This window comes from Haemaphysalis longicornis, unplaced genomic scaffold (assembly GCF_048455015.1).
Source record: "Haemaphysalis longicornis isolate Haplotype H1 unplaced genomic scaffold, Haemaphysalis longicornis Haplotype H1 scaffold_10, whole genome shotgun sequence".
Lineage (NCBI taxonomy): Eukaryota > Metazoa > Arthropoda > Arachnida > Ixodida > Ixodidae > Haemaphysalis > Haemaphysalis longicornis.
Genome location: NW_027526204.1, coordinates 124526960 through 124598524, shown reverse-complemented (window position 1 = coordinate 124598524; position 71565 = coordinate 124526960). Strand labels below are relative to the sequence as shown.

At 46.7% G+C, this 71565-nt stretch overlaps 2 protein-coding genes across 3 annotated transcripts; both read right to left on the bottom strand.

Moving 5' to 3' along the window:
* Positions 1 to 23544: 23544 nt before the first annotated feature.
* On the bottom strand, positions 23545 to 46214 carry LOC144159253 (copine-8-like). 2 transcript variants are annotated; one of them, XM_077690629.1, is made up of 14 exons: positions 45961 to 46214; positions 43831 to 43918; positions 43586 to 43689; positions 43365 to 43404; positions 40355 to 40431; positions 38352 to 38383; positions 38257 to 38285; positions 37320 to 37570; positions 37132 to 37219; positions 35630 to 35683; positions 35504 to 35565; positions 32956 to 33312; positions 31358 to 31518; positions 23545 to 29796 (listed from the first exon to the last, which is right to left on the bottom strand). In XM_077690629.1, exons 1-14 carry the CDS (start codon positions 46038 to 46040, stop codon positions 29570 to 29572), a joined length of 1650 nt encoding a protein of 549 aa, XP_077546755.1. In that variant the 5' UTR covers positions 46041 to 46214; the 3' UTR covers positions 23545 to 29569. The 2 variants fall into 2 exon arrangements, with proteins under 2 accessions (XP_077546755.1, XP_077546756.1); XM_077690630.1 differs by having other exon boundaries at positions 37132 to 37207.
* Positions 46215 to 47702: 1488 nt separating this feature from the next.
* On the bottom strand, positions 47703 to 55044 carry Gp93 (heat shock protein 90 Gp93). Its single transcript, XM_077690623.1, has 7 exons — positions 54877 to 55044; positions 54508 to 54610; positions 54268 to 54409; positions 54081 to 54197; positions 49130 to 50968; positions 48937 to 49029; positions 47703 to 47950 (listed from the first exon to the last, which is right to left on the bottom strand). Exons 1-7 carry the CDS (start codon positions 54920 to 54922, stop codon positions 47927 to 47929), a joined length of 2364 nt encoding a protein of 787 aa, XP_077546749.1. The 5' UTR covers positions 54923 to 55044; the 3' UTR covers positions 47703 to 47926.
* Positions 55045 to 71565: the final 16521 nt, after the last annotated feature.

Here is a 71565-nt window from a genome sequence, read left to right as displayed (position 1 = left end):
CCTATGCGTCGCATCTACAAAGGGGTTCCCGCGAGGGGAGATGGGAGATTTTTCCCTTAGGAGGCGTCTTTGACCTTGAGTGGCATGTGCGCGGCTGCGTCGCGTTCTTAACTTTTTGTTTTTATTGCGTTAGCGGTGGATAGGGCACATTGGCAAAAGTTTTCGCCGTTGGTCCGCGGTCATAGCGCGTCAGAAGGACGTAGAACAAAATACCTCGTGTTGACAGGGGTGACGTTGGTGAGCTTCGCTGCGGCGTCGCTGCGTGCGGGTCTTTAGCGGCTCGGCCGATGTGGCAAGGTCGAGGTTGCGGTAACTCGAGCCCGGTTCGCGCTTCTCAACTTGTTTGACACAGCTAGCGGATTCTTCTTGCAAGCGGGGTGCGACAAACACCCCGTTGCGGGCTTCTGAATCGAGAACAGTCCTTGCGGAAAATCGACTCGAAAAACAAAGAAAGGCATGTATAACGCAAAAAAAGGCATTTTTAGGCTCTAAAAATCCCATATAGTCAAAATAGGCACTTATAGACACAATAAACTATTGCCTAAAATACTCCCCTTTCCTTAGTTCATGCTTATATGTAATAGGCTTGATATGAACTCGAGAAGAAAATAGGCAATTTGCGTAAAGTTCCGGTCTCTAATCATCACTAATTCACCTTAATCGATATGTTGTTAGGCCATCGGAGTCAATGAAAACTTTTATGACAGGTTTGGCAACTTTTGTTGACAGGTACTGGTTACGGGAATCTGGGGACGCCGCTTTTATCACCAAATGAGCCAAGTAATGATTGAGTAATGGCAATGCATTGAAAACAAGCATGCCAAATTTAACGCAAACTTTAGACATTAAAATCACGTAGTATGGAAAATATCTAATACCGCTCTCAAACGTGCCTATTTAAATGCACTTCAATGGAATAAATGACATGCGGGAGAAGCTAAACGGCAAACGCGAATGACACCTCCCACAGATTGCACTTCAAGCTAAGTGTGTTCCCGAAACACACTTCACGCTAGCTACCCACGCTGAGTGTGTCTCGTCAGTGGGGGTCTGGAAATCGGGAGAAAATAACATAAAACGACGAGAGGTTAGATTAATATAAGTTATGTTAAAAGGTACTACGAATATATTGTTGACTAGCGGTAGTACCCGGCGGCGCCCGGGTGGGCCATTATATTAAGGACAGCAATTGGTATTTGTTAGTCGCCATATTAGGCAACTTCATTGGGAAGTGGTACACACTCGGGAGCACCTGCCTACTGTCAGTACATAGGCTCCTACTGCAGGCGCGTCGTGGTAATTTGAAACGACTGGTACTCGTGTTTTACTCCAACTCTCGCTAAACAAATTGCGCCAAGATGGCGCGTTTGAGCGAATGAGTCAGTGAGTTCAAAAGGTTTTATTGAGCCGGCGAAGTGGGAATGGTTCCCAATTTCAGAAAGCGATGTGATGAGTGGGCAGCCTTCGCTCTGGAGAAAGTATTGTCTAGACATTTAGATTGCTGTTAGTCACCAGGTTCTCCCGCAGCTCAAGGTTTGGAAAAGTGGATGGGAGAAGGAGGAGCTTGGTTTGCTTGCACACTTAATATGATATGAGGAAGAGTGCCATGTTGCAACCACAACTTGAATTCGGCAGGAGATTGGGCTGGGAACACATGATGGAGGCCGGCTGGGTGAGGGGTATTCTTCCTCGTAGGAAGTGCTATCTCAGAAGATATGAACGATGCTCATCGCTACAGTTTTATCATAAGTAGCATTGGCTCCCTACGGGAGGCGCGAGGTTGCAGGAAGTCCCAGCAGATGCCGGAAGATGTCCCAGCAGGGCTAACCTTTGCGCTTTTTACTGGTACATCTTCTCTTTACATTTATGATATATGACACCTGCTCCGACGGGAGACGCGTAGTTGCCGAAGGTGTCAACAGATGGCGACCGCTAAGCGAACGCGGGAAAACTCAACTGAATTTTACGTCCAGAAGGATGCAGATTTATTTTACAAAAACAGAAGCAGCGACGGAAAACTGCAAAATAATATCTCGATGATGATGATGGTAACGATTATGACTGCGGCCAGGAACGTTTTGTAACGGGTGGATACCCACTTGTATGGCCCGAGTAGAGAAAACTGGAGGCTGAATGCCTAAAGTCACTGCACCACCACCACCCACGAAAAGACTGAAGGTAACATAACAACCCGTGGATACGAGCTAGTTGCTATTCCGTGATAAGACTCTCAAGGACCAAAATATTTAGACGAAGGGCGTAAAGAGCAGAGACATGCGCTACTTCCGACTGAAATTTTATTTTCAAAATGACACATATATAAACAACAGCACTAACAAAAACCTGGCCATCTCCACTAGCGTAAAACCTTGGGAGAGGTGAAGCATGCTGTGTATAACGTGTATGATGCGGTTTCGATGATGCGGTTTCGATGTATGATCGGTTTCGAAGTTATAATGAAGTGTATAATGCGGTTTTGAGGCTGAGTACTCGGCGTCTTAGGCCTTGGCGTTTTCGCCCACGGACATGAAAATGTTGGGAGGTAGAAGTATACAGCTTTGCTGTAGCAGTCTCGTGTCGTTGAAGCACGAAGCGTTCTAGAGCGAGATGTTGGGAAACGTGTCCCGGTGTGTTCTCTTAGTACGCGTTACGTTCTAGTGTTGGAAAACGAATGTCCCTGTGTTTTAGTAACGTGACTACACGAGACACCAAAATCCCGAGCCCTAAATTAACGTGCTTCGCTGAGGCTTGTCTAGGGCAAGCGAGTGCACGGCTCCGGAGCGTGCTGGCGGCATCTGCTGGTGGCTGCTGGGTTGGAGATAGCTTGCCATTGCGCGTGCGCAGATTACGGACAGGGTCGGCCCGGCCATCGTTTCACATGTGCCATTCTCATTTGCAGCCGCCACCACCCACGAGAGGCGCTTGTCTTTCACTGTGCCAGCCGTGGGCGTTGACAAGTCCTGCGACGAGACGCGTCCTTCGACGAGATCCAAAAGCACTGCACAAGGTTACCGGTTACGTAATCACACAAAACGACCCGCGCTAATCTTCTGAATCTCAGGTGTAGCAAACAAAAGCACGCTACAAGAATGCACTTCAGCGCTTTCGGTCGAACCTCTTGTGCGATTACGTAGCTGCTGCGTTGATAATGCATCGCGCCGAACGACACGCTTATCTCCCGTGTCGCCGCTTACGGCTGGCACTGAAAAACAGAAGCGCCCCTTGCTGGTGGTGGCGTGTACAAGTAGAGGGGCAAATGCTAAACGACGACCGGCCCGAGCCTGTCCGAGATCTGCGCACGAAAATGCAAGCTAACTCCAACCCAGCGTTGTGAATAGGGCAATTTATCTCGAAGCGAATTGCAATCAAGCATTTTCAGATATAGTAGCATCGAAATTCGAGCTTTGAGTTGTATCTCGAACAGCAAAATTTTTATTCGAAGAAATTTCCAAGAGAGATTGCAAAATAAAAAAATGTAGTCTGTATATTTGCGCTTTTCATCCAGGAGCTACCAAAAGGTAGGCGCTTTAGTCCATTTAAAACCTTACAATTCATATACTTCTGTAAAAGCACACTGCTGTTATTTTTTTTCTTTTTGTCATTTCAACGGGTTCAGATGGGTTACGGCATCATAGATGGAGGAGCGGTATGTGGCCGTGAAATTTCCGAATTCCTACGCGTATGAAAAAAAAAAAAAAAAACGTTTGTTTTTCGCTGCTGTGCCCTGGCCCCCTCGGCCACTGGCAAATCTGCTAAGTGATGCAATACACATGCGTGCTAAGTCCACTGGCGTGCGACGGTCGAGGCTGTAAAAACTACTTTTTCGCATTGCTAACATAATTTTATTGCTTTTTTTAAGTGCGAATGCACTTCTTAAGCGAGCCTGAAGCGTCCGCCGCCGTCCGCATTCCGCCGCCGTCCGCATAGCAACAGCTGCGGGTGCGCGCGCTCCTCGTCTTCCTTGGCAACGGGGGGAGATGGGCGCGCGCTGCCTAGCCGCTGACATGGCACATACCCACGTGGGGGATTGGCCAGGAATCTCCTCGTCTTCCTTGGCAACGGGGGGAGATGGGCGCGCGCTGCCTGGCCGCTGACATGGCACATACCCACGGGGGGGATTGGCCAGGAATCGGGCGTGAGAAGGGCTAATGCACCCGCTTAAAGGAGTACTGACACGAAATTTCAAAGCTGAGATACGCTCTAGCAATCAAGTACAACGACAACACAAATAGGTGTCTGTGAATAAATGCATCTTTCTTTCTTTGTAGTTGTGTGTGTGTGTGTGATCTCTCTTTCGCGAACATTACCGAACCGCGCAAATTCAACTCCTGCATTCGCACTTTCACATTCTTCCCCTCGGGTAAATGCGGGGAATTTTTTTTCTATGAAAAGTTGAGGTTTTCTTTATATATTTATTTATTTATTTGCTTGCTTGCTTGTTTGTTTGTTTGTTTGTTTGTTTGTTTGTTTGTTTGTTTGTTTGTTTGCTTGTTTGTTTGAATAAGTAAATAAATATTTTTTATGAATAATATTGTCAATAAAAACATTGTTTGTAAATATAAATAAACAGATGTTTTATTCTGAGGCTATTCTAGTTCCCGTGAATTGATCCTTGGAATGGTATTGAAGTGGGTGATTTTCCACTAAAACCGTTCGACGAGAATGCTGGTTTGTCATTTTCTTATCGTGTCTCAGAAATTGCAGCTATCTTACGAATGCGGTTAACGCAAGTAGGTTGGACTTAGATCAGCAAAACTCAATGTAGCGAGCCTGTGGAAAGGGTTGAAAAAATTTCTTACGATATACAAAACATACTTCCAATATTCGAAGTTTAGAATTGCTTGTGAATTTGAACATTAGGAATTCGAAAATTATTCTTCGCGTAGTCCCTATTTCATTCAAAATTCGAATATTTGCAAATCGCCAATCGTTTTATTTTATTGCTATGCCCACATCAAGTCCTTTGAAAATTAAAAGAATATGCTAAAAAGACGACAATAAATAAAAATGTGAGAAGCAGCAACAATTGAAATAAAGTAACGTCAGCTAATCTGCCACTGTAAAGGCTTTTAGACATATATGGCAAGTTGGCGCCCACACTCTTTTTCAGCCCTTGCCCAAGACGTCAACTTCGAGGGGAGCGTTATTCATACTTTTTATGAGAGGTACCGAGCACTGAACGAAGAACTAAATATTGGTTATTTCAAAAGTGACCCAGGTGCTGTGTGACCTCACAGCATGTGAGTGTACCAGTCCACTTCTAAAGCTTTTACTAACAGTGTCTTCTAACACAATGCAGCCATTTAGTGGGAATAAAATTGGCCGCGTATCTTCTCCTTTCGTTGCAAATGTCGACAAAAGACGATAGTCTTTGCCGACATTTGCCAAGTAAATGCCTCCCTTCGTTTTCACGCTCACCTCTCATGCTGTTTCTCTTCCGTCGCGCTCCTCTCAAGGTAAACTGGCTAAAGTTTTGCTCAAGTCGATTTAAATTTACCGCGTTCCACTCCTCCAGGCCGGGTGCCTCGATGCCAGCGCTGCCGTACGGCGGAGACGCGCGTGAATTGAGGCGCCCTACGTGCGTTCCAAGCAGAACGTAGAGCCTATTTAGTGGAACATTTCGTAACTGTTGCCGCTTGATTTCTTGAAATGCCGCCAGAAGCTATAGTTGCGCGGGCGGCATCGGGTGACGGCGGAGTGATTTTTAAATGCAGAGCATTTCTTTAACTCACGATGTTATGCGTCCGTAAGTCGGTGTCCGCAGCCAGCCAGCACGTGCTCCCCTGTCCCGCTCCTCCTCGCTCTCAACAACAGGTGCGGGCGCGCATGCGCGTGCTCCGGCGCTGAAAAAGGCGTTGCAGCAGCAGGTGCTACCTCCTCTCCCTCTACTGCTCTATGAGCTCAGTGAAGATGAACGATGTGATGAGAGTATACAGGGAAGAAGCTCTTGCCAACACAGATGTAAGTGAAGGGTTGGTGAGCAAAGTCCCGCAGCAGCAATGTCTGCAAAGCGACGATGAACCGGTGAGGGCTTGGAACCACGTCGGACCACAAGGCTGGGGGCACGTCATCGTCGTCTCGTCACATGTCGTCGGGTCTTGGCGGGTCTGGGTCGGCTCGTCACGGGCTGGGGACACGGGGCGGGGGGATGTCGTCGAGTGCTTCTAGCGGCGGGGCTGGGGCTGCCCGACGCGGTTCACACACCCTCGATGATTCCGCCGATGCTGATGAGGTGCGAAGCTGGGGCCAGGACGGGGATGACGAACCCGCACTTTCCACCAAATGTAATATGGCAGCAGAGCAAATGACTCGAACTATGGTTGAAGATGAAGCGGTGTATTAAACGGTAGAAGGATCTATGTACAGTATATACATGGCGGCCATTAAAGAGCCAACGCAGGGTCCACCAGCACTTTCTTCGTCGTCGTCTTCACGGGCGATGTGGGGTATTGTCCACGTACATGTCCCGTGACAATATACTCGTTGCCCAAGCGAAGGATCCGCGGCCCGACGTTGACGTTTGGCCACGGCTTCTCGTGCACGAAGTTTGGCGTCGGCAGCGCGCTTCAGACGCTTGCGTTCGGCGTCGGCAGCGCGCCGTCTCGCCGCCTTGTCTTCTGCCGCCGTCGATGAAGAGGATGGCACGGTGTCTTGAACTGGTACTGCAACGCTGACGTTGGCTCGCGTCGCGGTACTGGTTGAAGGTGTTGCTTCCATCGCTTATGAACTTCGACGATGGCGCACTGCCCTCCCGAGAGGGATAATAAGAAAGAAAAGAAATGAAAGAAAAGAATAATAATAAAGATCCAACCGATTGCCCCGCAGAGAGGGTGGGGTGCAAACGATGGCAATAAATAACACGTTACGTACTTACGTCTCTCGTCTCTCTCTCTCTCTCTGTCGTCTCGCAACCCAACTACCCAACCCCTACGACAACAACAACTACAACTACCACCGCCAACTACCACAACCTACGCCACGTGACCACCCCCAATGCTCTGCATTTACTCGTGTCCCTCGCGCGGGGGCATGCGACGGAGGTTTTTTTTTTTTCTGCAGTGGATGTAGTATTTCATTTCGCAAAAAATCAAGTATCTATGATTTTTTATAAAAGAACACTGCAAATATCCCTTGTGTATTAATTTGTTGTCTTATATTTGCGTAATGTCTTGTTCTTGTTCAACAATGTTGACAAGTATGAACATTACACCGTACTTAGACGGGCAGGTTTAGCTGTGACTTTATAAGACTATTGCGCAGGCCTTGTTTTTCTTTGGCCGGGTGGCTGACTCGGGTCACAGACAGACAGACAGACAGACAGACAGACAGACAGACAGACAAACCAAAGACAGACAGACAGACAAACCAAAATTTCTGGGTTTAAGTAGCCCAAGAAAGACTATCGTCTTTAAAACAAACATGTACAAAAACTCCTGCCACATAAAGGCCTAAAAGAAATCTGCAGCGCCTCGCTAATTCATTTTGTTGAGCCAGCAACTTTTCCGGGGCACTGTTATACCCCTGTCACACGGCAGAACAATGACATTTAGAGGAAATGCCATTGTCAATAATTCGGCGCTATACGAGAATACCGAATAACATTTGAGGCGAATGACATTTATCGGCTAACTGACGTTCGGGAGCTCATTCAGCTGCCGAATGAGTAGCCTCGACAGCAGTGGCGCGTCACTTTCAGTTCAGTAATAAACCAAAAAATACTGTTTCTAAAAACTGTTAGGAAACTTATATTTTACCCTTCATGCTGTTTTTTCAAATAAATCAATACAAACAAGTACTAACAAAGAAGAAAATCTCGTCCCCAATGCGCGCGCTACCTATATTTCTCGCGGACTTGTCTCGGCTTGTGATGTCTTCCGATGTCACCATAATCGGTGATTGTCTTATGTTTATTTTTAAGAAATAATCCTTTGTTATATATCAAAAAGATATTATATATGAAAACATTGTAGACGCACTTGAAACAATTTCACGGTTTTGTGAGCTCGCTAATCGTCACCGCTATCACTCTCAAACGACATTTGTATCGCGGTGTAGACCCGCACGGCCAAAGCGAATGTCATTAACAGCTAATGTCATTCAATTTAATGACATTAGATTTGCCGTGTGACCTGGCTATTACAAGTACTCATGCTATTTAAAGGGGTCCTGAAATACCTTCCGCCGATGCATGGATGTACATGCACCCAAATAAAGCAATGTATTTGCAATCTCCTCCCGCAAGAATTTTGTTAAAGCGATGAGTATTAGCTGAGAAATCGTAAATCAAAAACCGCGCATTATCGTCGCTCCGAGTTTCCTCCTCCTTTCGACTTACTCTCCGCTGTTGACGGCGCGAGAGCGTTGCCTCCCATGATGCTGCGCTCCGCAGCGGTGACGTACTTCCGCTATCGTCTGCTACGGGCAAGCTTTGTTGACACCATGAATCCCGCACACACTCCGCTCAAGGCTGGAAAAGCGAACGAAAAATCTGGCCGCATGTATGCGGCGGCCTGGCCTTGCCCTTTCGCGGTGTACGTTGCTGGCGGCACATGACTTTTTATCGGCGGCGAACTCGCAGCCGCACGGGGAGGGTCGTGCGCTCGTTCCCTTGATGCACCGCGCACTGTTTATCCAAAAAGCGCCGTATCAGATGTGGCCCCGTTGGTGCCGGGTCTTATTTTGCGGCGGTGGTAATTCCTGCCGGCGGCATGTGAAAAAGAAATATTAAACCGATACAGAACCCGTACACAAAACGCTTCAATCATGTGACCAGTTCAGCTTGGGGCGACGCGTGGTGGAGAGCGGCAACGTTGGCAAAACATTCTCCGCCGTGGCTCTGAGCTTTCTAGCGCTGGAGCGAGCGCCATTTCTTTGACAATCTCAAACATCGGTTGTCTTGGCAACAAGGCACAAACCGCTCCAGAAGTCAGTTACGGTTCCGTGATCCCGGTTCAGCTTGGGGCCCCACCTCGCGACATGTGGGCACTGCAGGCGTACCACCCACTCCTATTGGGAAGTGCGAGATGCGTTTGGCATTACAGGAGGCGATGGTGTGTGTGTTGTGGACGCCTTTGTTTCGCGATGAAATGCGACGTTGTGCTTCTGCGGGTGGATAGTTCTTCCCATGGTCTGGATAACCTTTCTCGAGCGACGTATGACTCAACCTCGCATGGCGTATGTGCAGTGTGCGTGGCTAAAAGCCATCGGCTTGTGCGCCAGAGTTAAGTGACTTGCTGTTCGTCCCCGCAAACCGCGCGCGAGGTGAGTACCGAATTTACGACGGGCAGGAGGCAACCCATCCTCTGTCAATCGTGGTTCAGACTTTCAACGCATGTTGTGACGTTGTATTCGTTAGAAACGCATCTCTGGATTGTTTTGAAGCTGAATAAAATGTATGCGTCGAACCCGGGCATTCGGCTCAGGGCGTTCTCTGCGATTGCACGAAAGATATGCCACGGGGCTTGAACGCTTTCTTTATGGAACGTACTCAGGTAAGAGAATATCCATGTCGTGTTATGGCCGTGTTGCATTCAATACAAACAGTTAAGCGTTTGTTTTACACTTGTTTCGGTTGTCGTAAAATGCCCAAGCACTCCGGCACTCCGCTGGCAGATCAGCCGGCGAGCCGACGCTGAGCAGACGACTCATCTCTTTGCCGGAAGTGCGTGAAAAAGCCGCCCAATAGCAGGATGTCTAGCTCATGACGAACATCTGGGAATCGATGATGTAGACATGTGAAGATGGCGGCGTCCAAAAACACGAAGGAAAGGGTGAGAAAAAAACGACAAACTTTGCAACAAAAGTGTGAGCTTTCCGCTGCGCGTAAAAGAGTAATACTTGGCACAGAGGACGTTGACGACCCAATATAACGGTTGCGCTAGTTCATTTAGTGTGCTCAAAATGCCTTTCAGGGCCCCTTTAATTGTTCAGGAAATAAGTCGTATAATTTGTTCAGCATGTCGCTTTCTAAATCATCAAAGTTGTTTTGACTTGCAACTGAGTGACTTCTGTTTTTCTTGTTTGTTTCAACCTGGTCAGGTGCGTGAGAATGAACATAAACTTTGAAGAAAGTAGCAAATTTACTTTTTATTCATTAATTAATAGTGCAGGCTTATTGGAGGGACGGAGGAGGTGGTGCATCCGGAGCGCAATTTTGCATACTCAATGAAAGCATGAAAAATGACCGAAGTAGTGAATATGCATACAAAAATGTAAGAAAGTTGCATTCGAAGCACATTTTGAACATCTGGAATGAATTGTAGTTACAATCCATTTAGTTAGTTCGTTCCAGTCTGTAAATGTTCGCGGAAAGAAAGCATATTTAAAATCTTAGTACGAGCACTATAAGCGGTTAGAAATTCAAGGTATCTATGCCGCGTGGCTTGGACAGGTTGTGTTGCGGTTGCCAAAGGTATTAATCAGGCTGCAGTGCAAGTTCGTTATTTTTTGAGCGGAAAAAGAAACTGTAACCTTCGGACAGCGCTCTTAAAGTTCCTGATTGCCATGCTCTTTCATAACTTTCTACCGTGAGTCAGTGGAACGATACCTAGACCAAAAATAAATTTTGTATCTAGAGCAATGCAGACGTATTCTAGACTTGGTTTTATAATAGAGAGCAGCTTATGCCGAAGAAAACGAAGTTTCCGAAAAAAAAACCTGCACGTGTGTTGGATACGGGTTTGTGCCAACTCAGGTTATTTTTTAGGGTGACAACGAAGTATTTATATTCTGAAAACTCAACTAAAGTTGTGAGAGAAGGGTTTATGGAAAGACCAGTTTTAGGGGCGAAGCCCATTGGGGGCGCGTATTTCCAAACGCTTCGCTACGCTATGGGCTGGGGCTGTTGGCGTCTCCTGTCTTCGTCGTAATCTTCGTCTCACTAAAACGCCGGGAAACTCGTTTACGCCTCGCGCTAGAACGTAACGCGTACTAAAAAAATGGCCGCATATCTGCTCCTTTCGTTGCAAATGTCGTCAAAAGACGATAGTCTTTGTAGGCATTCGCCAAGGAAATGCCCCCCTTTGCTTTCCCGCTCACCGTTCATGCTGTTCTTGTACCGTCGCGCTCATCCCAAGGTAAACACACTAAAGGTTTGCGCAAGGCGATTTGAATTTACCTCGTTCCACTGCTACAGGCCGGGTTCCTCGATGCCAGCGCCGCAGTACGGCGGAGACGCGCGTCAATGGAGGCGGCCGCCTACAAGGTTTATAGAGCCGCGTGGCCGTGATCCACGTCCGTTACAAACAGAAAGTGGAACCTAGCTAGTGGAATCTTTCGTTGCTATTGCAGCGTGATTTTTCATATGCCACCAGGGGGCGGCGGTTTTCTGCCGTAGGTGTAGAATGTCATTTGCTATCGAAAAACCAAGCATCCATGAATTTTTTAATAAAGGAAGAACACTGTAAATATCCCTTGTGTACTAATTTCATGTCTTATATTTGCGTAATGTCTTGTTCTTGTTCAACAAAGTTGACAAGTATGAACATTTAAACCGGGCTTAGACGTTTACATTTGGCTGTGAGTATATAAGACTATTGCGCAATATCAATTTTACTTTGGCCGGATGGCTGAATCGAGTCACAGACAGACAGACAGGCAGACAGACCAAAATTTCTGGGTTTAAGTAGCCCAAGAAAGACTATCGTTTTTAAAAACCCCGCGACACTCGTTTACGCCTTGCACTGGAGCACTTTGTAACACGTACTAAAAAAACACCGGGACACTCGTTTACGCCTCGTGCTTGAGAGCTTCGCGCTTCAAAGACGAGATACTTTTACAGCAAAGCTGTATACCTGTACCCCCCGCCCCAATGGTTTCATCTCCGTTGGCAAAAACGCCAAGGCGCCAAGAATACACTTATACACTGCATGCTTCGCTCTTACCCATGTTTCACTTTAGTGGAGATGGCCCGGGATTTTTTTTCTTCTTATTAGTTATTTTTTTAAACAGATTTCTCTGCATTTAGCTTCATTCCCTATTCCTCACACGACACCTGAACATAATAAAGGTTATTATTTAGTAGCGGTTGTCTTCAGGCCATGTTCTTTGATTGAATAAGATACAGCCATCAGCCATCGATCTACTTTTCATGTGATCACTAAAGATGTTAGATCATTTATACAAATTAAAAATAATAAAGGGCCTTGTAAGCTGCCTTGAGGAACACGGGTCTGAAAGAATTGGAAACGGGCTAGAGAAATCTTCAGTGCCACAAACATAAAGCTTTTTTATTAAATACAAGTAGATCCTATTACACTTAAAAATGAAGGTAGGCTCATCAATTTTAACTTCCGTATTAAATAAACATGACAAACCAAGTAAAGAAACCTGCCTTGTCAAGAAAGGTAGCAGATTCATAAACAACAAAAGTAAGTTGCATGAGCGTGGGAAAACGTTTCCTAAAGACCTGTTAATAATTAGATCTGTTATTGTTATTTAAAAAGATTGTAATTTATTAACACAATCATTATAATCGCTCATTACAGTTCTTGAAATTTTAAGCGAAGATGCTTAGGCGGAATGTTCATTTTTTCTTGTTTCAATGGTTAGGCGGTCTATCCACAAAAATGCAGCACAGGCAAGGAGACCGGCTAAAATCACGTAACAGTATTTATTACGATGCGGTAAGTAGCAACGATGAAGAACACAGAGGCTGCATCTTGCACACGACGCCACCATAGACCTCCTGGTGAACCATTCCCAGATTTCTCAGCACACCCCAAAATGTTTCGTCTGAAGACGAAAGTTTGAAATACAATTTCAAAGTACTGCATGAAATTTTTTCTTGTCGCGCATCCCAGAGGACGCAAGAAACAACAGAACAATTCGTATTGTGTCATAACGCCAGAGGTCAGAAGACACGTTTGACAAATGTCAGTGGCCTCATCACTAACAAGTGAATCCAAGGCAAATACTCACCGCGATGGCTTAGAATGTGTACGAACGTCCAGAATGCCCAGAACAACGTCTTTACGCCCCGCAAGAGTTCGTACGAGCGGTGATGATGTCTAGTTTGTTTCCCATTTGTGTCCAGCAGGTGTCCGAACTGTTCGGTTTTTTTTTGTTGTTGTTGTTGTTGTTGTTGTTGTTGTTATTTTCGCCCTACTCTTTCGTCTAGACTTCGCCTTTCTTCTCGCGCTCTTCCCGGGTTTCAGCACCATGTGGAAGAACGTTCAGGGAGGTAAGGGAGGAGGCCATCGTCTAGGAAAAGCAGAAATATTTACAATATGGACAGAACTGTACTCTAAACAGCCCTCTTGAAGCTTCGCCCAGTCGTCTCTTCCTCCTCGCCTATGCGTCTGCTGAGCTCGGCGCAGCTTCATTTTCGTCTTCATCGAAAGTTTCAACATAGTGGCTATGACGTTGTGCTGCGGAGCCCAATAACGTGGGTTCGATCGCGGCCGCGGTGGTTGCTTTTCTGAGGAAGGCGAAAAACGAAAACGCCCGCGGTTAGAGATTTCGGCGCATGTTAGAGATTCACAGGTAATCAACATTATTCCGGAGCCCTCCACTACGGCGCGCCTCATAGCCCACTGTATCTTGGCAGATATGTTCTTCAAAGTGGCTCACTCTTATTGGAAGATTACCTTTCATTTCTTTCTGTAATTTTGATTGTTCATAGGCCCTTAATTTCGTTGTAGAAGCAGTTTGTGCGTTTTTGCATGAATGCATGCATAGCAACTCTGCTTTTAAAGGAAAAATGGCGTTTCAATTTGAATAGCGTTTCGACAAACTAATGCAATGTGTCTTTATTTCAGTGCTAAAAAGTCTCGGAAAATGTGTTAGCAAATAAGGTGGTGAATTGTGAATTTTTCATTTCAATATCAGTTTCCATGATTTTCAGATATTCGGTAATATCCTATCTCTCCTCTGAAAGTTTTGCAAATTACAAACTGCTAAGTGTTGTGAAAGAATGCCAGTAGAAAGTGTAGCGGAACATTATGTTTTTAATAAATGCCCTCTAGCGTTACTCAGTAGTACCACTCAGACTGAGGGCCATATGCTATTATCTCGAGAGAGAGACAACTTTATTACGCAATAATGCGAGAGTGGTTCCTCAGTCCAGGAGCCCATGTGCTGTCCAGGCTGCCGTAGCCCTGGTCACAAGCAGTAGCTGGTCCTCAGGTCGACAGCTGGACAGCAGTATCTCCCACTGCTCAGGGGAAGGGGACGGGTTCAGAGGCGGAAGGTCCGAGTTTTTTGTGCAGTCGAATAATATGTGTGCCAGAGTTCCTGGTTCGTGGCAGAATTTACACTTATCAGAGTACTGTGTAGGGAAGAGTAAATGCATACGGATAGGGTGGGGAAAAGTACCTCCTTGAATTTGTCTGAGTGTGGTTTCTTGGCTTTTGGTCAAAGATGTGTGAGGACTAGGGAAGGTCTGTCGATGTACCGTTCCTCAGCTTGTGTTTATTGCGTTTCTGCAGCCCCGGTGTCGGGTTCTACCAAGACAGTACTGTCGGTGAAATCAGCGCGTCCTGCGAGGCGACATCAGTTGTGGCGCTTGACCAATGGTACCATAACGCCCAGAAGAATAATTCGCTGCAAGTTCAACTGACTCGCGTCACACAGCGGGCGACCATAATTTCTAACCAGGTCCTCTGGGGTATCCGGATGACCGGCCGACTGGATGTGTCAGTGTCGCTACCAAAGCTGGGTGACTCTGGTCCCGGCGTCGCCTTGAAGGCAGCCATGGGGGCTAGCTATATATACAGTATACACCAACGAGCGAATGACCGAAACAATTTGAGAAGCAGCGAAGTTCCATATGGACCATATTGTCATCGTCTCACAACATACGTCCAAACACGTCACCTATAGGTGACTGCCGAAGAAACAATGGTAGGGATTGTTGAAATGGTTTGCTTTTTCGTAGGCCATGCATGTTTGCAGCTTCTGCTCTATAGTCTCGGGTTGATGCGTTTATGACGCATTCATTCACATGCAGCAAGCAGATGAACGTTACATTGGATCATGCCCCAGTGCACATGAGTACATGCATGTCCAACGCTTAGAATACCCTGTAACCACAGAGGGTGGTTGGCAAAGACCACAAAGACTTTCTGAAAGAGCTAGTCAAGTGAATTAAATCTCAGCCCCTTTGTTAGAAGAAAGATCGTTAAAACACGAAGCTTTCCCCTATGCAAAGTGAGTAAAAGTCAAAAATCCAAACTTCCTCGACCGTGTCGGAATCATCGCAATCGGATAGACGTCGGCTTCATAACGCCAGGAGCCCAGATTCGATTATTACCACTGGAACGTTTTCTTTCTTTTGAGACGCTTCATGTTCCTTCGCTTATCATCATCATCGTTTTGCAAAACCCATTCTCTAAGCCGGCTTTTCTGCAGTGAGTTTTGACGCGAAATTGAACGCCATCAGTGAGGCATTGAAAGCTTCGCTTTAATGATTACATTCTATTGCGACCAACTAATTTCAATCAGCCAACAGTTTCCATAAATAATTTAACTTGATGCTGAAATTCCAAACACACCCGTGTGATCACACTCACCACCAGATTTTTTTACAGTGTTTCTCTTATGTCCTGCTGGGCAATTAAGACAAACATTAAATGTATTCTGATTTTCTAGGTTTATATAAGAATGAGGTAGTTGCAGCAGCTCCGTAGGATTAGTTAGTCAAAATATTTGCAGTTTGCTTTCGGTCAATAGGCTGCTACAGTAATATCATATCAATGAAAGAAATTGCAATGCTTCTCTGAGCCACAATAACTTTTAATAAATGTGACTACTTGTCATGTACAAATCAGTACAAATGCAAGAACACGGAAAGTTGACTCTACTGCAATTGTGCAAAATTTTGGACACAAGCCAAAAAACAGCTATTCCTTTATAAGTGCAAGTGCGCAAATGTTTCTTTTAAATCTGTCTTACGGCCAATGTTTACCGAAAAATGTTAAAATTAATAATACTTTTAAATTTTATCCTTCTGCTCGTATTACTCCTTCCAATTTTTATTATTTTCATGCATTTTTAAATAATGGCCTACAACATTACAAATTATCTCATGTGATAACAGCTTAGATCTGGAGCTAAACCAAGGTGTTATAAATTCACTGGTAAGTTAAATGTCCAGAAAAGAACTATGCTGCAGTTCCTGTAAAAGTTGCTCGACTGTTCTTCCCTGTACTGTGTTAACTCACATTAGAGGGCATTATGTGCTAGCGAAACTTGATGACGTAAAGATGGAACATGAGACCACTCCAGACTTAGACTTAATTTTATTACATTGTACACGCAACCACTGACACCCGAAGCACGTACGCATGCTTGCGCATTATAAACGCATTATCATTGGGCACAGCAACTAAACACACTGTTCCAGCCTTGTCCTTGCCTAGTCATGCTAGCGATCTTATGCTTCATGCCACTTTCTCTTAAGTATTCATCCAACGTTCTATGTCATGTTATGGTCTAGTTAATGCCAGCTCGAGTTAGAAGACATTTGCTCTAGTTCCTATGCTAACAAGATTCTTCACACTGAGAGAAATGGGGCCCAATCAACCTACCTACAGGGCGCCAGGAAGGTGCGACTGCAAAATAAATGCTCACTACAATGACCCTTTGAAACACAACATCAATCAAAAAGAGGTCAGCTGAAATTTTCATTCCGAATTATTCAATTCACTTTTTCTCTTTTCAAAACAAGTGAATTAAGAGACACGGGGCAGAAAGTTACCTTAACGAATGAGAAAATTGTACCGACATGTAACTGAAAGTTTAATAAAATTTAAAAAAAATGTATGCAGGCCGAGGTGCAAATATCAGCATTAGCCACACAGAGAAAGCCTTGTAACGATATTTTCTTTTTCAACGCGAATGCATTCGTTGACTCTGCAAACGGAAAATGCAGCGTGATCAAGAAACGGCAGACAACATGGATGATCATGCGAAGAAACAAAAGAAAACAACTGAGTTGAAAAAAATGGGTAAATTTGGGCTGGATGGGAATTCATCCCAGGGCCTCGAAATACAACACGAGCACGCAGTCCCTACATCACAAAACTCGATGACCCTGGCTGAGAGAGAGAGAAACAACTTTATTTAACCGATTTTACGACGTCTTCTCCCGGCGTCGTCGATGGGAGTGGTTCCCTATTCTTGAGACCCATATGCCTCTCTGGCCTCTTGTCCCCTGGCAACCAGCTTGATTTGGTCTTCCAGAGAGGGGCTGATCAGCCAGGTCTCCCATCGCTCGGTGAGGGAGGGGGTAGTGGGGGAATGGTTGAGGGGTGGAGGGGTGTTTTTGGTGAAATCACATTCTCCGATTACGTGGCGGATCGTGCCGAGTTCTTTTTTACAAAAGGGGCAATTTCGGGTGTAGCGTTCAGGAAACATCTTATTTTGAAGGAGAGGGTGTGGAAAGGACCTAGCCTGTATCTGTCTGTATATTGATTGTTGGTCTCGGTTCAGTGACTTGTGTGGGTCAGGGAACCGCTTTCTTTGTTCTTTATAGTAGTGCGTTATGTCGCTATAGCTGGTGATGGCGCGTGGCTCTGACTCCTCTGTCCGGTATTCCATTTCTCGGGCGAGTTGGTGGGCTAGTTCATTGCCCTCCAACCCGGAGTGTGCCGGCGTCCATATAAGCTCCACCTTTGCATTGGTGGGAGTGCGGCATTTCTTCAGTACCTTAAGTGCTTCGAGAGACACCCAACCTGCTCTGTAGCTGGCGTATGCCTTTTGGGAATCCGTGATTATTTTCTTTACTTGTGGTTGCGTTAGTGCAAGCGCAATTGCGGTTTCTTCGGCCACTTCTGGATGGGACGTCTTGATGGAGGCGCAGGTGACGAGTTCACTCCGTGTTGTTATCGCCAGGGTGGCCCTTGTGGTGCCCTTAGGTATTGTTGCGTCGGTGTATAGGGTTCTGTAATCTTCTTCTCGGTCTATTTCCTTTACGATGGTCTTTGTACGCGCTGCTCGGCGGCCATCATTGCGTCCTGGTTTCATATTCCGGGGTAAAGGTTTACTCTCTATTTTGTTGGCCCATTCTTCGGGTAGGCGGTCTTTCTCTTTACTCTCTGCTTCTTGCCATCCTACCTTGGCGAGGACTCGTCGACCTGTCGTTGTCTGACTGAGTCGGACTCTTTGGTTTGATAAGTGAGCTTCGATTATTTCTTCTACCGTGTTGTGTTTTGACATGCCAAGGAGTCTTTCCGTTGATGAGTGCATTGGTATTCCCAGCGCCGTTTTGGTGGCTCTTCGTATGATTGCGCTGAGCTGATCCTTGTCTTTCTTGTGACGTGATGAACGCTTGTACCAGTGTTAAGGCATCTTCCTCTTTGAAGCTTCTTCTTTTGTTGGCTACCCGCTTGATCATATTGATTATTTGATCTGTGGATTGTTTGAGCTTATACAACGATGCCTCTGACTTTCCGTTGTTTTGAAAGATGACTCCCAGGATGCGGGCTTGGTTGGTTGGGTCTATGTTGGCGCCGTCTAGGGTGAGACGTATGCTGTCTTTTTCGCCTTTCTTGCGTCTTGGTTTGATGATCAGAAGTTCTGATTTCTGCGGTGAGCAACTGAGGCCGCACGTTTTTGCGTATTCGTGCACGGTCTCTGCCGCCCTCTGTAGGGTTTCCTCAATCCACCCCTCCGATCCTGCTTGTGACGTCCAGATTGTGATGTCGTCTGCATAGAGGGCGTGGTCTATTCCCTCTATTTTTTGGAGCAGGCTCGGAAGTGGGAGAAGTGCCAGGTTAAAGAGGAGCGGCGAGAGTACCGACCCTTGTGGTGTTCCTCTGTCTCCCAGGGCTATGGGTGATGACTTTTCTTCGTCGCCTATCTTGATTGTTGCGGTGCGATTGCTCAGAAAGTCTTGTATGTATCCGACCAATTGGTCGATCAATTGACCGACCCATTGGAACGCCAATAGGTCGGCCAACGGTTTTTTTCGGCTGGGTTGGAACTTTGTCTCCGTCAAAGGCTATAACCACCGTCGTTGTCTTGCCGATGCGATTGGCTTGTAGGGCGGTGGGGTTGTAGTCTTGGACGATGAATTCGTTGATCTCTTGATTTGTGTCTGTTAGCGGCACTCCTCTGATGACGCCCTTGACGGTCCCTGGGGGGGCCGTTTCATAGACGCTAGTTTCGTGTGCTGCTCCGTTGATGTTGAGGATTCTGACAGCCGAGTAGCGGTCTGCGTTCTGTCTGCTTGGGGTACTGACAACGATGATATTTTGTTGCTTATTCGGGCAGATGACGTCATGAACAACTTCTTTGGCGCTAACTCCCGCAGCTGCCAGTATGGCGCGGCTGACTCCATATCTTGAAATTTCTCCGACGTTCAGGCCTCCTCTGGGACGCATGACTATCTTGGTGTCTTGTCTCGGTAGAAACGGCATTCTTGCCGCTTTTAGTAGCTTTCCCTTGACCGTGTCTCGCTTTAGGTGACGTGGGCCGGCGACTGCCGCTGCCTGTCCAACGTTAGGCGACGATAGGCTCAACTTGCTCTCCTTTCGTTGGGTCCTTTTTTCACCGGCAACTTGCCATCCGAACGTTCTAGACATTTCTTCCGGCATAATTTCCTCGCCTTCAACTTCCACTCGCATGGCGGACGCCATTTTCTTGAGTTAATTCGTTGCTAGGGGCCCCGGTGAGGTCGATGGACCCGCCAGGGCTGCACCACGGAACTTCATTGAGCGTTAGGCTTAGCTCTCGGCGGCGTGGCGTTCACAGAAAAAGTTCGCATTCGAATATTCGAATATTCACAGAAAAAGAAAAAATCGAACAAAAATCACTTTCCCACCTGAAATTTGGTATCTACGTGGTCCTTGCAACTTCGCGGATGCCGTTGTGCCAAAATTTCGGCGATTAGGGATGATGGTCCGGGCCTTTTGTCCAAAAAACTGTCGAGCCGATGCGAGACACCTTGGCATTCCACCGCGCCTCGCACGTGCCTCACCCTAGCTGACTAAGGCAGATCCTAATGAATGCGTTGTAGCTTTCATCTTAGAAACATTCACTGGAACCGTGCTGTGGCCTACCTGAGTAATTTAGGCATGATAATTACAGAAGCAGCAATTAGGCAAGCAGCAATTTTCGTTCCCACTAAATGTCCTCTTTTCTTGGCAATGTAAATGCCGGTGTGCACTAACCTGGGGCCGAATTCTCGAAAACGACGTGCGTCGTTTTGAAGATATGCGGTGTTGGCGTGCAAATGCACGAATTCTGGAGTTGGTGCGTCGATTGGAGAGGCGGGAAACGGCGGAAATGGCACAGGGTGTACCAAGAGGGGTACCCTCGTAAGGAGCATCATTTGTACGACTGGAGTCATTCCATACAAGGCATGCAATACTAAGTATACGGGTTTGTAATGTTTTTGAAAGTGAGTGAAATAAAGTAATGAAGTTATTTGGAAGAGCGATGAATGCCACAGAGATGGTTACAAAAAGTGCGACGAGGGTACGTTTGGCAAGGCAATCGGTAAGTTCGCTGAGGTTGAATGAAGAGATTTGATGGGATATATATAATCAGGCGATCAAGATCGAGAGTGCAACGGTTTCTTTTCACAGTCCTTGGACTACTTTGTACTGTACAAAAAATGTCTCAAAAATTGTTTTTTTTTTTTTAAGACAGTCAACGCAACTCTGTAGGCTCGCATCTAACGCATCTAACAGAATATGCTGCCGTGAGCGTGCGAAAAGGGTTGTGAAACTTCTTCAAATATGCGAAGATAAACTATTTCAATACTCAAAGCTTAGAATTTCTAATGAAATCGAATACTGAGAATTCGAAATCCTTCTTCGCTAAAGTCACTTTTCAGTTGAAACTCACATACGTGCACTGCATTTATTTTAGGTCATTGATATCAATCTTGATAACTGTTCCCTCATGAAATAAAAGCAGTTGCTAAAAAAGGCGATTATTATATTAAAGATTTAAAAAGCAGCAGCAGCAAATCAAATAGAGCCAAACTACCTCTGGAAAAGCTTCTCTACAAAATCTCCCACCTCCCCTCGCGGGAACCCCTGTGTAGATGCGACGCATAGGGGGTTCACGTTGCAGCGTTGGACAGCGGAGGAACGGCGCTGGAACGATGGAGCGGAGCGGCGCAGGCACCGCGTTTTATAGCGCGCATAACGGTGAGGGGACGCGCCGGCGCCAGTGCGTCTGCCGCGGCTATGACGCAACACAATCCAACACAATCCACTTTAATCCAACCCAAATCCAATCCAATATTCAAATCCAATCCAGTGCCCCTCGCGAGAGAGTGTTCGCTATCGGAGAGGAGAGGGGGTGAGCGGCGGAGAGCGCAGCTCACGCGGCGAGGAGAATGGGGGAGGGGCGGACGCCGACAACAACGCCGACGCCGGATGCAGGGACAAGGCGAGTGAATGAGATGCAGTCGCATCTAATACCCAAGTAACACTATAACATGTATGGTGTTTTTTTTTTTTTTTTGCTTTTTCCTCGGCTGTCACCCAAGACGTCGAATTAAAAAAAATCCTCATTCCTACACTGCGTGAGAGGTACCAGGAATTGGGAGATCTACAGAGTGTCCATTTTGCTAAAAAGCCCAGTGATGTGTGGCCTGACAACTTGTGAGTGCTGTGCAATGCACTTTTTAAGATTTCATTACCATAGCTTTTAGACACAGTCTAGCCAGCCATCTAGTGCAACATAGAGTGAATATCCACGAAAAATTCCTGGGGCATCGAAGTCTAAGACAACAACAAAACATCACAGGTACATTTTGTTGAGCCAGTACCTTTTCTAGAGCACTGCAAACAGTAGAACTGAGAAGTCGGATTACGTGTTGAGTATTTCAAGCAAATACAAAGCTTTTTGAATAATCAAATGTTGCTTTAAATAACGAGTGGGCAACTTCTGGTTTCTTGTTTCGACCTGATCACTTGCACAAAAACACTCGTAAACTTTGGAGAATGCTGCCATTGAAAACCGTAAAACTGCAAAGATAGGACCAGAGTGAAGTTTCCCTTGTCTTGTTTCTAGGATTAGAGGTTAGACTAAAAAAATGCAGCACAGGCAAGGGGACTAGCTGCTTAAATTGCATAGCAATATTTATTACAATGCAGCATGTAGCAACAATAGCATGTTGCGCATGTCAACACATACATTTCTGGGAAGCTCTTGTATGTAACTTTTTCAGAACTACCCAGAAAAGAGAATTTTCGTGCACAGCATTTCACCACGCTTGTGGTTTAGACATGGCAGCTACTCTGATGTCCATGCAAGTCATATCTATTGTTTCATACCGAGATGGGAAACCAAAATGTAGTTTCAAAGCTTACGAAACTTGTTTCTCGCATCCCAGACATTGAAAGGAACAACAGAACAATTCATATTTGTTTAATAACATTGGAGGCGAGATAGAGTCTGAAAGAATAAACTTTATTTCTAGGAATATTAGGGACGATGCTGCTTGAAAGCGATGCTGGTGGTTAGGTCGCGTAGATGGCTGACAGTGTGAACAGTTTGTTTTTGACCGTATTTGTACCTCGCTTGTTTTTGTTCAGGGAGAAAATAATCGTTTTGTGAAACATGGTGCTCACTTGACAAATATGGTCCCGCAAGACGCCTTCGCTTACACCAATCAGCCAGTGTTGTCCGAGACAACCCCAAAGAGCCGCAGTGCTGTGCAGCTAAAGCAAGCATAGTGCGCGCAGTACCAACAGCAGTACGAATCAGTATACTTCTTTGTTTACGTGTGCTTTCGTAAGCCTCCACTGTTTATCCCCCGATTCTTACTGCTAGAAAAAGATTGTTCCCTAAATGTAAGCGCAAATAGCTCGCTCGGCAACCTTACAAGCTCTGCGTAATTTGCGTTTGCTTTTGCCCGCCTCAGCCAATCGCAGAGCTGGCACGTATGACATCACAGGTTCTGTTGCGGGAAACAAGCTAGTGGGTTGCATGGCCATTCTCTTTTTTTCTTAATTATATAGTTTATTTGAGCAAAGTTTGCGTTAAAAGTGGTGTCAGTGCGATTCTAACAAGGCAATCTTTCTAATGAACCAAACCTGTGTTTTGTGTGCCTGGCCCCTTTAACCTCACGGGTAGCAAGTAGACCCTTGGCCAAGCTCACCTGAATGCTTTAGACTTCACCTTGCCTTCAAGCAGAGAAATAACCTTCATTTGGTAATCCCAACATAACCTGAAGCTTTCTATGAAGACGTTGCTCGAAGAACACAAGACAACAAACAGGGCATTGTTTTTTGTTCTGTGTAAAACCTGTGTGCATCAAGAATATTTTACCAACTAGCGTTATTTGTTTCTCTGGTAGCACAGTCCATAACACCAGGTGCCCATATTTCTCAGCAAAAATTAGCAGTGAACTGCTCAATTGTTAATCTCAAAACTTCGTAGCAAAATATGTTTGTAGTGTTTTCTGCACGTTCTTTTTAGCATTCCAAAGATGCAATAGAACTCTTTGACAAGAAAAGAATGCCCCACGGTGGTTTAAGTCTATGAAAGCCAACCAGCTGTAACCAATCAGGTTTTGTAGGCGAAGGAGGTTATAAAGTTGATCTTGAGTGCTTTAATGGTTTGCTTCAGATTTCAAACACACGGTGACTGTTTGAACATGAACCAATTACCTTAGTTTTATTCACTTTCCTGATGCAACGTACAGAAAAATTCACACCGTTCTAAGCACCGCAGGCAAATAACTGAAACAAAAAAAGCAATGCTACATTACAAAGGTTCAAGTAACATAGCATGTTAAGGGAGCCGTGAAAAGAAAACACAACCTTGTTTAATTCGAAGGAACTAGTTCTTGGTGACTCACTCAACTCTATTCCAGTTGCGAAAGGCATTTTTTTAAACTGAAACAACAGAAGAAACATTTATAAAACTTTCAAATTTCACAATACTAGGTGTCAGCAGTTATAGCATGAACACAGAAAACGGAGTTACCAGTGTGTTAACTGCACATTACCATTCAACTGACATGGTAAAATGGAACTACAGGCCCCACTTGGTAACACATTCTTGGTTTTGGCGGTAATTTTGGTCGGCAGCCACCGATCGCACAAACCAATCCCTGAGATGTCTAGTGGCTAGAGTGTCATCACTGCCCCATCTGTATACCGGAAAGGGGCCATGCAGACAAAACACGAGTTTGTTTTATTCGAAAGATTTCGTGTTTTATAGTGCCCCCAACACTTATCTGGCAGCAAATGATGCCGTATTCACTGAGAAATTAATCAATTTAGGTTGAAATTTTCATTCTCCAACCAAATAATGTGTTTTAAAAGGACACTGACGTGAATTTGTCAAGCTTCCGTTTTTGCTTGCACTGCATCATCACCATCATCATCATCACCAGCCTATCTACGCCCACTGCAGGGCGAAGGCCTCTCCCATTATTCTCTAGTTACCTCAGTCCTGTGCCAACTGTGACCAATTTATCCCGGCAAACTTCTTGATCTCATCTGCCCATCTAACTTTCTGCCGCCCCTGCAACGCTTGCCTTCTCTAGGGATCCACTCTGTTACCCTTAATGACCAGTGGTTATCTTGCCTTCGCATTACATGCCCTGCCCACGTCCATTTCTTTTTATTAATTTCTACTAATACCCTATGTCTTTAACACCAGTTTGCTCCCCGACCCACTCCGCTCTCTTCTTGTCCCCTAATGTTACACCTATCATTTTTCGCTCCATTGCCCGCTGAGTCGTTCTCAATTTAAGTTGAACCCTCTTAGTGAGCCTCCAAGTTTCTGCCCCGTAAGTGAGTACCGGTAAGATGCAGCTGTCATACACTTTCTTCTTCAGCGAAAATGGTAGGCTGTTATTCATTATCTGAGAATGTCTGCCATATGCACCCCACCCCATTCTGATCCTTCTAATTGCACTGCATAGACTGGCTCAAATTAACACACTTTTCATCATTTATCCGGTTGAAAAGTTGGTAATTACTATATAAAGCTCGAAAGAAGAAAAACTACCATGCGCGGTCGGCGGCGGCCGCACCAACTAAACGCTGTGACGACGGGAGGAGGTGCACCGTGATTGGACGATGCCCACGATTAGCATTCAAAGGAGTTTCGGTTTCAGTTCTGCAAAACAACATGCTTGACTTTCGACGCTATCTGATGGGCATTCTCGATATCTCAGTAATCGTCATACCGCGCTTCTGCCATGTTGTCGGCTGTAAAATGCCTAAGATAAGCCTCCTAAGACTGCTTGGAATTGTAGCAATCACAAGCCGAGGCCTATGCAGTGGATGAACGCCCTCCACGTCACCGCAGACGCTCAAATGCCATGCACTTTTCCCCCATATTTGGAGCTTGCCTCACTCATTCCTGTATTGTAAAAAGCGTGTTCGCACCAGGCCAAGGTTCTGCTGATTCTGGCGTGTGTCCACTGCCCGCAAGCAGTCAGTGCTTATGGCAACAGCATGCCAACGAGCACTGGCTAGAGCGTCAGTGTCAGTCTGCGCGCATTCTGCGATTTCACTCGTGGAGCAGTGAACGTTACGGCCCAAAAATGATGAACTCAGTATAGAAAACATAGGCCGAAAACGGAAAAAATCAGCTTACAAAAAAAAAAAAGTACCCTCGGGCATTAGAACTTGTGACTTGCAAAATATCATACCTAGCGCTCGAGACCACTTGACCCCGCGCCAGCACTGTCAACGGTGGAAATATAAGGTGTATAATGTATAACCAGTTTACATTTTTATTTAGTTTAGCGTTTTAAGCAGCTTAGGTGACTATTTGTTGTATAGCGCTCGTGCAGTAAGCATCCCCCAAATTTCCACAATATCTCACGTCTAGCAATTGCATTTCTTAGGCAGAAAAGCGTTTGCAGATGTGTGGTCGTGCTGCTGACCACTGTGCTTGTTCACCCAGCGCAAAAAAGTGCTTCCTGCTCCCTAGTTTTACGCTCTACGGTAAAAGTGTCAGTTGATTTTATCTCCTTAGTACCTATATTGACTTCGCTGACTTCTCCCGCCTTCAAGTGGCCATAGATTTTCCTACTAGCGTACCAGTCAGCGAAGCGTCGCAGGTGCGGCGAGCCGTGCAGTAGCACAATCAAGCCAAGTCATCTCCTCCTGACGTCACACGAATACGCCACAGAAAATGGGCGAGGATGCAGAGAGGAGGACAGCGTTTTCGAATTGATTTTTCTACTAAATAAATTTGCGTAAACGCACTCAGAGTGGTCGAAACACGGTCTGTGGACTCCGGACTACAATTTGCGCTAGTAATCCCGCAATGTTTACAAATCACTTCAGTGTCCCTTTAACGACGTCTGCAATAACGTCACGAGGGCAGGTATTCAAACAAACTTCAAGTGCATCATTAGGCTCTGCAGCCTTGCTTGCCGTCAGTCCTCCCAGATGGCACTGCCATACTGAGCCACAAACCGTTGTCCACCACTGCTTTGTTTCTGACCGTATTTGCACCCAACTTGGTTTTTTTTTTTTTTTTTTTTTTGTAGAGAGTAATCGCTTCGTGAAACATGGGGTACCCTCGACAAACAGGGTCACGTAAGACAACGTCGTAGTAAGACAACTCCAAAGCGACGGACTGCTGCGCAGCTAAAACAAGCACAGTGCGCGCAGTACCAAGAATAGTGCGCATTGCTACTTCTATGTTTACGTGTATTTTCATAACTTTCATTGTTTACCCCACCATTCTTACTGCTGTAAAATGGACATGCATTACATTTAAGCACAAATAGCTCATTTGGCAAGGTTACAAGCCCTGCCTAATTTGCATTTGCTTTTGCGGCCTCAGCCAATCGCAGAGCTGGGCATATGACATCATAGGCTCTGTTGCGCGAAATGGGCTTGTGGGTGGTATGGCTATTCCTTTTTTTTCCCAATTATATAGCTTGCTTGAGCAAAGTGTTTGTTAATAGTGGTGTCAGTAGGAGGCTAACAGGGCAATCTTTCGAATAAACCAAACTTGTGTTTCATCTGCATGGCCTCTTTAATATCGAGATTGTTTGGTTGAAGTTTGGTTTAAATCGATCTCACAGGTATCAGGATGAAGCCGTCTTTTTGATGAACCAGACTTGTATTCTGTCTTCACGGCCCGTTTAGACTTGATCCCTCTCAGTTGCCAAAAGCCTCTGGCACCATTACAACATCAGCAGCAACACCAACATCAAGCAACATCAACAATCAGAAAACATGCCGACATGATTACGCAGAAATTGTCTCAGACAAATGCACATGGAAACAACCACTGGCACAGTTTCTAAACATGACGTGAGAGGTCTGACACGGAATAAGCAACAACGATGGCTGCATTCCAGCACAGATGAGAATTTTTTCCGCTACATGAACTTCATTTAAAAGCTATTGTGAAGTGAGCAAACTCTGTCAAACTGCAGCACCTTTCAAACCTCTGGACGCAATAATTCTTTTTGTGACTATGTACTAAAAAAGCCATTCAGATAGTAAGAACTTTACTACTTCTGAGATTACAACACTGGAGCTCTGCCATAAGAATTCACCACGCACATCCATGATGCCACTTCAGATGGAAAAAGTGCTGGCAGTGTGAGATGTATGACATGATAGGTCAAAAACAATTTTCTGCGCTTAGATAGCACAGAAACATACAGGGTCAATCTACCATAAAGAATAAAATACAGTATCATAGTTGTCCATAACACATACAAACAAATGCATACGTAAGCCCGTATAAAATATGCAAAACATTTCCAGTAACAAACGTACGCAAATCATGCTTTGGAGCATAAAAATATGGGTGACAAACTTGACGTAAATATTTAAAAAAGGGAAAATTCCCCGTAACAACATTGTGCAGAACTATATTGGGCAGAGAGATTTCACATTGCAGAATTGTATATAAAGCATTAAAAAATACATAGTAAAGCATCAGTATAGCATCAAAAGAATGTTTTTGCTCCTCAACAAATGTAGCAGTGGACAGAAATAACAAAAAATGGACAAGAGGTGCAGATAGGTAATGCACACAACCTAGGAGGACACCAGCATTTCAACCTCATACTATCATTACAATTAATTAACTGCATACATCTACGCATGTCACACAAATAATGTAGTCACAGGACTGAGGGGGTCAATACCACACTGAAAATTATATCAACTACAGTAATTGATTGTACGGTCTAACGCACCGCTGCAACGCAGGCGATGAGGCGCGCCGTAGTGGAGGGCTCCGGATTATTTTGACCAACTGCGGATCTTTAACATGCGCTGAAATCTCGTACACACGGGCGTTTCTGCTTTTCGCCTCCATCAGAAATATCAACTACAGTAACCTACCAGTACACACATGCTTAAGCAGTAGTTTATGGCCAAAAGCACAGTCATGCCAAACTGCCCAATTGTAAACTGTTGGGGCTCACTACCATTTTGCAATATTTTACCCCTGCCACCAAGTACAGGTGACCAACAAGGTAACACTACGGTAACAGGTATTGGCACTCTTTTCGAGCAGGCATACATTTACGTATTACATGCTGCCGTAACAATTATTATGCAACTCAAATAATATACTATATCCCATTAAATCGAAGTCTGACACCCGACCATGTCAAGAGAAAGAATGCACTAACCTATTAAGTGAGCTACAATAGCGGCAATTGTTACTAGGAAAAATAGCAAAACCAACAACTACAGCCGCATTTAGCGAATTAAAAAAGAAAGGATTGAAATGCAGGAAAAAGAGGGTGATGGAAAGGGGGAAACTTAAATGTGTCAATTATTTCCGTATTTCCCACACAGTTACAATTAAAATCCATTGATAGAAACATGAAACACAATACAGCAGAGAAAAAAAATAAAATGTTAGGGAAGTCAAAGGAAGAGCAAAAGACAGAACGCCTGGCCTGTGCATTTTCGTCGTCATTTTACGCAAGCTGTACGTGCTTCTCATTTGAAATATGCAACAATCTACTGTATTTTCTTAGCAGCACAATTGAAAGCCCCGGTTTTAAAGCTAAATGTCGCAAAAATACTTTTCCCCTTGAGTAAGCTCAAATCGTCGCAAAAATACTTTTCCTGCGAGTAAGCTCACACTCTATGCTATAGCTCTGGCAGCAACAAGGACATATGCATAGCCTAGCCTTGAGAGCTTCCCATTACAAGTGTACAATGAGGTCAAAACATGAACAGCAACATTTGTGGTTACAAACTACGTGCGACTGACTCACTAGTCACTCAAGATAGGACAAAGTTCAGTGGCAAATACAATATCGAAGAAGAAACAAAAAAGCAGCACAAGAGATAAATGCTTGTCTTTTGTGCGATTTTTTAAACCATTTCACCCATGAAACTTGCAATAAGTTCTATTTAGGGAGGCATAAGGATCGTTCAACATTTCCTGAAAGTGACACCGGGATACTAGAGTCCTCATTGCTCAAAAATATTGCGAAAATATTTCTGTAACAAGCTCGCGTTTGGCAGCAACGAGTCGCGTCATGGTATTTCGAGGCAGTGAGAATTGAAAGCAACAGTACATCGAGCGCAGTACAGACAACAATTGCAGCACAGACAGAAGCCGTGGCTCGGACAAATGTGGCGCGGCGGGTCCCCAGTCAGTTGCAGACGGGGCTACGAGTTTGGCACGCGTACTGCCCCTAACGCGAGCCTCAAGCTGCCGGATTCAGCCCAGGCCTGATGCCGTTCCGGGACATGTAGCCGGTCACTTGGCCGGGAATCTCGGCCAGCACCTCCTTGGCGAGCCGTGCCTGGTTCATTTGCCAGTTGCTTCCCCCCTGGAGGAACTTATTGAAAGGAACAAACTGCACTATGTCGCGCTCCGCCTGGCGGCCGCCCGCGCTGAACCTCGCCACGTCGCCATCCAGAACTTCCATGGCTGCAAAAGGGTATTTGCGCGCAACACGTGAGTGACAAAGTGCCCAGCCCACATACCTGCCAACCTGGGGACCTCGAAAATTAGGAGACTGGCGGCGAGAAGAGGATGGGAGAAATTTATTATTTTTTTCTGCAGCAATTGCTAAAAACTGCTAAAGAAGAAATTGCTAATTTCGAAATTAAGAAATTGCTAAAGAAAATGCCCGTTGTCCCCTGATTCTCAGCGGTGAGGTGCTTGGCCATTGCCAAATGTAATTTTTATATTGTTGTTCCCGCTGCATGCCACGTTCATGTCGCATGCACAACTCCAGCAAAACCCAAAGTTGCCACCTTCTCGAGATGGCACAAAACCCACAAATTGTGTAGTATAAGGCCTTAAAGGAGTACTGACACGAAATTTTTATGTTACGTTTTTTTCGCTGCTATGCGTGCCTACCAGCCCACTAATCATAGAATGACAGATTAGACGGTCGAGCGCAGCGTAAACATTCATTTACGGCGTCGTTTATTCGTGCCAGTTTCGGTTTCGACAAAAAAACGCCGAGCGGCCGCCATGACAGCATGTATCACATGGCGTCACCATTCTTGCCGTATCGCTGCCTCTCTGGAAGCGCGCGCGAGCGAGCGCACGCGCGCGCCCAGACCGGCCGAGGTCACCGCCGTCCCCACAGGCCCGGGCAGCATGACGTCAGTCCCAAAACCATGACGTGTACACACGCCCGAGCAGCGCGCGCCAACCACAGCCAGCGCGTCGGCTTCGTCATGGGAGCCCCGGCGTCGACAGTTTGGGGCACGTAGCAGATGATGTCACGTCGACCCGCTCTGGCCTTTCTCGTGCGGGCGAAGATTAAAATGGATTTTAAATAAGTTTCGCTGAACGGTTGCTGTTGAAACTTGCTGGGAGATATCTCCTGATAAAAAGGAAGCGTTTTACATAGTTATCTCAGCTTTGAAATTTCGTGTCAGTACTCCTTTAAGAAAAACTGCCAATACTGCTTCGGCTTCAACAACACTATGTTGTCAATGGAGCTATAAAAAAGGCCTACACACTCACTGAGCTCAACTGGCTGGATACAACTTTCACTGGCTTCGCCTGGCTACCTAACTCATGATGTCAATTATGGTGCAGTGGTGCTGCTTGATGATTTTTTTTTTTTTCTTTTTTCTTTCACAGCAAGGCTGGGTCCCCCTTTCAGGAGATATACGACTGCTCCCGTACAATTGGGAGAATAGGTAAAAAATCTGGAGTCTCCCGGGCAAATCGGGAATTGGAAAATATGGACATGCAACACCTCGCGCACACTACTTCCCAAAACAGAAAAACTCGCACATTAACGCTCCTCAGCCAACGTGCCCACACACCAGCCATCAATGAACCCGGCAAAGTTTCACAAAAGCGAGCTGAGAGAAATTTCAGAAAACCTGGTCTCACAGCATCACTACTTAAGCCACCAGTGAACTTTACAAAACAACTAATTTATCCAACTTTCGGCCCACATTATTTCAAAAAAAAAACACCGCTCAAATACGGGCCTTGGTTACACCAGGAAAGCGGAACTCACCCGAGAAGTCGGCATTTCCCACACCCACGATGACGATGGACATGGGCAGGGTGGAGGCCTGCACGATGGCCTCCAAGGTCTGTTGCATGTCGCTGATGACGCCGTCCGTGATGATGAGCAGCACAAAATAGCTCTTGCCGTCACGATATGAGCTCGCAAACCTGGGACACGGGGGTAAGAGCATCTCTCAATCTATCCATAGGCACTGCTGAACACCACAAGCACTACAAAGTGGCACCACAATCTTTGTCTGCATGTCGGCGAATCCAGAGGCGAAATTTCAAGACTTGTACGGAAGACACAGTTATGCCAGCATCCCGGAACCTCACTGTAATCGAAAGCGCAAGTGGCTGGCCCCAAAACCTTCTTTGGCAACCACTGTGCCGATACAAACAGAAATTAGGGGGGTGCGAATGCTTTAAACTAGGAATATTTCACGATTAGCACTGGCTGTTCAATTTAATTTGCAGCAAAATTCTGCCACACAAAGCGTACTATTTTTTTTATTTCAACGCTTAAAAATCATCGGTAACAAAGAATCAAAGTTGGCTTTGCCACAGCACACGAGCACTTTTTGAACTTCACCACTCGGCACACATTTCTCTTGAATCTGCTTTTCTGCCCCACCATCGAGGCTGCGAAGAAAAAAATCTACCGTATGTAGGAACTGCATGCTAGTGGGCATATTATTGGAGGTGGAATGCTATTTGCATATAAAATTTACAAACAAAGAAGCGGTGCTTTCGTCAATGGTGGCATGAGTGAATAACCAACCATTATTACATGCTAGCTACCCTAGAAACAGAATACCTGGCCATACCAGCAGCTAGAATGCCTACCAAGCAGCCTCTTCAGTGACTAGAAGGAATGCAACCAGTTGACAGTACTCTCTGTATTCAAAACGCATTCAGAATTTATATTTCTTCATGGTTATTTTTGCCAAGGTCTTGTTCTACTGCTTTGTCACCATTACTTTATGACTCGTTTATAAATTATTCAGCACTATTCCAAGAATACCCGTCATCAAAAATGAGAAAGAAACCGTCATGTGTACTAGCACAATGCAGTGATTCCTGAAGCAATTGCCCAAATAAAAACACAATTTGCCAATTATGCTTTTCTACAAAATTTCCGGGCAGTTGTTGATACGTTTTATTGCAGTGACACTGTTTTGTATTGCGATGATACGTGGCTTCAAATCAATCAGAAACCAAGAAAAATCACAATGGAAATCGGAACAGGTAATACAGTGATCACTTCTTTTTTTAATTGACCAATTCCTGTGCCACACCTGGGGCAACTTGTTCTACCAAAGAACAAGCCGCCAAAGATCACACAGACTGGGCGGCATCTTTCAACCAGACCGGCTCATACATACTTGGGAGTTGCTAATAATGGACATCAAGGGATTACAGTGGGTCAATTGGTTAATTTGCAAATGGCCAGCCAAGTGATGAGTAGCAGTACCTCTGCTCACTATGTCCCATAGCTAGACTTCTCCGATCCCATTGCACAAACCATCAAAGCTTAATAAGTACAAGACCTAAAATAATATGACTTAAAAACACTTCAGAATTGCTCAAGCTTCCCACACTCACTTCGCCACGTGGTGGATGACCGGTGAAAAATTGGTCGGCCCATAGAGCTGGACGTTTTGGAGAGTCCTCTGGTAGGCTTCCAGTACCCCCTGGATGCCAGCGCAGTACGGGTCCGTCGGACTCCCGTTGAGGAAGAACTCGTGCGACACCCGGCCGTCGGGCGGAAGCCGTGCTCCGAAGCCGAGAGCCGGGAACATCTTGTCTGAGTCGTAGTCCTGAATCACCTCGCCCACCGCTCGAATGGCCATCGCGTAAGCGTTCGGCCGCATGGGGTCCATGAAGTGAAGTGAGGCCGGGTCACGCGGGTCTCCGTTGGAGGCCGTGAAGTCCACGGCCACTGTGAAGTGCATCTGCATGCTGCCCGCCCCATTGACCCGCCGACTTAGTTCAAATTTAAGGGACCATAAAGGCAAAAAAAAAACTTACCGTAAAGTTCCGAGTGAACGCCCACTCCCGAAACATCGCCCACGCCGATGAGTCAATGGAATACACGCGAATCATCTAATCACGTGTTGATACGGTCACTTATTTGTCCTTTCCACACTTGAGCCGAAAGTTCGCCCATCTGGTATTTTTTTCTTGATAACCTCTGCAGTTCTGGTTGGTGGTGTGGCCACTTTTTGTAGTTTTCCGCACCTGACCGGAAAGATCGCCCATCTTATATTTTTCACTTGATATCCCTGAAATTTGGGTGGGCATTCTGTTGGAACATAACAACTGGGATTAGCACTTTAAAGAACAGGACACACGTAAGAGTCCTGTCCGTTTTCTCTTGCATGTGTCCTGTTCTTTAAAGCGCTAATCCCAGTTGTTACGATCATGAACCAACTAGCCCAGCAGCAATTTTTGTTCTGTTGGAACTTTACGGTAGTACAATTTGAAAGAAATAGCTTTTGGTAACTCGTTCTGCTCCGTTTTCAGCCACAAAAGAAACTTCTTTAACAGAAAGAAACGCAAGAAACGTTAAAAAGCTTTCAAATTTCATGTCTTAGTGACATAATACGGGCACTAGTGACGTAATAAGGGACAGCGCTAAAGATATAGTTAGCCATGTGTTTACTGCACGTTACCATTCAAGTGATACAATCAAACATAACCAGAGGCCCCACTACAATGACCAAGTCATATTTCTTGGGGGAGCTTAGGTCAGCAGCCACCAATCGCAGAAACAAGATTCTGTAAAGTCATAGAGTCGTTGCCTGAAAGTGGCTGAGGAGCTTCATTGATGATTGTATGGTCTAATGCACCAAAGCCATTAGAAAAGCGGCCACCGCGGCCGGGAACTGAACCCACGTCCTCGTGCCTGGGGAGCTTCATCTATTTTCTTCATCGCTGCTTCACTGCTTCATCTATTTTCTCAATATCACAGTTATTAGTTTGAGGTTTGCAATTAGAGTGGCATCATTGTTAGCAGGACAAAATGGTCTTTGTAACCAAACTTGTATTTTGCCTTCAAGGCCCCTTCAAATTCCTCAATTTCGTAACATCCTCGTTTTGATTTTTTTTTTTTTTCGAAGCCCACATTTATCGTACAGGGGGAACAAAAGAATAGGCTAGTCACCAGCAGTCTGCGTTCAAATTTCCCCAGGAGATTTTTTTTTACGGTCTACCTATTTGGTTGACCGTTATGATTGGTGACTGCACTCAACTGGTTACCATATTTGCACAATTCTAACGGGCACCTATTTTTCAATGAAAGTAGCCTCGATATTTGTGTGCACGTTACAATCGGGCTCAAAGACGAAATCGCCCTTCAATGTGGCCCGTTTCAGTTTTAATTCCAGCAGGAGCTGTATAACTGATTGATTTTTGGGTTTAACGCGCCAACGCAACGCAGGCGATGAGGCGCGCTGTAGTGGAGGGCTCCGGGTTAGTTTTGACCACCTGGGGATTTTTAACGTGTGCCAAAATCTCGTACATGCGGGTATTTTTGCTAGCAAGGTTATGAAGCAGAAGGAACTTTGCTGCCACAGCTGCGCGCGTCAGGTAAAATGTCTTCTGCCAGGTACATGGTGTCATGTCTTTTACATCTGCGTGGTATAATCGGCTTCAAATTATTATTATTTTTTTTTCGTAAACTTACCTGGCGCTACAATGGGGGCGCGTTAGAGTCGTGAAAAATCAGTACATTGCACTTGAACGACAATACACATTCATTGCGTAGCTTCCACAGCATCAATTTTTGTGTCTCCATGGTTCCTCTTACAAACTCCTACCACAGTGCCAATGAAAACTAACCCACAGTGCATGGACCATTACTTAAAAGAACTGGCTGCCTGGCAAAGCAAACAAGAAAGGAGTGAGAAAAACTTGCTTGAACGCCTTAAATATGGCTCAAATATTGTGAAAGAAAACACAAATGTTTCGGAATCTGCAACCCTCACACAAAAAAGTAGAAGAATGAATTAAAGAAACCTTGGCCTCCAGAAACACTTATGATCAGGCAGTCAGTCTGACAGGACCAACTCAACTTTACGCAAAACCCTTTTCAGCTCCCACGTGCATTCAGTCCACCACAATTCAAAACACGACACCGAGATTCACTCACCCGCCCCGGATGTAGTCGAGAAATGTGAACGCTTCACGGACGATGAACGACACCAGTTTCACCTGCGGGCACGCACGCGCCATCAGTTCATTCATCCACGACAAGCATGCCGCATCGAGTACTCACCACCCCCGAGTTCTTGTACTTCTTCTTCTCGGCTTTCTTTCTCGGGTGGATGAGCTGCAGAGGAGGCCATCACACCAAGGTAAGCCTTCATCATCCACCATAACTGGCCCACCACAAGAAAAAGGCAACTGCCAGTGATCTTCTAATGCACAGTCATCTATCTTTTGTCCTTGACTGTTCAGATCCCATTCAATTCTCTGCTTTCCCCAAGACTTTCCATCCTGCAGGAGCCTCGGTATTCACTCTGTTAATAGTTTTGGTTCACCTGGCACCCAAGACCGCCACTGGTCTTCGAAACATTTTTTTTTTTTGCTTTCAAACCAATTTTGATGAAAACTTCATGGGTTTGCTCAGTTCGTTTAGCTGATCTTAAATATCCAATTAGTTTTGATGTGAGATAATTAGTTTCAGAGCAATTACAAAAAATATTGGCTGATTTTTCTTGAGAACAATAGAGAAAAAACTATTTACCAAAAAATTACCAGCAGGGCATGAATAGACACCAGAAGTTGTGGAGAATGAAATGTGGCGACCAGTTTTTTGTTTTCCAATCACGTACAAGTTTACATCAATTCTAACTTCTAGGTTTGAAATGCTCCTGCTAACTAATTCAAAATAATGCAAATTAAACAACTACTGAAACACAAAATGCAAGATCTGCTTCCCTTATTGGATGGTTTAAACATTCAGCTTCACAGCGCAGAAGAAATGATCTTCCTAGCTGCACTACATGCTAAGATGTGCCTCCCGAGAATTTCCTATCACTGCGATACCACTAGTGACGAAGAAGCGGAGAATTATGAAAAAATTGTTATTTCTTTGCTGAAATCGTGCCTCTACGGCTTTTATAAGTGCCCGGTAACGTTCGAAGTATGAAATTTTTGGAGGAAAAACTACAAATAAAGAGAAAAGTGATGCCTAAAGAAATGCTTTTTTTAGGCAATTTTTCAGTCCCTAAGACCCATGCGCCCCCTTAAAGCCATCAAGGGAAGAAAATGCACGTATTCATCTGTGTGTGTGTACCTAACAAGCCCCTGTGATGTCCCAAGATCCTGACAAGAAAGCGATGGGTGAATCCCTATACTCCGTTTCATATGTAGCGTGCAGCACAGTTTCCCGGTGTTTCCCGGTGTGTTTTAGTTTCCCGAGTTTCCCGGTGTTTTAGTACCGTGCCTACATAAAGCGATGATTACAGCAGGAGACGCCAACAGCCCCAGCGCCTAAGGGGCTTCGCCCCTACAAGATTCAAAAGGTAACGGGTGATGACAGAAATGAGGACACCTTCAACTACTTGACATTCATGCATTCGCAATCACTTCATCATAAATCAGTGCTCAGGTGTCCTCATAATTTGTTCATCCATAATCAATTCACACAGAAAAATTCGACGTCCCCACACCATTGTAAAATCACATTTGGTCTTGCCACATGAGAAGGGCAAAGCTGAATAGCGAAGTTGTTTTTCAAAGGGCCCTACCAAGAAACGGTGCATGTCCACCCACCTCATACTCGTTGGCCGCACCAGGACCTTGGGACAGGGTCCGGACATTGGTGTAGAACTCTCCGATGAGGTCGTGGCTGGAAGACACGCTGGTTTGGAAACGCAGAAGCGTGCAACAAGAGGGGAAAGGTAGCGGGGACTCAACCTCCCAGTATCGCACGCGTGCGCAGAGCGGTCAGCCGTACTCACGCTCCATCCGAGTCCCAGTCGTAGCAGGCCACCTTGATGGTGCGGTCCTCGTCGCCGCCGCTCAGCTGGCGCATGTGGATGTTGAACGGTCGCCACGTCGGGTTCAGCGTCTTCTTGATCACCTCCGTGCGGTAGACGGCCGAGTAGCTGTTGTCCTCGCTCACCCGGTAGAAGGCGAGGAAAGGGTCCGACTTGCCGCACCAGTCCTTCTTGTCCAGCTTGCGACCTTGCCACTGCATCTCGAGCAGCTTCTGCAAGGAGGGACGCAGCAGGTCGGAGTTAGCAGTTCGGCTGGTAGTTGAACTGTCTGCAAGAGGATGTGTCTTCTGAGCGCTCCTCACGGACAAGACAAAGAGATAGCCACCTACACTGGTCTTTGCCCCCAGGGAAGGAAATTCTACGTAAGCCATTGGTATCGGGGAACTGGTGACACAGCTCATTTTATTTCGTACAAAAGAAAAGCGAACAATGACCATGTACAAAAATATATCAGACATTTCAGAACCGCATACGGGTTCCTTGTTCACCAAGGAACCAGAAACCCATATGCAGTTCCGAAACATCTAATATATTTTTATACATTGTCAGTGTTCACTTTTCTTTTGTACATTCTCATGCCTGACCAGACGACATTTCGTCGAACCCTTTGATCCTTTTATTTCCTTACCAATACTGCCAGCCCAGTTTTGGGCTGTTACAGAAGTGGGAGGTGATGATGCATTGTAGTTACAGGATGAATAAGGAGACAAAAAGTACATTTCCGGTAAAATTCAAACACAAAGTACAGTTGGGAAGTGTGAAATGACAGCAATTGCAACATGCGGTACAAGAAACAGGTGATGACAGTGTTGACATTTGGCCAAGTCATTGGGCATGTACGTATGTGCTCTTGACGATTTCAAGAAAGACAGCGAAAAGAAAGTGCGAGGGATCTTACCTTACAGTCAAGCACCTCCTCAACGGTCACTGAAAGCAAGATTCGGAAACTGTATAGTGGCCAGCGACACCAAACTCTTCACAAAGAACACTCACGTAAGATGGTGCCAGAGTTGTTGGAGAGTCCCCTGGAGAAGAAGAAAAATGTAAAATGAAGCGATGAATGGGCTAAACATCTCGAACATTGCTGATAAGTGGTGCCCCATTCTCGAGCCATATGGTTAATGGAAATATAAAATGAGCACTGGGTGAACACCATTTTAGGTGATGCCCTAGAACTGGCAAGAACTGCTGCTGTCCTAAGTTTTACAACGGGAACACTTATGAGTAAAGAATTCGATTACCTCAATGCCACTGTTAACTGAGTAAGTCCACAATAATGAGTAAAGAATTAATCTCCTGGCCCAACAGGAATACTTTGGCTTTGATCAGCACAGAAAACTTGCCCTGATTTGTTACCTCGTCGTCTTGTTTTCTTGAAGTTAATTTCTCTACCACAAGTTTGGTTTAAGTTCACAAGTCTTTTTTTTTTATAGATCCTCATGCTTCAAATGCCAATATCTGCTATCTGATAAGAAATATTCCAAAATATTCGGTGCCCAAATTTTTCAATTGCCTCAACTCTAGCTGCTTACTTGAGTTGCATATGCATCTGCGAGCTCCAAAAAAGCAATGAATGTGACTACACTAGTTAACATTTAGGCCCTGCCATTTGCAAATGTATAGTAAGTGCTAACGAAAGGCGCTAGACATACAAATAAGCTATGAGGTCATTTATATGCATCCACAATAATGTCAAATTTCCACATATTATATTATAGCAGTAGAGCAACTCTACCCTAAACTTTACAAGTCGTACTGCTACAATCAAAATATTTTAACAGCTAACTTAGCGGTTGAACAATGAGCTTCAAGAAAGTAGGGGGAACGAAACACATGTTGCAAATATCAGAAAAAAAAAAAAAGCCTTAAGGCGCTGTACAGCTATAAAAACGCTTGGGCAGAAGCAGTCAACAATTTAACAAAAACCTACGAGATGAAAAAGAATTTAAAGCCGTTCCACTCAATGTGAAAGCTGTCGGAAGTGCAGAGCAGTGGTTCGCCATAATGGGCTGTACTGCCATTATCCGCTTACTGCTACCACCCCATGCAAATCAAATTTCCCGCCTTCACAGTGCTCGCAAGCCCCGTCTGAAAAAGCGCCAGCGGGAGTTCTGTTCTCTTTGTGCTTTTCCCCGCACATGCCGGCGATGCACTGCCACATCTTGCACAAGCGCGAGGATTGGGTTGGCTTGGATTGGTTTTGGATTGGATTGGATTTGAATTGGATTTGGATTGGATGATAAGCAGCAGTGAGCCTGATAATCAGCAAATCCTAGGCAACCAGGAAAGCTAAGAATAACCAGCTGAACCTTAGCTCACGCTACGTATATCCTGGCATAGCCGAGCTAAGCCACTGCTAAGCACCAGCGGTTCACGAGTTTCGAGCGCTTATGACTATAAACCGCTTGGCTTTCGAAGCCTCTGGTTTACGCCGCAGTGAAGGGACCTTGACAGGCTACACCGTGACGCCGTGGCGATATGCTTGGTTCCAGCGAGCGAGCTAGGACGACAAGGCAAGCACCTAAAGTGCTCTGCACTTAAAAAAAAAAGGAATCTCATGGAAGAGCACAGCAGGCTCATAGCTGTGCAAAACCTCAAACCAGGACTGCAAATTTTGCAAGTAGCTCCTCCAGGAGTTGTAGATGGGGCAACAGGCAAAAAGTGCCACATTGTACCAAATATGTCAAAGAGGACTCATGCGCAGACCTGCCTGACAACACGACATTGCCAAAGATGAAACTGCCCTGGTGTTAGCAGTGACTGTGTCCATGACAACAGAAGTGTTTACAAAACCAGATGTACATGTCGCAACAACAACGTAACAAAACAAAGACAACAGAACAAAAACGATGCTCCACACAATTCCATAGCAGGTGTGACAGCTTCGATTCTGGCGAGTTCAATACTATGGGCATTCTGGCAGCAAATGCGTATAGTTGGCAGTTTGGTAAATCCCTTGCCACTCTGTTTGCGAGCATGAATGAGGGGGTACTCACGTGAGTTGGTACTTGGCCTGCCTGCCCTGGTGGGAAACCAGCTCCCCCAGCGTGCAGCTCGCATGCCCCAGGAAATCCTGCACAGTTCATGAGGCTATAAACACCATTTTACAACAGCTCATGAAGTGTGGTTAGCCCACACAGAATTAAGGGGCAGCCAGCTACATTGTTATTACTCCAAAGACCAAAAAACGTTAGCATGTAAACATGTCCAGGCTTATACTATTGTTGCAAACATGTCTTGTTCAAATTTTGTTGCCAGCTACTGGCCACGCTTGGCGCGTTTGTCCTTTCTGAGCTAAACATGCATTTGCTCTTCTTCTTGTGTGCTGTGCTGAAAAGTTTTGTTTGAATGGGAAAGCGTTTCACCCCGTTGTCACTAATACCCTTGCCACACGGCAAACCTCAGGCCATGCGCATCTACACGGTGAAACAAATGTCACGTGATAGTGATAGCGGTGATGATGAGCAAGCTCGCGAAATTGTAAAATTATAGTTCAAGTGCATCTAGATTGTTCTCGTACATAATAGTTTTTTTTTCAAACAATACAAATAATTCTTTTTTTAAAACTAAAAGGAAGAAAATCACAGTTTTAGGTGACGTAAGTAGCCATCACAAGCCGAGACAAGTTTGGAATAAATCCGTATCAGCGCGCATTGGGGACGAGATTGTTTAAGTACTTGTTTGTCTTTATTTGAAAAACAATCTGTAGGGGAAAATATGTTTACACAAGTTTTTAGAAACAGTATCCCCCGTGAAAATGGAAAGAGCATTTCTAGCAAGAAATCATAAATTGCGGCTTCATTTCCGACAGGATCATTACATTCTAGCCGGAATCGACAGCTTCTAGCTAGAAAAATTCTTAGTCTAGCTAGAGACGATTATTTTCAGCTTGCGGGGTTTTTTCTTCTAGTTGGACTGACAAATGCTAGCTGGAAGTAAATCTAAATTCAGCTAGAAATGAACTAGAAACTGAATTTCTAGCTAGAAATTCTGCTATTTCTAGCTAGAATATTTCTAGCTAGAGGAAATTTTTGGTTCAATAATCCAGCTAGAAAAAAACATACATTTTCACCTGGGATATCCTTTGGTTTATTACGGAACTTTCTTGTCTAGTGATGCGCCACTGCTGTTGAGGCTACTCATTTGGCCACTGAATGAGCCCCCTGACCTCATTTAGCCGGTAAATGCTATTCACCTCGAACGTCATTCGGTATTCTCGCATAGCAATAAACTAATCACATTCAGAGCAAATGACATTTGCTCTAAATGTCATTAGATCTGCCGTGTGACAGGGGTATTACCTAAACTGTCTGTCTCAGATCGACCATGCTCTCAATCTAATTCAATGGTTCCAGAAAGAACAGTGCCAAGAGATGAATACTCGCAGGTCAAACACCACAGCATTCAATTTGCCAACCCTCTACTGTGCATATCACTTCGTTGACTGTACTTTCTCGTTTATTCACTTTAATAAACTTTAAATTGACAACAAGAACATTGCTTCATTCTTCACTGCGTGACAGCATTTTCAATCACACTTAACCCTCTACAACCCAGAACTTTCACCCACTTTCCAGCCGCTTCAGTCCGCAACTATTTTGCAGTTTCTGGCGCCGCAAAAAACTGTGCCAGAAAAACTCGCGGGATATTTAATTTTTCTCTTGATTTGTGCTTGCAACTCCTTTAGCGACATTTGAGCAGTGTGTGAAACCGCTCGAAGCATTCTCCTGTGTGCAGGCCAGGGTTGTTACTGCAGGTTTTGCAGACAAACGCAGTTCCCCTCCTGCCTCCTTTTGTTTTTCTATCGCTACAAACAGCACAGCCCTCGTTGCTTTGGCCTGGGAGCTTGTAGATGAAACGGCTCGTCCTATCTAGCCTTTCCTCGCACTCCATTCGGGCAGACAGGCCCCACTTTTATGCTCGAGCCCTCAGAGTCCCCACCAGCAGTCGGATGAGGTTGTGGCGGTACTGCAGGTTTCGCTGCTCTTTCTCGCCATGATTCTGCAGCTGCGTGCACCTCCAAATAAAGCTATTGAAAATGGAAGCCTCTAGGTGCTAGAGAAGAAGCTTTCGCCACCACTTCCTTGTCTTTCGACAAAATGGGTAGTTCACAGTCATCCGCACGCTGCTGTCTCCACCGCCGTCGTGGTCTTCGTCAACTCACTTCTGTCGAATCACTGTCATCACTAATAATGGAGGCATGCAGTTCTCTCACTCACTGAAGTCGTCATCACTGCTTTCGCTAAGTGCACCACCGTAGAATGCACACGATGAAAAAGTGGCCATGCTTCTCAGCAAACAGCACACGCATGAAAACGCTCTAAAATCCAGAAGGACCATGCTGAACATTGTGCTACACCATAGTGCAAAAAGAAAGAAACTTCTACAAGCAAAGTTCACTTTCCCCTCAAGAAATGGCGCATCATGTATACAACGAGTGCGGGCGCATCGCAGTGAAAAAAAACCGCGAAATTTAACCTTGAACACCCAAGTCAAGTGTACCTTAAAAGCGGACTGCTATGGTTATGTTGCATTTTTGGGCGCGGCCCAACAATGAACCGTGAAAGGTTAATGTCACTCGTGCATGTCGTAATGTTACTTACTTCCACATTGCACACATAGATGCGATGGGCATTTCAAGGCATTTAATTCAATGAAACTTGGCCTTAAAACGGAGACTTTCTGCATTGCGACCTGCCTGTGCTGGAAGCTACTCGCTGAAAAGCTAGTGCTGAATGGAAATGGGGTTAGCCCTATGAGCCCAACAGAAAATGCAACAAGTTGTTTAGAGAAAAATCAGAGTGCACACACAACGTATTCCTGGAACATCGCACCAGTCGTAACTGCGCTACCGTGATACTGCACAACAGGCAACTCACCACGTTAAAGATCCCTAGGTGGTCAAAATTAATCCAGACCCTCCACTACGGCACGCCTCATCGCCTGCATTGCATCGGCGCGTTAAACCCTACAATCAATCAATCAATCAATCAACAGGCAACTCACGTGGTGGTGAAGTTCGATGCTTTTGCTGTCGACATCGTACCTGCACATAAAGATAGGATAGACGTTACTCTCACCGATGCTGACAACAGCAACAAAAGAAATGAACATTAATTCCCTTTTTCGAAGGAATCAGTAAGAACATGGAATGCAATGACAGTATACGCACAATTTTTGGTTAGAAACAGGCATACGTCGTATCGTACGGTAAAAAAAGCCCTTACACTTTGAACATGAGCTGTTGACGCTCCTCAAAGAAGTAGTCCACCAAGAACTTGGTCACAAAGTCTGGGTCAAGGCAGTCTTTTATCGTCTCCGTGCGCGCAACCTAAAAAGAGGAAAAAGGCTGGGACTCTCAAAAGCCACATTCACGCAGCAGTGAGCTCCACCCATTGTTAAGGTTTCAGCCGCACGTGAATCCAATCCAATCCAAAAGAAATGCGGAAAGCAACGCCCGGGGTCGACTCACCTCCCGCCAGTCCTCGTCGTCACGTGACCGCATGCAGAGCACGCACATGGGGTCAGACTTGGAGAAGGTGTCTTTCTGCTTGAGTTGCCTGCGGAACAGAAGTTGATGCAACAAGAATTTTTAAAAGTCAAGTCAGTAAGCTGTCATATAACTCGCTGCTCCCTAACACAAAACTTGAGCGCACCTTTTTTTTAAAGCGAAGCTGTTTACCTGTAGCCGCAACATGCATGCCCTGCATTCATTCCCAGGGGAATATACTGGGCGGTTCACGTCTGTATCAAGGATGTGGGACACAGACAAGAATCTCAGCTTGGGATGGGGGGAGAGGGGGAAGATTTTTGGGGTGACACCGCAGTGGTTGGGGAAGCTTCAAGGCCACGCCACAACCACATGCACAGCCAGCCACTAATCACGCACGACGCAGAATGTGTAGTACGACCAAGGAATGGAAGTGTACAGAGCGAGCAGTTGGGCATTCTCAAAGCGGACTGGCCTCAATTTTTTTATAGTGCTAAACCAATCACTCCAAAACTCAGCCGACAACTTGACTGCACATGTGAAAGCTTCACCTCCGTACTGGATGTGTAGCAAGACCGGCAAGACAGTGGAGTGGTCTTATACCACAAAGCCATTTTGTGTCATTTCTTTTTCTTCTGTTTCCTTATCTGGGCTTATATGACTGCCTCTCATTGAATCCAGTGGCTTAACAATGGTGCTTGCCAGATGTAGATTACGGGTAGTTCTACAGTACCATGCTACCGCAATTATTAAAACTTCCCATAGAAAAATTCAGTACACCCTATGTATAGAAGCCACAGTCACACCAAAGTTACCTGGAAGCATTTATCACCTCATTTCCGAATACTGATTGAGGTGATGAAAATTTAAGCTGCATCTAAAAGCGCGTCGGACATACTGCGATCTCAGAGCTAAAGATAAGTTTGACATACCCGGGAATGGGATTTTATCCCCATGTCTAAAAGTACGTAATGCATATCAGGATCCCAAATGCTGAAGGGATGTTGCGGATCACAGAGGATCTCGCGTGTACTTGGGTCTGGGAGTCTAACGATACACCGTGCTTATCTTATTGGACGTATGCTCGCTGCCTGCCTCATAACTCATGGTGCGAGAAGTTTATCGTGATGTTTGCCCAACCAGCCAAACCGCTTCCACGCACTGGCTAGGCAGTCACGTAACTGTTATTTAATTACTATTCCTTGCCATGGCGTAACTTCAGCCTCTTGGATTCTGGTATGAACAATGTACTATAAATACAGCGATAGAATCCCAGTCCCGACTATGTCCATCGTACCTTTGGCCTCTGGGATCGGGATATGTCCAACATACGTTTAGACACTTCGTTAAACAGCCACACAGTTTCATACAGCATTTGCTAGTGAACAAAATGCCCTGTATAGCTGAGTAGTACACTGTTATACAGTGTACATTGAAACGAAACATACTATATAAACTCGCCTGGATCGCCGTTTTGATGCCCAGCTAGACTGCAGTCTCTTCTGCTCCAACAAAACTAGCTTTATTCCCATTCCAGTAGCTCCATGCTTGCTTATTTTCCTCCATCAAATTTGCCTTTCTATTTCAACTAGAAGGACGGTTATTTCTACAACAAAACAAGCTTCCTCGTGCACTTAAGTGCGCCAGTGAGCAACCGATCGACTCAGAACAGAACCACTTATAACATTGGGGAGATACAAGGATGTTTAACCGGAATTCAAGTGCAGAACCTTCGAGCACGCGAATAAACGCATGATAAAGTTACGATTTCACGTTTTTCAGCTCTATGTAAATTTTTTTGTTGTTGACACGCACCACGCCTCCCTCCCCTGGTTTCGGTTCGCGTAGTCGCCCCTCAGAAAATGCGTACAAGCGCCTCGTACCTCCCACGATCCTTTCAACATCGAGCGCTAGAAGTCTCCATTGGGATACTGCAGTATTCATGCTAACGCGCCACTCCAGTATCAACGATGTGCAGCTACCTCCAGGGATTCTTGCGGACGTGAGCACAGGGTCTCATATAAGTTGAGCAATCACCCTTGCATGTTCCTTTTATCACAGCGGCGGAGTAGCGTGTGAGGCCAAGACTCCTCCGAGTGTAGCCGCACTTACCTACAGGACACGCTGATTTCCACCTTGGTGACGGGAGCGCACGCACCCGCCGGAACGAAGGGCTGCGTCGGGTTCTCCATATCGCGCCGCTCTCTTCAGCCCACAGTGCTTACCGAACACTAGTTAAGCCATAAACGGCGGGAACAGAGCTCAACTCAGAGCTTGAGGAAACCCGCTTCCCGAAAAGCATGAAGGAAAGCCACGGGGCAGAGAGGATTTACAACGCCCCGAGAGTTTTGGCGAAATTTCGTAAACAAACTCGACGCTCGCGCCGCCTGGTGGCTTTTAACCTGACGTCCGATTCTACGTTCAAAATGCAGGAGTTCGCTCCTGAGAAATATTTGTGTTGCGTCTTTTCGTCCTAGAAACATAGCTAGAAATGCTAAGTACAGTCTATCGGCGGAATGGCAGCCGGTTCGAAATGGCGCTGCAACAAAAATATGAGGAGCCGCGCGCTTTGCTGCAGCTTCTCTACGAGAAGACATGTGAATCCTACCAATGCTGAGTGAACAATGACGTTTTAACAGCGGATATGTTGCAGCTTTTTTTCTGACCGTACAGATTCGTTAACAGGAAATTCCGCTCGGCGAAGTGGAGAGGGGGGTAAATGCTAGGCCAAGAAGTGTGAGGAAAAATGGCAAGGAGCCCACGAGTTCGGAGTTAGGGACGTCCCGGGAATCGAACCCGGGACCTTCACACCGTGAAACCGGTAACCTATCCAGTGGGCTACATGTGCAGCCAATTAGAAAGACAAAAGCGCTTGCCATGTTCGGAATCGAACTGAGTCCGATCATTACATTTGGGACGCACAGCATTTCCTTTCCGTTTGGTTACAAGTTCTGATAGTTTGGATTTTGTACTTTAAGGGGGTGGATTGTAGTTAACTCATTTTTGCATGGAGAAAGCTTCGTATCATACAAAAGCGCAGACACAGACCGACGAAAGAAAGGAACGGCACACAAGCACTGTTGTAACCCTATGAGCAGCAAGTGGAGCAGTTGACCAGCTTTGAGCGCTGGGACCAAAGCAAACTGCTGGAATGGGCCTGGAGGCTTAAACAACATATCGTCCTGTTCACCAGTATGTGAAGACCACCAGCTCTGCTGTTTCGTCAGTCTTTCCATTTAAATTGCGAAGATGGCCTAAATTTTGTGTGCTTGTGAATGTACGAAGTGTTTTACCTTACCCTGCACTCTTAATTTCCTGCCACGCCAACCAGGGCACTTGTGCCCCTTTTTGATTAATAAAGTGATCACTACTACTACTACTACTACTCCTCAAGGGGTGGCATTCCGAGTCCTCTCCATTTCAAAAATGTCCATTTCAGACGCAACGCAGCTGCACCTGCAACGCTTCTGCCCAATGGATGTGCCGAGTCATATGGCTGTCTCTCTCAAAATGGACGCTTTTGAACGACCATGAAATGGACAAGTGCAAATTCCACCACAGGTGCTGTTCATATTGGAAGGCAAGATTGCAGAACTGCATAAAGTAGGCTTTGTCTACCCAAAAGTAGGCTTTGTCCACCCATAAGAAACACAATGCACAGCCAATGCTACCAGGGGAAAAAAAAAGCAGCCAGAACTACCGGGGAGGGTTGCTGGAGGGGTTTTTTTTTTCCCCCAAGACTCGCTTGTGCACTCAACATTTTCACATGTTCCTCAATGAGCAACGAAATTCTACAACATGCCACACCACAAATTTGGGTGCGGTGTAGCAAACAAAAGCACACATGGCCAGGAAACAGTTGAAAAACAAACTAAGGGTTTATTTCACAGGGAACACAACAGAAAAGGTCACTGGCTTAGAGCCAGCATAAATATACAGGGGTGATGATGAGATGGATGGTGACAGGTGTTTTTGCTGCAAGTGAAACAGCTCTCCCCTCCTGCGCCGCCAAACTCTGATGTCATGATGGTGACCGGTGTATCGTAACAAAATGGAAGACGTCCCCCCGCTGACTTTTTCAAAGTTCTTCGTGCTCATCCCTCTGCAAAGAGAAAACATTACAGTGTTTATAAAGCAGCATGTGTCTGTTCAATAGCGCAAACTAAGTGTACAAAAAGTGCATGCGGGTACTGCACTTGCACAAGTGCTAGAAGGTGCCAGCCCGACACAATGGGAAATCTCACTGGATGATACGAGGCAAATTTTTTCCCCTCCATAATTGGTTCTCAGTTCACCTCTGAAAAACCCAATTCCAGTGCATGGAAGATGACGCAACCTGGTTCCTAAACCCAACACTTTCAACTGCAATGGTCCGAGCAGAAACGACACTTTCAGTTTGCCGTGGTGCAAACTACAACAGCATGGAGTAAGTTGCACGCTTGTTTCTGTCGACAGGCTGTTCAGGGGGGGGCAGAAAAAAAATACTTGGCAGAAACATTTCCTCGCAGACAAATAGTCGGCCACGTAGAATTTAGTGGGAAGTATGCCAACCCAAAAATGATAGAATGCAATTGCTGAAGCTTTTTTCACCAGCATTGTTAATCAGAGATCTCGGCAACAGAATATTGAGACGGGTGTAAGTGCACACAAGCACAATACAGTACATTAAGCCAATACTAATAATAAGGCTGCGGCAGTAATAATCAGGCTGCCAGGATGTGGCTGCAGATAAATGCATTTAGTGCTCTAGTACACATGGAGATGGGGCAAAAATGCATAAATCCAACCTCCCTCTACTTAACTGCGAATTGTGGGATATGGCAAAGGGAACACCATTTAGAAGCTAGGAAGTCTAGCTTAACGAAACCTGCATGTTTGAATCGGCAAGCAGACATGGCCAACTTCTTGTCACCATACCATCAAAGAGCAAACATCACAGCTCAGACAAAGCTACACTATTAGGCCAGTGCTTTTTGCAGTTAGCGACAGCGGGGATCCCTCAGCATACGTCAGGAGCAGGGAAGACTACACTCGCTTGTAACGAAACATGCAAGTCACATGCTGTGTAACAACATAGACGACTCTTACAGGTTCCTCCTCCTCGTCTGGCTTCTCTTCATCTTTCTTCGTGAGGTCCATCGGGATTGTCTCAAAGCCCTCCTCATCAAACTCCTCATCCACCTGCAAAGATACACATCCCACCCGAGGGGTTCGTTAGAAGACAGGCCAAGTTTCTCCCCTACAACCCCGCAACATCAAGCCCAGTCCCGGAGACACCTACCGGTTGGTCCTCGGGGAGGTTCAGCGTCTTCCGCATGAGGGTCTCCACGCGCTCGGCAAAGGCCAGCGTGTCTTCGAGAAGGAAGCCCGACCGGAGAGTCGCCGTCTCGTACATCAGCTCAGCCATGCTGCGCGCCTTCGGGTCGTTCTTGTCATCGTGTACCCTGCGCAGGAGCTCCTTGACGAGCGGGTGCCTGGGGTTCAGCTCCATGTGCTTCTTCTGGCTCAGGTAGTAGTCCCGCATGGTGTCGTGCGACTTGGCGTGGGCGTTGCTGCGCGCCAGCCGCTCCATGTTGCCCGTCCAGCCAAACTGGTTCGCCACCAGGGCGCAGGGAGAGGTCGCCAGCCGCTCAGAGACCACGGCCTTGAGGATGCGGCCCTTGAAGACGTCGTCCTCCAGCCACTTGGTCAGCGGCTCGAACTGGCGCACGAGCGCGTCGTGGCGCTCGCGAGCACGGGAGCCCTCGTCCACCTTAAGCCCTTCTTTGGCGACGTTCTGGAACTTCTTGCCCTCGAACTCGGTCAGCGAAGAGATGGAGTACTCGTCGACCGGCTCCACGAGGTAGAGCACCTCGTAGCCCTTCTTGAGCAGGCGTTCGACGAAGGGAGAACGCTTCACTTCATCCAGAGAGGCTCCGGCCATGTAGTAGATGATCTGCTGGCCGTCCTTCATTCGGGACACGTACTCCGACAAAGAGGTCAGGCCGTCGCCGTTGGACGAGTGGAAGCGGACGAGCTTGGCCAGGCGCGTGCGGTTGGTCGTGTCCTCGATGATGCCCAACTTGAGGTTGGTGGAGTACTCCTTCCAGAACTGCTCATACTGCTCGGCCGGGATGCGCTTCATCATGTCCAGGGCCTTGCGCACCAACTTCTTCTTGATCACCTTGAGCAGCTTGTGCTGCTGCAGCGTCTCCCGGCTGACGTTGAGCGGGAGGTCGTCCGAGTCGACCACGCCGCGGATGAAGCTCAGGTAGCTGGGCATCATGTCCTGGAAGTCGTCGGTGATGAACACCCGCCGCACGTACAGCTTGATGTGGTCCACCTTGCCGCCGTAGCGGTTGAACGACTCCGTGGGCTGCTGCGTGGGGATGTAGAGCAGCGCCTTGAAGGTGAGCTCGCCCTCCGCGATGAAGTGAGTCTTGGCCAGGGGAGTCTTGGTGTCCTTGGTGATGGCCTTGTAGAACTCGTCGTACTCGTTGTCCTCGATCTCGGCCGGCTTGCGGGTCCAGATGGGCTTGGCGCTGTTGATCAGCTCCCAGTCCCACGTGGTCTTCTCAACCTTCTTGGTCTTGGGTTCGTCGTCCTCTTCCTCCTCGACCTTGTCTTCATCCTTGTCCTCGGCGTCCTTCTCGGGAGTCGGCTTGGCCTCCTCAGCAGGCTCGTCTACCATCTCGGTCTTGGACGTCCAGAGGTAGATGTTAAAGTTGATGAACTGAGAGTACTTCTCGATGAGCTTCTTGAGACTGTCCAGCTCCAAGAAGTCCCGAGCCTCCTCCTTCAGCTGGAGGGTCACCTGGGTGCCGCGGCCTAGGGTGTTGCCGCGCGGATCCTTGACCACCGTGAACTCACCAGCATCGGACTCCCACACGTACTGCTCGTCGTCATTGTTCTTGCTCGTCACGATCACACGGTCGGCAACAAGGAAGGCGGAGTAGAAGCCCACGCCAAACTGGCCAATGAGGTCGTTCAGCTCCTTGGGTGCATCGGCAGTCTCAGCGACCTTCTGTAGAAACTCCGCTGTGCCGGACTTTGCTATGGTGCCCAGGTTGTTCACGAGGTCCGCCTTGGTCATGCCAATGCCCGTGTCCGTTATGTGTAACAGCCCGTTCTCCTTGTCACTCTGCGAAAGCACAAAAATCAGCCATGTTGTAAGAGCACTGAAATTTGCATAGAGAGAGAGAGAAAGCTCTTTGTTAAAAAAAGCAGAGAGCTTTGCCGGCGCTTACAGTCGCCTACATGCTTCTCTGCTAAGGTTTAGGGATGGGAGAAGAAAAGGCCCAAAAATGAGCTGGGCACAGAAAAAAAAGTATCTGTCCTGGCACGATAGCACATTTACACAAATTTGGTTTTTGGTCTGAGCTTGGGTCACATACAGTCAAACCCGTTTATAGCGAACTGCAATATGCACTTCAATTAGTTCGATATATCCAATAGTTCGATATAGCCGAACCCGCCTATAACGAACTTATCGTTACAAGTTCGCAATCCGCGGGAGCCCCCTCCCCCTCCTCAACTCCACCATCCCCGCATGCAAAAACGAACACAGTAAAGTAGCCGTTACCATACCCAAAATAATTCATTTATTGCAAGTATTAAAGCTACTTTCCGCCTGAACTGCCTACTTTGCAAAGAAAAAAGCGGTGATTTTTGTTTTCACTTTCGTTTTGGCGGCTTCAACTAGCATAGCATTCTCTACACGAAACATTATTTGCACCAGTTCGAGTCCGCGTCCTCCAAAATCGAAGAAGCATTGGCGGAGCACATCGACTGCTGAAAGCGCTTAATTATAAGCGTGGGATGGCTCTCACTCGCAACATCATCGGGGATATTGGCGAGCTCTTCCCACAATTCAATGTTGCTGTCTTGGTCCGGACTCGCTGACTGGGCGGGTTCCGTCGCGAGTCCCGCGCGTCGGAAACAGTTACGGAAAGTGTCGGGCGTCACATCACTCCGTGCGACGCGCAATGTCTCAGTCGCTGCTCTTGCTCCGTGGTCGCGGTCAATCCACATTTCCATCGCCGCTTCGAGACCATGCATTTCGGCGGCCATTCTAGGCGTACAGAGTTCGATATATCCGATGTGAACTTCGTTATAAGGAATATGTTTCCCATGTATTTCCGTAACTGAAATCTTTTTGTTCAATATATAGCATAATTCGCTCTACCCGGGTTTGACTAATGTACAATTCTGAAATTATGCTAATGCCATCCAAATAAGAAACTCCGTAGAGCTTGGCACTGCTTCGAGAGACAAATCCATGGTCCTAAAATAATCTGAGAGTTATTGGTCCCTGTTCTAGATGTTCTGGTCCCTGTTTTCGAGGAAGTGGGATCGCGGTTCCATGTATGCGGCACATTCTAATAAAATGTGTTAAACTGTTCCGACAGAAGAACAATTATCACAGTGCGAATTTGGCGTCGCTCCAAGGCAAAGTAGGTAACTATTTGTGAATATGGGCAGTGCAATAAACAAACTGACAATGTGGATTGTAACAGAGAACACATTGCAACGACAGGTGTCACTGAACCAGGGAAAAGGTAAATTTGCCAATGGACTAGAGCACCGAAAGTTGTCAAAGTGTTTGCAATACATGGGAAGGAAGTTTATTTGGTTGCATTTATAACTGTTTATCTCACCGTATATGAAGCTCTATGTGCATCTATGTAAAAAAAGGGAAAGCTAAACAAGGATGCCAAAACTCTGGTGATAAAATTGGCAGGGCTAACCAGCCTCCTACTCCTCATAGTAGGTCTTATTCGAACTGATCACTGATCAACTTGAGCTACTTTTGGCATTAAGAAGGAGGGTATTGCGCTTCTGATGCAAGTACCGCCAAGCCAACAGTACTCACAACGGCAAAGCGTAGCAGGCAACTACTGAGCAACTAATTTGGAATAATTCAAAAATTTATGCAAGCAATTGAACCTCACTTGTATGACAATATCTTTAAATGAAAAATGACAGTCTACCTACAAGCATTGAAATGCCAAAATCAGGAACAAAGCACTCCCTATCAACATGTATTGCCTTTGGCTCTTATTTGGAACTTGCTAGAGCTCTAAAGAGATTTGAAAGGTTGGTAATGCATCCAGTCAGTCAAGAAGGGGCCAATCAGACTCGGACTAGGCACCAGCTGTGTTGTCGGAGCGCCATTGGTCCTGTCAGTCATATTTACAAAACAGTCGAGGCTGACAGTATGTTTTGTGCTCCCTTTTTCGTTTTTTCGAGCGCATGTGCCTCTGCAGGGGAGACTGAAATAGGGAATTTTAGTTTGAGTTAATTATGAATCTGGATGATGCAGGATATTAGCCTTGAAAGTGTAGGCCTTGATCCTGCAGTTTGACAGGCTGTTATACATCAACCTTCAATGTTGCATGCAACTAGGTGCCTGCTTCAAAGTGGGAGGGGTCTCTAAACTATTACGACAAGCGTACTGGCACTACGAATTTGCCACGATTCGTTATTAGAGAAGCATCACCGCCCTAATGACAAAAATGGTTCATCCATGCTGGGGATATAAATTAATATCGAACGTCTTCAGAAACTAGCTGCGATTAGTCCCTGGTATAAACCATCAAAGAACGCAAGACAACTGCCAATGGAGACCCCAAAACGGTCCGCATAAAGAAAATGCGAAGCATGAACCAGGCCGCACTATAGTTTGACAAGCAGGTTTAATGCGAGTATCACAGGAGTGCATGCTCCGTCGATATAAGCAAGTTTTCCGAAAAAGTGAAGCGTCAGGCCTGAAAATGATTGGGATAAGCCACGGGATACCAGCAAATGTACAAATGCACTGCTTGCTTCGATTCCATTTTTCTTTTTGTAGCAACTTGGGCAAAGCTTGGAGAGCAACTATGTGATAAAAAAAGAAGTAAGGTGAAGAGCAAAATGCCAGTGGTCAAGCAAATGTGCCATCGCATTTAAATGCCACCGGTGAGGTCACAAGGCGTCACAAAAAACAGTGCACGGCGAATGGCAAGTCGACGAGACTGCGAAAAAAAAAAAAAAAGGCTCTCAGGACAGTGCTCTTCCACGCCGCTGCCCTTTTGACCAATACCCTAGAGTTCGCTAAATGAACTGACGCATATCCAGAGGGATGAACGTTAGTTTCGTGGGGGCGGCACGAGACCAGAACGAACACTGACGTGTACAACAAGCCCTCAGAGTGGAGCGCAATCTATTAGATACATTACTGCCCGTGACCCTCTAACCGCGCTCAAAACACTCACCTTGATGCGTATTGTCAATTCGGGATTGGAGTTGAGAACATCCGGATCCGTCAGCGACAGCAGCCGAATCTTGTCCAAGGCGTCCGAAGCGTTCGAAATCAACTCTCGCAAGAAGATCTGCAACAATAAACAAGATTCGCGTTAGATGTAACGGAGCTCGTACGCGGGCGTCACAATCTTCCCTCACCTCCTTGTTGCGGTACAGCGAGTTGATGATCAGCTTCATCATGCGAGTCACCTCGGCCTGGAAGGCGTGTTTCTCCGCCTTGTCCCGCATCTCTTTCATCTGGGCCACGTTCAAACCGTCCAGCTTAATCGCCTCTTCTTCCCTACAGAGAAAGAAACGATCGCTCAGCACCGAACCACCTCCGGAAGTTGTAGATACGTTTCCGCTCCAAGGCGTCTCCGCCGGCCATGATCAGCGCACCTTTCAACAACTTGGTCGTCCGTCCGGGAACCATCACGACTCCGCCCGAGGTCTTCGTCAACTCTCGCCGCACTAGATTCCGCATCCTCGGCTCTCGAACACCCTGGGTGGTAAATTACAAAAGCGCTGCAGTTCGGATCAACTCGCACCTGCGAGTGCTGATGCGTACATCGCGCCCCGGGAACGAGATGTCAGTTACATTCATCCTTTTTCTTTTCGCGAAGCTAGGTAAAAGACACGTCGATTAGGTGTTCGAACGTCGTCGCCTCGTGCGATGTCGGCAAGCGCGACGCGCTATTATTCACCCAAACCCGGCGGCCGGCTTCCAGATATGAGCAGGCATCGGGGCAAGAACGTTCCAGAACTTACCGACAAACAAGGCCAGAACGACGATGCCTAACACAAGGGCTCGCATTTTGACGCTCGCTTCTCCGGCACTAGGCCACGAGTGCGCAACGATTCCGCAAGACTCGCACACCGGTGATGATCGCTACGCTCGCCGGCTACTAAATGACAGGAGCAATGGCCGCTGCGCGTTCCATGTGTAACATTCGGCCAATGGGGGTACAACACGCGCGCAGAAGGGGCCAATCAGACTCGGACTAGGCACCAGCTGTGTTGTCGGAGCGCCATTGGTCCGTTGATCTCGATGGTGCTAGGTCGTAGACGGCGTCGAATTTTGGTTTTGTTTTCGCAAAGAGCGGCCAACCGCCCGCACGACCCGTCTCGTCTGCTGCTCCGGTGGCGCTGGAGTTTCCTACAAACTTTGGCCTGCACTGGGTTCAGAATCGTGCAGCCCTTCAAATCTCCGCATGATTCTGGCAGCTATAAATAAATGCATCTTTTTTTTTTTTGTGCGTGTGCCATACCTTCTCTGGATGTCCGCTAACAGACTGGCGTCTATTTAGCCCCACAAGCAATCCAGAGAACACGTTCTCGCTATTAAATATTGTTAGTAGTAATATCGTTGTTGTTTTTGATGTTTAACGTAACTTTATCTAGGGTAGCTTAGCTGCGCCTTTGAGGTACGAGTGAATAGAATCATATTTCGGCCAAATAAAATCCAAGAACCGGAAAATTGGTTGTGCTAATTTAACAGATATAGAAAAATCAATTTTAGGATAACGTTTTTCTTAATCCGAAAAATACAACTGACTTCGCATTTTCATCTCATGACCGCGTAATTGCCTGAATTCTGTTTGAAGCCATCACAAATGATTGTCTCGGCGTTCAAATATCATGTATATATATAAACGTTGTCACACCCCTCCCAATAAAACGCTTCAAAATTTTCTGCCGAAGCTGGTTCATTGTTCGCTTCATCTTTATGTGACATGACATTTTGTGTCCTTTCCAACGCTAGGTTTTACGACATTGCTTCCTTGTACAATTTTACACGGATGATCGCGGGGGAGCACGAAAAGAAAAAAAAACGTTTATTGGAGCCGATCATAAAAGAAAAGAAAAGCGATAAGGAGGCCGCATAAACGTTCATTGAATTGTAGTGGTTCCCTGATGGACAGTGTCCAGGAAGTCTTGGTTTTTTGCTGGCCGTCGGGCCTTTCCACCAGTCGTTGTTGAGATATTTTCCCGTGGGCTACAGAATGATTCCGGCAAAAGATTACTTTCGGCATTTTGTAGCCGCGGCGGAAAATGTACACATTATCTCCTCACCCTTAGCCTTCAATGTTTTTATTCTTACTGTCGTTATGGTTTCGGTTCTTATCGCCCCGTAGCACTGTGCAAGACTTGAAATGGAGAGGCGAGCGCTCCACGTCGCGTCAGTGGCTTATCACGAGTTGTGCTTCTTTTTTTGTTCCAAGCCAGGAGTATGCCTTAAAACAGTCTAGTGATGCAAACAGGGCATAAAATCAAAAAGGGCTAGTTTTGAAAGGGAAGTAAATTGTTGATCCTGTACGTTTTCCCAATCAATTCGCGTTGCAGGTATGATTAGACAGAAATTTATTTTCGGTGCGCGGCTTGAGAATGATATTTCTATTTGTTTGTAATCATACCCAATCGATATATACACGGTAGATAAAGCACAGAAGACAGAGGTAAAAAAAATTGAGCTGACCACTTCTTTTGTACACTCCGATGTGGCAGCAACAAAAACGACAAAATAAACAGGAAAGTGAAGAATCGGTGAGTCAAGTTCTCCCCTTCTTTACGTTCGTCTTGCTGGTTGAGCGACAGATGGATGCCGCTGACATGGGGGATGAAGACGAACTCGTTATCTGCTGGCCCCTTGAGGATCAGACAGCCACGACATCTGAGAGAAGAGAGTGTTTAATGCGTCTTCTGCTCTATTTACAGTGTATTTACAAGAGGTTATATGGGCTTTCTAAACACAAAGGATTCCCTGCAGCCCAATCAAAGAACGCGCTTTCCCTTTCGTGAACTTCCCATTGGCTGCAGGCGAAAATGTCCGGCCCGTTTCCTTCCGGCCAATTATCCGGTGCAAAACCGCCTCTCTCAAGGCGATCATTCGTCGCTTGCTGTCTTGCACGGTCCTTGCCTCATTCTTCGTAATTCACAGGGTCACCTCGAGTTCAATGGATCTTCCGCAACGTGGTGCGCTTTCCATCGCGGTGGAATCATGTCCACGGCACGAGCTCCTCGCAGAGAGAAAACAGTTCATGTGATGCCAGGGTCAGTGTGGTTCGGCTCTGAGTGGCCTCTCCGTCTCGTGGTCGCCGGTCCTTGACTTATTCTTCGTAATTCACAGGGTCACCTCGAAATCAATGGATCCTCCGCAATGTGGTGCGCTTTTCCATCGTGGTGAAAGCATCGCGCCACCTGCGAAGGCAGGTGGCGCGATGCTTTAAGCGTCAGATACAGTTGTAGTAAATATAAATACCCCAGAAAGCGAAGGAGAACACAGTCGCCCAGATAGCCAAATTGGTAAGGCATTCGAGATCTAATCGAAAGGCGTGGGTTCGGTCCCCACTCTGGGCGCGTGTTTTTCTTTCTTTCTTTCTCACGTAATTAATAATAAAAATAAAATAATGTAACGTCACTAACAGTAAAAAATCATCTAACCATTCCCCTATGCCTTCTTTGGCGTTGTAGACTGCCGGCATTTCTTGCTATATATATATATATATATATATAACGGAAAAGTTTGCGCTGCTGAGCACGAGGTCGCGGGTTCGATTCCCGGCCGGGGCTGCCGCTTCTTTGATGGAGGCGAAAACCAAAAACGCCCGTGTGTACGAGATTTCGTTAAAGATCCCCAGGTGGTCAAAATTAATCCGGAGACCTCCACTACGGTGCGCCTCATCGCCTGCGTTGCGCCGGCGCGTTAAAGCATACAATCAATCAATAAACGGAAAAGTTCATCGGGCGCTGAAGTTCATTAAGTGATTTGAGAGCGAGAGCAACCGATTACTTCACTGCTGCATCGTGTTCGCGATGCCGTCACGTGCACCTGTCATGCGGCACGCGTCCGGATAATTCTCGTTCCATCCTCCATCGTTCCATCCAGCACGGTACAGGGATATTACCACTCTTGTCTGCGGCTCTCCTCCACCCGGGTTCGACTACCATTCGAACCCAAATAACTGTCAATGGGCCTTGTATTTACCTATTTTTTTTTCTTACAGCGTCGGTAATTTGGTTTCGTTCGTGTAGTCGCCAGTAACTACGGTCCCTTTTCTCGTTTGATGATACCTCTAAAGCGGATCCGATATAGGTCGAATTTTTTATAGATTTGTGCGGAATCGTTTTGTTTTCAATTTTTTCTATTTTTCTTGAAAAAAAAAACACGAAAGAAACCTGTTTTTTCACGCCCCACAAAATTTCATGAAAACTTGCATCTCTACATGGATGTTAATTGTGCCTGCTCTTCATTCTTCCGTTGCAACGACAGGCCGGTTTCCGTGGTAGACAAACAAACGTTCAAATGTATTTGTTTGCATTCCTGACAGTGGCGTAGCCAGAGGGGGGGTTTGGGGGGTTAAACCCCCCCCCCCCCCCCTTCAAATTTTCACTGCACCCGCCCCCCCTCCTCACTCCGTAGTTTTTAAGGAACCATATTCTGCCCACAACGCCGCGCATAGTGCTTCCTTTTCACCAGATTGGCGAACTTCCCAGGCTCGTAGCAAGGAGGAGGAATAAACATTTAATTGAGCAGTCAATGTTGTTGGGTTGACCGCCAGGTGGGGGACCTCCTTAGTCCAGGAAGCCCTGGGTCTTGGCGGCCTGTCTCGCCCGGTCTACCAGATGTTGTTGGTGATCCGGGTTGGAGCTGGTCAACCGACCCTCCCACTGCTCAAGTGAGGGATTTGGGTTTGGGGCAGGGATGGTGTGTGGCGGCACTCCCATACCATGTGGTAGAGAGTGCATGGCTCCACGCAGAATTTACAAGTGTATGTGTGCAGTGTCGGATGCATTGAGTGTAGTAATGTACCATGTGGAAATGTGTTAGTCTGTAGCTGTCTGTAGATGACCGTGTCTTCGCGAGACATGTTGAGATGTGGAGGCGGAAAGGTTCTTCGTCCCAAGCGGTAGTGGGCCAGGATGTCACTTTACCTTCTGGGGATTATTTCTCTCGTTGGGCTAATGGAAGGACTGGCTGACAACCCAGAAGGAGGCGCCCGGTGAGTGTGGGCTCGGGCTGCGGCATGAGCCGCCTCATTCCCTTCCAGTGATGAATGAGCCGGTGTCCATATGATGAAAATTTCGGGTAAATGAGGGTGGGCCGATAAAATTTTGCTGCTGTTGATGAAATGCGTCCAATTTGAAAGTTTCGACACGCCGTCTGGGAGTCTGATAGGATGATGACATGGTCTTTGCCAGTGGTAGCTGCAAGGGCAATGGCTGCTTCTTCGGCGGTGTCGATGTCTTTGGTAGGTATAGAAGCTGAAGCTAGCTCCAGTCCCTGGTTATTGACTATGCTGATGGCGTGGGCTGATCTACTGGGGTATAGTGATGCGTCCGCGTACCTAACGTCAGGCCGTTTCCCGTATGCAGTTCGAAGAGCTTGAACTCTTGCCTTGCGTCGTGCTCTGTTGTGGATCGGGTGCATATTTCTTGGTATTGGGGCGACAGTGATTTTCTCTCTAACATGTAGAGGAATGCGTTGTTTAGCGTTATTTTCTTTTGGGACTTCGTAACCCAGTTTTCGTAGGGTGTGTCTTCCCGTCTTGGTGAGTTTGAGGCGTTCCAATTGGCTAGTTTTGTGGGCTTCAGCCAATTCCTCCCAGGTGTTGTGCAGGCCTAATTGCAATAATTTGTCTGTAGAAGCAGTGAGGGGTAAACCGAGAGAAAATTTGTAGGCTTTTCGGATCAAGATATTGAGTTTTTCTTTTTCGTTATTTTTCAGAGCTAGATACGGCGTTCCATACGTAATTCTGCTCGTTATTAATGCTTGCACAATTTTAATTGTGTCCTGTTCTTTGAGGCCATGTCGGCGATTTGTGATACGGCGTATGAGATGTAGAATTTGATGAATCGTAGTTTGCAGTTTATGGAGCGTTGCCATGCCGGCTCCGTCTTGCTGTAGCGTAAGTCCTAGCAGGCGGAGAGTTTTGACCTGGGGGATTGGAGCGTTGTTGACTCGAAGCTCGATATCAGGAATTGGCGCCGGGGGTCGACCTCTGGTTCGCTTTTTAAGAAGAGAAAATTATTAATGACGGCGATTTTCTTGCGACTTTCGGTAAGATCTTGATCAAGGTTTGGGTTCTAGTCGCTGTTGTGATCTCCCGGTTCGTCTAGTTTGCCTCCCTCACGCGGGTTCCTCTATCCGTCCGTCGGAAGTTCCAGTGGCGTAGCCGGGGGGGAGGGGGGGGGGGGTGACCGGGATTTAGCTCCCCCCCCCCCCCCACCCGAAATTTTTCCGGCCGGCGCAGTGCTGCCTGTTATGCCTGGTACGTCGCCTGCGAACAAAGGCGCATATCCTTCGGATGTGCCACTATTTAAAACATTCACGACCCAATATGCCTGTCCTAACGCATTGGTGCTTACACAAAACGAAGCGCCCGGGTCAGGATAATTGGGTTGGACTAGAGTTCCTGTACATGCTCCCGTAGGGAGCATATACAGGAACTCTAGGTTGGTCGGGTGCAGCTTTAAAAGCGATGGCAGCCCTCTGGTACGCTCAGCGCACGGGACGCCAAAGGCGTGCGTTGTGTCCCTTTGTGTGTGGCATGTGGACACACAGAGAATAATTGGCCGGCTGAGTCGTTCTCAGCAGAGGAGATTGGCTCGTCCTGGTATAACCGGGCAAGCAAGGATCGGTCCGCACTGACTCGTGGCAGAAAAAGGAGAGACCGCCCGTCATTGATCGGTGAAGACTGGTACGATAAAGGGCCGAAAGGGAAAAGACGATATGTGCAAACAGAACCACGTGCAAGCGGCGGTGACAGACAGTTAACTGAAGAAAGCGATGGGCCTGCGTATTGGGCGAAATGTGTGCTTTAGCTGGATGAATGTCGATCGCGGTTGGGCAGAGGGCCTTTGTGGATGAGGCGCATAGCAAAGCATGCCCCTCTTCTGCGCGTCACCCCTTCTTTTCTTTTTTTTTTTTTTTCACGTTTCTGTGGAGCCCGGGAGGGTATTGGCGTGGGATATATCTCAGCTTGCGCGCACTGCGTGTCCCCAGGAACACCGCTTTCTGAAGGGGACTGTCCCCTTCAGAAAGCGGTGTTGCAGACAGTAATTTTTTCTCCGCGATTACTCAGGTTCATTTGGCGGTATTTTTCGCTAACCTACGAAACTAAAGCCCCTCCATTGCGTCCACGGCCGCTTTTTGCCTGGGCGGCGGCTGCGCAGAGCGGTGTATATTCAGGGGCCTGAGTCACAACAACGCCGACATGACAAAATGGTGCAAGGGCCGAAGCGCTCTTGCTTTGGGAAGCTCACACTAGAAGTGCCATGCAACAAACAAAAGAGGCCGCAATTGTAAGTCATTTTCTTCCCCTGACCCCTGATTTATGCTTGCGTGATCACTGTGTATTTTAATATTTAAATAATCGTTTCCTAATATTTACACGATGTCACAGTACCTTTATGTCTGCGAGCCAAAAAAATTATATCTCGTTTTAGATGCGGCGCATCTCTTGCTCTGAGGCATGTCCCTCCTGCGTCGTCGTCGGCGGCGGCAGCGTCCGTCCGCAGCCCCCCTCCGTTCGCCTCTCCCACAGCTGTGTGCAACACTCTCACTCCGGCGCATTAGCATAACGACAGCTGGCGCGCTTGGTTGGCGCGCGCTTCGCTGCGTTAACGCTGCCTTTTTCGCAGCAGCACGGGACATACATGAGCTTTATCAGGCGGCACAAAATTATTTGGATTCTCTCGAAAGGTGGCTGTCAAATCTGAATTTGTCGATGAACGTTGCCAAGTGCGCGGTCCTGGTATTCCCCGTATCAGTGCCTGTTACCCTCTGCCTTAGATACCGGGAGGATTTTATTCCGCAAGTGACAACTCTAAAATACTTGGGTATTATTTATGAGAGTAAGCTTGATTGGCGGGATCATATAAGGCACATTACGACGAAGGGGGAATGGGCACTTGGCCTGTTGCGAAGAATTAGCAACCGGAGTTTTGGGATGAGAAGAGACACCTTAATATTCATTTACCGCGGGTACGTGCGCCCTATCTTAGAATTTGGCTGTGCTCTCTTTTCAGGATCTCCAATGTACAAACTCAATCCGCTTATGCTGCTAGAGCGACGTGCCCTGAGATTGTGTCTCGGCCTTCCGAAATACAGCTAATAACATCCTGTACTTAGAGTCCCGGCTGCCTGCACTAGAATCTCGGTTTAAGCTTTTAACTGCTCTGACGATGCTTAGGATTTTCGAATCGCCCCTCAGCAGAGATCTGTCGCTGATGGTGGCTCGACCGGCTTTATTTTTTAACTCGTGGTGGCCCCACCAATACCGCCCTCAATGTGTGTATGCCCAGACTTTACTTTCACCTCTTAATATTAACATTCCGTCCGTTATGCAGATGTCCTGGGAAGCTCTCCCTGTTCCCCTAACCTTTAATAACATTTTTCCTAACAATGCGAAAAGGCTACCTACACGTCTACTAACCGGTTTGTTGAACGACTATCTGTCTAACTTGGATACATACGTGGTTGTAGCGACTGATGCGTCTCAACTTGAGGAGAGAGCGGGTGTGGGGATTTTCAGTCCACAACTCAACTGGTCGTTTTCGATTCGCCTACCGGACTTCACCCCAATATTCTATGCAGAGTTTATGGCAATAGTCATAGCATTAAAAAAACTACCTCCCCAAATATTAAATGTCGTAATTGTGTCTGATTCATTAGCTGTTTGCTCCTCTTTGATATCCCCCAAAAATTCTGCTCTTCTTCGCACATTTGGTTATTTAGTTCCTTCCCACTTAAGAGAAATCCGCTTGATATGGGTGCCTGGGCATAAGGGTTTATATCTGAATGAAGAAGCAGACTCTTTAGCGAGGTCAGCACTAGACGGCCCTCCGTTCGACGTCTGTCCATTTCCCTCTATACTGGCCGGAGCACGGATCCGACGGCATCAACATCTGGCGAGGAGGCAGGAGGATGCCATCACCTCCCTCGATGATTACGCCCATTTGGCATATGCGTGGGACTCCCGATGTTGCGAATCTCGCCAATGCGAGGTTACTTTAACTAGCTTACGTTGTAGAGTTCCGCAGCTCAACTTCTACATGCACCGCGCTGGGCTCACCTCCTCTCGTCATTGTGCTCTTTGTGATGAACCCGAAACCCTAGAGCATTTTTTCTTACATTGCCGCGGCTTCTCTTCAATGAGAAGAAAATACCTGGTGGAGCCAATTCACCACCTTGGACTTACCCTTTCAATGCCGGTCTTACTGTCGTTCGGTGCCATTTCGCTTGGGTCTCCCCACAGGAATTTGGTTACGGCCGTCCACACCTACGTCTCAGAGACTAGGCGCCTACCCTGTTAGCCGCTCTTCTTGTACTTAGACGAAATAAGAGCCTATTGCAAAATCCCGCATAGTCTTCTCTTGCAAATTCCTGCATTCTACAAATTCCTTTATTTGTTGTGCAATTATTCTGATCAACAATTTTTTTTATTTATTTATTTTTCTTTTCTCCAAAATTTAGTATCCTAAATTGGGCACATTAGCCCCAATATATCTCCCGATCCTGGCCAATCCCCCAAGTGGGTACGCGCCACAATCAGAAAGGAACAACAACAACAACAAGTTAACGCTGCGTTAACAGCTGCTCCGGTGCGCATGTGCGCGCATGCGCGACTCTCCTCCGCGGTCTCCTCTCCTTCAACCCAATGGAAACGCCAATTGAACCCCCAGATGCGCCGCATCACACCAGGGTTCCCTCGCGGGGAGATGGAGGCCATTTTTATTTCTAATGCAATATTTGCGTTTGAATTGGTTGTTGAAAGGAGCGCCAGCTACGAAGCGGGTAGGTAACTTAGAAAGAGGCAAAACGTAAATTCTACTAATTTAAACGCATAAATATCCTATGATGCGCAAAGTTGACGAGGGTTACTCAAAGCGTATCGGGACAGCGTTAAGTGCATGAAGTATTACCGCTGTCCGTGAATACGTGAACAGTTAAAGTACATGAAGAGTACAAATATATTTGTTCTCGCTGCAGTTTTAGTAGTTTGCTTCATCTACAGGCACGCAACTTCAAGTGAGGTAGCGGCTGTCGCATGGTGCGCCCGTTATTGTGAGCTTTGTTACCCCGTTTCACACCACAAAATTCTTCTCCAAAGCCCCCCGACCGACCCCGTGCAACTGATGTGGACCCCGGCCCACACCGGCATAGGTGCTAACGAGGCAGCGAATGCACACGCTCGAGCTCTTACTTCCCGGGCCGCTGTTTCTCGTACATCTATACACGGGCCTCCCGAGACCGAGACCTCCGAGTCTCTCCTCAGTTTCAGGGAAATTACCCTTCATTACCGCCTCCTCCGCCGTACTCTCCCACCCCCCCATCCACACCTATCCCCCGAGGCTGCCCACATGTGGCGGATACTCCAAACGCACACGTTCCCTCATCGCACTCAACTAATACATACACATCCGCATCAATTCCACACACCCCACTGCCCCAAGTGCGGTCAGCTGGATACTCTGTATCACTCTCTTTGCGAATGTCCTGCTGACCCATATTCCCCACTCCCCTCCTCATTCCACTGGGAGCAGGCCCTGGGCAGCTCCGAGGAGTCCAGCCAAGTGCTGGTCACCTGCCGAGCTCTGGCGGTCGCGGCGGACCTCTGGTCCTCCGCCACGCCCCCTCGCTAACCCGGTTTTCTTTTCTTTTTAATAAAGTTTTGTTCTCTCTCTCTCTCACACCACGCGATCGAGCGTAGAATGCTCATCAGCAAAAAAAAAAAAAAAATTCTGCGTTTTGGACAACAGCAACTAAATAAAAAATCTCATTCTTACGGCCTACTCCATTTTATTGCGGATGTCACACTCATCATAACACACACGTTGAAATAAAGCTAGAGAGAGAGAGGGAGAATGCTGTTTAATGTGAACTGGTGAGGTCAGCCCTGCTAGGGACAAGGCTTGCTACACCAGATGAGGGGTGACTACGCTGATGAGTGGTGCATATCAGACATCAGGGTTACAGTAGGAAGAAGACAAACATGAAGCGTTAAAAAAAAATGAAAAAAAAAGGACAAGAAAAACAAGAGATTGCTGCCAGCAGAGTCCGGACAAAAAACAAATACAATTGAAAAGAAAATCGTTAATGGAAACGCTCAAACAAAATGAAAAGTAAACGACGGGAAAAAATTCCCCCGCATTTCCCCGAGGGGGAGAATGTGAAAGTGCGAATGCACGGTTGTCGGCCCGCTTGCGGCGCTTGCGCTCGGCCCCCGCAGCCCACCGCCTCGCCGCCTTCTCTTCCATCTCTTCCATCGGGTTTGTAGTATCACGTGTACACCACGCAGTTATCAAGCCGCTATAACGCCGCTGACGACGTAGTTTGAATGCGTTAAAGATATAAGGCGCGTCACTAACGCTGATATCACGTCGCGTCCGTAGCTTGGTCGGTAGAGCGTCGCGCTGCGGCCGCAAAGTCCGCGGATCGAAACCTGGCGCCGGATGCTGTTTCTTTATAGAGGAGCACTGCGGACGCCGACGCCGCCGCCGCCGACGCCGGCGGTGGATGGTTTGGGGTCGCTTATAAAGTAACAACCACCAACCCAAGAAAAATAAATAGATGAACGCCACAGTGCGAAAGAGAAGATATCATGACACACTTGCTCTGTTTCTGATCTAGAGAGATTTGTCCAGTTCAGTCTCTCGTAGGAACTGGAGCAGTACTTTTGTACCAAGGTACTGTCAGCACTATTGGCCCAAGGCCCAAGAAAATGAAAAAGTTCGAGGCTGCCTCCATGACGTACACGAGAGAGGGAGCTCGCTGCAGCTTTTCGCGCAGCAGCGTATCGAGGGCAGACGCAGAGCAAGTGATTTACAGTCTCGCGCACACCGCAAGTCCGGCACAGGGGGGAATCTTCCCAACCAATCTTAAAGGGACCCCGAAAAGCTTTGTGAAGGTGGCAATCAAATGCATTCAGGTGGTAGAACACATAACGGGGGATTTCTGAGCCAAGTGTGAGCCCCATACGTTGTACAGATAATTTGTAAACAATTTTTGAAGATCGCCTTTCTCAGCCGATGAGCGCGACGCCGCAGCGAGCCGACCGCGGCTGACGCAACAGCGACCGCGGGTGACGCAACGGCCATCGCTGCTGACGCAACGGCGAAGGCGCCCCCTGATTCGCCAAATCGCCGGCAAGGTCGGCCGCCGGCGGCGTCACTGCCATTGGCTTCCGGCTGCTCTTCCTCCTTCCTGCGCGATCCCGAGGCAAAGGCGGCAAAGGCGGGTCCGCAGTGATTGACGCGAGCCTAGGCGCAGGAATGTAGCTAGCTGCTTTGAAGGAGGCAGAGAGGGAGGAGGAGTCGATCGGCAAGTGGGGAGAGGTGCATTTAATTGCTTCTGGCGCAGCTAATACTGAATGTAGATCAATAATTCCAACGGCATTGCATCGCTATATTGGTGCTACGTGACAATACAGGCCTTTTGTAACTTTTACAGAAGGCTTTTCTGGGTCCCTTTAAACCTAAAACTCCGAGTAAGCGCCACATTCAGGCGCAGTCGGTGCAGAACTCCTTCACACCGCTTGTTGAGGCCGCGTGGAAAACGGAAGTCACAATGCGGGTCAATAGCGTGCAGTGGTAGATACCTGCGGTGAGGGTCCTGCCACTCCGACCTTTGTGCAGCCCAATAAGAGCGTTGCTGTCCTCTCGGGAGAAAGGAAGCTGGGTTGTGTTGCTCAGCAAGTGGCCTGCGCTGGCGGCTGCGTCGGATCTAATATTGCCTTGTATGTCCGAGTGACCAGGTACCCACTGAAGAATGATTTCATGGCCTTCGCGCACTGCCATTGTGTGAATTTCGGCAATTTCACATACAAGCTGACTGCGGTTGTTGTTAAGCTTTCGGAGCGCTTGTAAGGCACTGCGCGAGTCGAGGAATATTACCCATTGCTGGGCATGATGGCCGCTGATGTAATGAAGTGCAGCCCTCACAGCTGCCAGCTCGGTAGCAGTCGAGGATGTTTCATGGCTAAGTTTTCTTTCGATAGTGCACCGGGCTGATGGGATCCACACGCCGATGGCGGATGAGCCCGGGCGAACCGAGCCATCCGCATAAACATGTATGTAGCCTTTGTAAGTGCTGGAAATATACTCGAGTGTGAAGAACTTGAGCGCGGCCGCAGGCATGGCAGACTTTTTGCTAATTCCGGGTATCACATGTAACTATGCCCATTTAATGCAATGCCTGCACAAGGTGCCCGTGCGTGCAGTATACGCGTACCGTATCACGGGCGCAGATTTGCACCACGCGATCTGCGGATTTCTTCCCAGTTTACAACTTCATCTGGCACTAAATACCATCATAATCAACCCCAATAGAGACCTTAAGCCCATTTGAAGACAAAATACAACCTTGTTTAATTTGAAAGGAATTTTTTGGTAACTCACTCAGCTACATTCCAACCCCAGAAACGTTTTTCATCGGAGCAATGCAACAAATATAAAAAAAATTTGAAATTTCGCGCAGCAGTGACGTATATGGGCAGGAGTGAAGTACAGGCCAGCACTAAAACGTAGTTATGAGTGTGTTAACTGCACGTAAAACTTTAAATGATAGCATCAATGGAACTAGATGCTCTCTACAATCGCGCAGACATGTTCATTGGCGGTGTCTTTGGTCGTTTGACGCCAATCGTAAAAGGACCCTGTGATGTCATAGATAATCGCCGGAAAGTGGGTGGGGAGTGGCCGCTGCTTCATATGTTTTATTTCATACCTCGATTATTCTTTTGAAGTTCGCGATAAGATTGGTATCATTGTTATCGGGACAATGCAGTCTGTTTAATGAACCAAACATGTATTTTGTCTTCATAGCCTTTAAGGGCGCCTGCAAACTACCTCGCTTTTTCTTTGTCGGGAGGGGGAGGGGGGTGGGTCTTGAAAACAACTTTAACCCCCCCCCCCCCTCGAAAAAAAATCCTGGCTGCGCGCCTGATTTCTGACTCTACTTTCACATTCTCAAATTTTATTTTCTGCCCTTTATTGCCTGTTATCATTTTGTCATCTAAAATAATCGAGGACGCAGCTTAATTTTGCAGGCAGCTTCTTGGCCAACCTCCTACTAACCAACCATATAATTTGGGTTTCGTCAGAAAACATTAAAATGCCGCGCCAAATCTAACTTCTCAACGAGTTCTATAGAGCGCTCGCTGCTCTTTCCAACGCCGCAAGATTTCCGCTGGATTAAAAAAAAAGATTGCGCGTGTAAAAAACACGAAAACGTTTAATGAATTCAAGCTTAACATTACAATATGGAAGAACAAAAAAAAGCAAGTTTCGTGTTGTATGAACAAAAAAAAAAAAGCAAGTTTCGTGTTGTATGTATGCGCTCGCTTCCTACGCACGAACGCCACAATAGACAAATTTTCTGTAGGCCTTTCATGCACGTGTTGCGCGTAAAATATGAAAGTGAAACCGCTTGCACCTGTCCTACGTACAGTCACAGAAATGCACCTGCATGCACCGATTGAATAACTTTTTTTTTTTTGCGAACGTATATTATTTCCCTGTCTGGTACGTATGCCTTTTTGTCAGTACCCTTACAATGTAACGAATAAAACAACGGTACTTGTGATCTCACTAAGCGGACGTAGTAATTGTATACCTCGATAAATTTTTCGCGAAGAAAAAAAAAGGGGGGAAACTTTTACGGAACATACCGTTTTCCTATTTTATTTACCCGTGCATGGTCATTCGAAGAGAGGGGGGGAGGGGGGGGGGGGCTCTCGGAATGTTGACCCCCCTCCCCCCCCCCCCCCTCCGCCTGGAAAAAGTTCTGCCGACGCCTATTTTTTTTTTCTAATCCCAATTTCTTCATTTATTTCCTGGAAAACAAAATAAAATGACACAAACGTGCGCTGCTCAGCGCAGTCCAACGTTACTAGATAGGTAACGTTGGCGCAGTCTATATGGCGCGAACTTCGATGCAGCCTGCGCCTCCTTGATCATTTTCGGATGGCAGCGCCCTAGCTTGCTCTTTCCCACGGAGCAAGAATATATAGCAGGGGAAACGGCCAACCGCGGCAGGCGCGGGCGAGCGACTGCATGGGCAATGTCACAATGAAAACCAAGGCGGACTGCAAAGCTTCGTATCTGCGACGGCGAGGGAGAGGATAGCGGCACCTGATTGACGAAATGATTGCGGCCGCAATTTATTCCGCGGCTCGCGGCGGCCGCGCAGTTTCTTTACCCGCGGCAGATTGTGACAATATTTCGCCGTGCTAGGAAGCCCCGTTTACCCTCCTATCGTGTTCTTGCTCCGTGCACTTTCCTCGTAACTGATCGGTGTAATTCAGTCATATTTGTTACACTTTTTGCAGTCCAGTAATGGCGTGCTGAGCAAATTCAAGTTCAAATTTATATACCGATGACTGTTACGGGACGAGTTAGCACAAATTATGAGTACCCGGTTTATTAAAGGGGCCATGAAGAACAAATACAACTTTGGTTCATTATAAAGACAGTTCTGTTTTTATAAAAATATTTCATCTCAAACTTCGAACAAATAATGGTACATAAACAAAAACATGGCATGCAGTGGCGACTCCACGGTCACTTTCAGGCGACTTTTCTACAGATCTTGTTTGTACAGTTGGCGGCCGCAGAACTAACCGATCGCTAAGAGACATGACTGCACGATTGTACAGTTAAAGCTTGTTAATTCGACCTCGAAGGGGACCATCAAATTGCTAGAACTAAGCGGAATTTGAATTAGCGGGAGGTCGCTAGAATGAATGGAAATCGCGCCACACTGCGCGAGCAGAACACAAAGAAGCCACCTCTGGACTCGTTATAGCGAATTAGGCGCTACTGCACGTTTGTGGAATGCGATTTATTCGTAAATAATGTCTCATAAATAATAATGACATGCGCCAGAACCCTGACGCCGGTGGCGCGGCGCCCTCTGTAGAGCCGAGATAAGATGTTGCAGGAGCGTAGCGCGTGCGCCACGATGTTGTTTTTCTGTTTCGTTGATTTGCATCTCTAGTAAATTTGGATTGGTTTGGATTTGCAACACAGTGCAATCACTCTGGGCCGACTTCCTCTGCGACGAGCGATGGAAACCAGGGGATCATATATTTCGAATTAACCGTCCTGGATACCGACGCGTTCGAATTATCGGGAGTTTTCCCCCGTTGAAATATGCAGCTCTGTGCCGGGACAAAGGCGTGAGTTCGAATTAACCGGAAGTTCAAATTAACCGAGTTCGAATTAACGAGCTTTTTACTGTAGTATAGGCCCCTATAGTTTCGCTTGATCGCATCACTGGAATGCTATTATTGCTGGCCCATACGACGTCCCTCCCGCCCATAACACGTCACTGTAGCGCGAAACTTGAAAGTTTTCCAATACTTCGTGCGTTTTTGTTTTTGTTTTGTTTTTTCGGTTAAAGAATGCCTTTAGTGGCTGGAGCGGATGTGAGGTACTGATCCTTCATGGACCCTTTAAGTAAAAATTACAAGGATACCTAAGCACTCCTCGTGATGTAGTAGTATTAACTTATATATGGATGTAGGGATTCAATTGCAAAACGCGCACGCGTCCTCTTATTATTATCATCATCATTTACCTTTTGTGCCTCTTTCTTCTTTCGGTTAGTATCACTCAGCCCACACCCACATTGCCAAGCAAAAATTACATTTAGTGGGGACATATATTGTGTAATTAATTAGCCTATTCTCGAGTTATATTGCGCGCCACGTGGCAGGTCACACCCTGCGCGTTTCGCGCAGCAGTTGTGTCCAGGTCCTTGAACGGGGCTCTTATTGGATTTGCAGTCTCGAACTCACCACACATAGTCGGCGGGTATAGTCCTCGCCACAGCAATGTATGTGAAAACGTATAATCGAAGGTGTCGAATGTTGCTGAGCGCGCGAAGCCTGCTCGAACGTGCACTTCAGTCCCCGTTGGCCAGGCAGTTTTTACAGAGTTTTACAGAGAGAGAGAGAAAACGCATCGCAGGAAAGCCAACTTTCTCTGACGATGAAGATGATCGGGGCTGAATTGTGAAAGAAAAAAAAACTGTGGTTGATTGCTCTGTCATAGGAATCGGTAAAACACAAAAGTGAAACGTGCAGCGAAATCGGCAGCTGATGATTTGAGGGTCGGCGGCTGTCTTGTGAGTGTACTTAGCGAGCGACGTCCTGCTGGCGGGTCGCTTCGGCAAAGCTGGCGTCATTTCCATGACAGATATGACGTCAGTGAGACCTTGGTGCATCCCGGCATAAAACACTTTCGTGCTAAAATATAAAACCTGAAAACGAACAACCCTAAGTATAACGTACTCTTTAGTACTAAAGGTAGCTTCACCGCAAGAAGATCCTGTGTGCAGGGGTGCACCCTTTACAGGCCGCTCGCTTCGTTTGCGTCACTTCCGTGACGGATATGGCGTAAGTGAAATCTTCCTGAATCCCGAAATAAAACGCGTTCGTGTTAAAAAAGCGCTTC

Coding starts and splice junctions, on each gene's coding strand:
- LOC144159253 (XM_077690629.1), bottom strand. CDS start 46,040: ATGGAGAACCCGACGCAGCCCTTCGTTCCGGCGGGTGCGTGCGCTCCC. Junction 40,432..43,364: donor GCATCGAACTTCACCACCAC/GTGAGTTGCCTG, acceptor TGAACTGTGCAG/GATTTCCTGGGGCATGCGAG. Junction 38,384..40,354: donor CAGGCCAAGTACCAACTCAC/GTGAGTACCCCC, acceptor CTTCTTCTCCAG/GGGACTCTCCAACAACTCTG.
- Gp93 (XM_077690623.1), bottom strand. CDS start 54,922: ATGCGAGCCCTTGTGTTAGGCATCGTCGTTCTGGCCTTGTTTGTCG. Junction 54,611..54,876: donor CGTTCTGGCCTTGTTTGTCG/GTAAGTTCTGGA, acceptor TTTACCACCCAG/GGTGTTCGAGAGCCGAGGAT. Junction 54,410..54,507: donor GACGACCAAGTTGTTGAAAG/GTGCGCTGATCA, acceptor CTTTCTCTGTAG/GGAAGAAGAGGCGATTAAGC.